Source organism: Pyrus communis, chromosome 6 (assembly GCF_963583255.1).
Source record: "Pyrus communis chromosome 6, drPyrComm1.1, whole genome shotgun sequence".
Classification (NCBI taxonomy): Eukaryota; Viridiplantae; Streptophyta; class Magnoliopsida; order Rosales; family Rosaceae; genus Pyrus; species Pyrus communis.
Genome location: NC_084808.1, coordinates 17,060,158 through 17,120,681, shown reverse-complemented (window position 1 = coordinate 17,120,681; position 60,524 = coordinate 17,060,158). Strand labels below are relative to the sequence as shown.

Sequence of the window (60,524 nt, the reverse complement as noted above, 5' to 3'; positions counted from 1 at the left end):
CTCCTAATTAATTTTCAATTCAAAACATTCCCAAAATAAAAATAAATATAAATAAAATAAGTTTGTACCCATTAATGTTTTATAAAAAGATTTTCAATTTTTTAATCTTAAATGTACCCATTCATTTTTTCAGTTTTTTAATCTTATATGTACCCATTCTCAAATATACTAGTTTGTTATATGTAAAATGACACACCCCGACCCGAAATGTCCATTAGGACCCCAAATCGAGCTGTGTTGGCCAACACCTGGAAGGTGACGAAGCCATAAAGTGTGATAGTGTATAAAAAGTGAATAAATTTGAATCTAAAAGTGTCTAAATACCATAGTGCGCTACTAGTGGGAGCGAACCCATTTCACACGCGATGTCAGAGCATAAGTAAGGTACAGTAGTGTGGGTAAGAATCATACCCTTAAAAGTAGCCACCAATACAAAGATTAGCTATATATCCTCGTCGATACGAACTCAGCAGTTAAAACTTGAAGGGGTACAAAACAGAAAATGTGAGTAAGCAATAAAACCAAGCTTCCCAAAACTATTACCTTTCTAACAGTAATAAGCCCTCACTGTAATTCCCTTATCGTTTTCTATAGGACGGTACAACATATATACATATATCCAAACCATACTCAGAAATGATCAAAACCACGGTTTGCCATCAACTCCACCATACATTAATAAGTAGACCAAGTGAACTTAATCAATACAAAATGATATATCAGTCAGAGTCATCTAAAATGACATGTACAACTTATCTATATCTCATCAATCATGGCTAGCATATAAGTCGGAGTCACCTATAGTGACCTGTACAACTTATCCATATTTCATCAATCATGGCTAGCCAATAGCTCAATAAGTATACCTGCACACGAGTCGGAACCACCTAAAGTGGTCTGTACGACAGGACTAGGTGTAAATAAATACGCTCAAGTGCTACGATCACGTGAAGACTGTGCGAATAATCGCGGGTTACCTATACGTCGGAACCACCTAAAGTGGTCTGTACGACAAGACTATGCACCTACCTTGGATCCAAGGTGAGCGTAAGGTGCAGAAGGTGAGCATCACGTAAAGGACTGTACCCTGGCCACGCGCGGGAGCACTAACACCGGGGTGCAGGTTTATGAGCTCTCAATGCATCTCAATATAACATGTGCAACTCAGGACAACCAGTACGACAGTATCGAAGTTGCTTAACACATAACTGTAGTCATGCTATAACGCAATCGATTCAACTAATACCATAAACTCACCTGAACTTAGCTGGGTGTTCTGCGTTCACCTTTGCACTTGAAAGCATTCCCAATAATTATATGCAAGTAATACACATATGGATATACCATGATGCAATCTAATACTCAACCATGTCGTAGCATTTTCAATTATAAACAATACGGTGTGAAGTGTACAATCAATAACGCCCTACTCCCGAACTACTTATTTTCAGGGATAATTATCCATGACAACCCAATTAACACTAATTTAACTAACTAATTCACAAAACTAAAACTTGTCTTTACCAATTTCCTTCGCATTACTCAATTTCCTAACTAAGGCTTTTGTCTCAAATATATTATGGTTGCATCTAGCGTCTCGTTAGACTGCCTACGTACCCTAAACAGGGATCAAGTCATTCGTAGTTCATATAGGTACTTCAAGCATTCACAATAATTATATGAAGGTAATATACCTAATCAATTTAAAAGTGTCGATAGAACTCTCAATAATATGTACGATAAAAAGGAAAAGATCCACTCACCTGGAGTCCACGCTATGATTCTCTAGCGCACGCATCGAGGCGTCCTGAATGATTGGTTCTTGTGAGCAATTATCAAATCACATCTCAGAACTCTTATCCGTAGAATACGTAATTCACATAAAACACAACCTCAACGGCATTCTAAAATAGTTTGAGACCCATTGATCACAAGTCAACAGCCGATCAAAGATCGACGGTAGGGTCTACAACCATATATAACTTGACCCGGAAGATCCGCATATCAGATTTCCAATCCGTAACTCTCAACGATCCACAATATGTTTCTAGAATAACATATTAAAATTTCATTACGATCCAACAGTCAGATCTCTGCCAATTGCCTAAAACAAGTGGCCGTGAACATTTATTTTACTAACTTACAAATCCAATTCAGGAAGATCCGTACGTCGGATTCTCGATCCATAAATTCCTATGATCTTTAAATATTATGTATTATAATGTATCCAATTTTGGTGACGATCCAACGGTCGGATCGTCGATTCACATTTTTACCAAGTAACGTATCGTAACGAATTTAGGTTCCAACGATCAACCTACGTCATTCAAATGAAAAAACTGAATTCAAGACATTCGACATAGTCTAAATATAGCATTGACGGCTCACTGGCCACGCACCGCCGCACGCGCCGCCGCGGGTGGTGGTCGGCCGCCCCTACTCGCCGGAAAATCCAACTATTTCCAAAAATTCTCAAACTTCACAGAAATGAATATCTCAGTGAGTGGAGAAACTTTTATACCTGCGACGAAGTCCAAAAGTGGACGGAAGATGGTCAATTTTTCCCACAAAGCCGGCGGGTGCCTAAAACTTCCCAGTGTCGATTCGTCTTCTACAGTGGTCCAACGGGGTCAAGGTTGGTTGGGTTTTTCTCCTGGGATGATGGGCTACAAAGCCCAAGTGGTGGCATCGGCCATCACTTTGCCAATTTGCCGGAAAATAAAAAAGAGTGGCTGAAGCACCGTTGATTTTAGTCGACTTTCGTGGCCTCAAACCGCTACATACCATGGTTAATCAAGGTGATTCTTGGGTGGGTTTTGTAGAGGGGAATGAGAGCTTCAAGATGGTGGTGGTGGCGTCGAAAACATCCACCGGAGTTGGCCGGAATCGACCTTGGAAAATAGGTGGTCGCGAGTGGAAAAACCCACGGGAAAGCTGGGAGTTTTTCCTTTTTTTTTTTTTTTTTTTTTTTCCCTTTTCTTCTTTCTATTTCTGATTGGGTCTCACCCTCTCCCTCTAATTTAATTGGTTCCTTCCTATTTGTGCCTAAAATCAGATTGGCCACTTTCCCACAAGGTGGGAATTCAAATAATTTATAACTAAACTTTAAATAGACATTTTCAAACGTCTATAACTATACCGTTATAATCCGGACTCGCAAACGGCTTTCGCCTATGCGTTCACATCCACGAGCACTACGAGAATATGTTAAAAGAATAAGTCATACGTCTCTCTAGACGATGGTCAACATAAGTCAAAATTTTTGCCTCTATGGCATTTTCGTAAATTCACGCTTTTAAAATAACATAAAAACGTAAAATTTGGAACGGGTTGTCACAATCTACCCACCTTAAGAAAATTTCGTCCTCGAAATTTAAAATCATCAGTTAAATGTAGAATACTCAAAATTAAAGAGAGATATGAATGTAAATACATACACGAGGAAGGCATCAAGTTATAGCGACTATATAAAAGACAATGACATTCCGTCGTGATCGGAGTGTAGTGACTCTTCTTTCATGCCTTCAAATTCTTACATTCCTTCTCCTTCAGTACCATGCCAAAATATAATTTTTTTTTTCATAAACGTGTTCAAAGCGTAACGAACTTCGAAATTAAGCATGTAATATTCTTGAGTCAAGCCCAAACAACAATTAACGAATTAAATAAGTAATTACAAATATTAACGTAGAATAATCTACTTGTTTACTTGCTTAACAACCCAACAAATAAGTTATTAATATTACGGTTTGCAGCCCACAATACCGACAATTCACTGTTGTCTTGATAAGCAAGTAACAATTCTCGAGGGTGCAATATTACCATCTTGCCCCTCAATGGGAAATACACATACAAGTCTCGATCGTACTCATTCACTACCTTCTTAGGCAACATTGTCAATAACATAAATTTTCTACATCACAATCTCAATCAATCAAATATTTGTTCGCAATATTCTTTTGTAAATCACGAGCTGCATATCGTTATTTCAAATGACACCATACTCCTAAACAGGAATGTAACCGTTGTTACCTATAATTCTAACAAAAGTAAGCGTCTATTAAATATGCACTGTGCGTAAAATCTCTATACGTCAACTCCAACGATACCATAGTTAACCCAAAATTCTAACCCTGGTTACAAGTGACTAGAATAGAGATAATGATATACTGCAACCATGCTAATGGTGGGACAAACAAGATGCAACTCGTCCACAAAGGTCTGAGTAACTCATTTCAAACTAATCGTTAATCTAGGAGTAGAAATGCAATACTAAACAACTTCTAATACTCGAAACCTTCATAACGACTTCCAACGGCTTGGAAGTGAAACATGTAACACGATGAAATATAAATACACCAAGATGATAATCTTGTCGGGTTTCTGTTTGCTGAATTTGTATAGAAGTCTAGGAGTAGTTTTCTCCAAAAGTCATCGTCCTCTGAACGCAATTAGAAAATTGTAGTTGTCCAGAAAATTTGAACTCTATATCCTCAATATCCCCACAACATTAATCAAAAGCGAGATGCATCTAGAGTGATGATTAATTTAAAACACATCAAAGGGAGCCTCGATTTTATCTCTTCCCTACTTCCACATTTGATCACGTCACAAAGAGAACTTCTAGATCACATCACCCGAAGAGGTTGACTACATCCCATTTCTATCTTAGTGGTCTTCATAAGTGTCTTGTTGTTGAAATTTCAACACCCATTTTAAGGAAATAACTATTGCCAATACTTCAATTTTTAGAGCAAGAAGAATATTGTTTTCTACTTAAGTAAACAACCACCAATCAAAATACCACATGAGTGTAATCTTGGTTCAGCATCACAATAATTGACTTTCACATTCTCTACACATACAAAATATCCCGAACTGATACTGAACAATGATACTTCCCAACTTTCACTCGTATAACAAAATGATCATAGTCATTCGAACCATATTTGAACCGTTTCTTGATAGGTTAAAGGTAACTCCATATCGATACTCATAATTGCTGAGTAAATTCTTCCACTGCCACTACCGAAAACTTAGTCCATTTCAAAAATTTGAGCATATCAAATAAGTTCTAAGCTTGATAAAGATTTCGGACACGTTCTCCACCGAGAAATATCTTTTGATTTCTAAGTAAAAATAATAAATGTTAACTTCAAGTCATGGATAAAATAACTCATTCCAAATGGTTCCCGCTAGCATCAATGCGAAAGTGGCACATACACCCGCCAAATTGATCGGTCATAAATTACTCACTAACCGAGCGTAAAACCCTGTCATAAATGTTAAAAGAACATTCAAGAAATTGAGGGTCAAAATAGTTCATGAAATCTAGAGTACAAGATATCCAGATTAAATATACAATTTCAATGTCTAAGTGGTCCTCCTGAACAGGTTTTCCATATCCATCCGATATAGGAAATAGGCTGGTGACTCTAAATCAACCCAATTGCTTTTAATACCAGGAGGTGAAGTTAAGGGTACGAACAAAGCTGATGTAGATTAATATTAAAAAGTCAAACGATTCCAAAAGTGATGAGTTATGTTAAAAAAATTGAACAATTCCAACGTTATCCCAAACCAACAACATAGAGAGGTAAAATTTAAGAATAATCTAACAAGATTTCTTGATGATCGAAAAGTAATGTCACAAAATATTAAACTACCAGGGACCAAAAGAAATTTCCCAACATATTCTTCCGTCGAGTGTTACCGCTTTAGCACCACATTGCCACATGACACATTTCCAGATTCCTAACAAAAAGGGGACTTCACAAGATTTCTATTAAGAGATATTCTAACAATACTACCAAGAAATTAGAACTAGCTCAGATTTCCAATCTCAAAAGGATCAATTCTAACAACGGAAGAATGATGATGGAATTATTTGGTAAAATCTCTGGTGATACACAATTATCAATACATTAACTTAGACCATCAACTTGCCTCAAATCCACACCCTTCCCCCTTAAGGGAAATCTTCGTTTTCATTCTAAGGACAGTGCCAAAATGATCATCAAAAATGTCGTGAAGACAACATAACTATCCAAAACTTAAGAAAAGTTAGCATATTTTTACATATTCGACAAGGTGGCATCAATCGAACGTTAAACACAAGAACCAAGAATGCTCACATCACGCATGTGATGAACACAATACTACCCAACATATGCTCTGATACCAAACTGACACACCTCAACCCGAAATGTCCGCTAGGACTCCAAATCGAGCAGTGTTGCCTGACACCTGGAAGGTGACGAAGCCATAAAATGTGATAGTGTATAAAAAGTGAATAAATTTGAATATAAAAGTGTCTAAATACCAGAGTGCGCTACGAGTGGGAGCGAACCCATTTCACATGCGATGTCAGAGCATAAGTAAGGTACAGTAGTGTGGGTAAGAATTATACCCTTAAAAGTTGCCACCAATACTAAGATTAGCTATATATCCTCGTCGATACGAACTCAGCAGTTAAAACCTGAAGGGGTACAAAACAGAAAATGTGAGTAAGCAGTAAAACCAAGCTTCCCAAAACTATTACCTTTCTAACAGTAATAACCCCTTACTGTAATTCCCTTATCGTTTTCTATAGGACAGTACAACATATATATATATATATATATATATATATATATATATATATATATATCCAAACCATACTAAAAAATGACCAAAACCACGGTTTGCCGTCAACTCCACCATACATTAATAAGTAGGCCAATTGAACTTAATCAATACAAAATGATATATCAGTCAAAGTCATCTAAAATGACATGTACAACTTATCCATATCTCATCAATCATGGCTAGCGTACAAGTCGGAGTCACCTATAGTGACCTGTACGACTTATCCATATCTCATCAATCATGGCTAGCGTATAAGTGGGAGTCACCTATAGTAACATGTACGACTTATCCATATCTCATCAATCATGGCTAGCATATAAGTCGGAGTCACCTATAGTGACTTGTACGACTTATCCATATCTCATCAATCATGGCTAGCCAATAGCTCAATAAGTATACCTGCACACGAGTCGGAACCACCTAAAGTGGTCTGTACGACAGGACTGGGTGTAAATAAATACGCTCAAGTGCTACGATCACGTGAAGACTGTGCGAATAATCGCGGGTCACCTACAAGTCAGAACCACCTAAAGTGGTCTATACGACAAGACTATGCACTTACCTTGGATCCAAGTGAGCGTAAGGTGCAGAAGGTGAGCATCACGTGAAGGACTGTGCCCTGGCCACGGGCGGGAGCACTAACACCGGGGTGCAGGTTTATAAGCTCTCAATGCATCTCAATATAACATGTGCAACTCGTGGCAACCAGTACGACAGTATCGAAGTTGCCTAACACATAACTATAGTCATGCTATAACGCAATCGATTCAACTAATACCATAAACTCACCTGAACTTACCTGGGTGTTCTGCGTTCACCTTTGCACTTGAAAACATTCCCAATAATTATATGCAAGTAATATACATATGGATATACCATGATGCAATCTAATACTCAACCATGTCGTAGCATTTTCAATTATAAACAATATTGTGTGAAGTGTACAATCAATAACGCCCTATTCCCGAACTACTTATTTTCAGGGATAATTATCTATGACAACCCAATTAACACTAATTTAACTAACTAATTCACAAAACTAAAACTTGCCTTTACCAATTTCCTTCACATTACTTAATTTCCCAAATAAGGCTTTTGTCTCAAATATATTATGGCTGCATCTAACGTCTCGTTAGACTGCCTACGTACCCTAAACAGGGATCAAGCCATTCGTAGTTCATATAGGTACTTCAAGCATTCACAATAATTATATGAAGGTAATATACCTAATCAATTTAAAAGTGTCGATAGAACTCTCAATAATATGTACGATAAAAAGGAAAAGAGCCACTCACCTGGAATCCACGCTATGATTCTCTAGCGCACGCATCGAGGCGTCCTGAATGATTGGTTCCTGTGACCAATTATCAAATCACATCTCAGAACACTTATCCGTAAAATACGTAATTCACATAAAACACAACCTCAACGGCATTCTAAAATAGTTTGAGACCTATTGACCACAAGTCAACAGTATCGACGGTAGGGTCTACAACCATGTATAACTTGACCCGGAAGATCCGTATATCAGATTTTCAATCCGCAACTCTCAACGATCCACAATATGTTTCTAGAATAATATATTAAAATTTCATTACGATCCAACAGTCAGATCTCCGCCAATTGCCTAAAACAAGTGGCCGTGAACATTTATTTTACTAATTTACAAATCCAATTCAGGAAGATCTGTAAGTCGGATTCTCGATCCATAAATTCCTATGATCTTTAAATATTACGTATTATAAGTATTCAATTTTGGTGACGATCCAACGGTCGGATCGTCGATTCACATTTTTACCAAGTAACGTATCGTAACGAATTTAGGTTCCAACGATCAACCTACGTCATTCAAATGACAAAACTGAATTCAAGACATTTGACATAGCTTAAAAATAGCATTGGCGGCTCACTGGCCACGCACCGCCGCACGCGCTGCCGCGGATGGCGGTCGGCCGCCCCTACTCGCCGGAAAATCCAACTATTTCCAAAAATTCTCAAACTTCACAGAAATGAAGATATCAGTGAGTGGAGAAACTTTCATACCTACCACGAAGTCCAAAAGTGGACGGAAGATGGTCAATTTTGCCCACAAAGCCGGCGGGTGCCTAAAACTTCCCGGTGTCGATTCGTCTTCTACAGTGGTCCAACGGGGTCAAGGTTGGTTGGGTTTTGCTCTTGGGATGATAGGCTACAAAGCCCAAGTGGTGGCATCGGCCATCACTTTGCCGATTTGCCGGAAAATAAAAAAAGTGGCCGGAGCACCGTTGATTTTCATCGACTTTCGTGGCCTCAAACCATCACATACCATGGTTAATCAAGGTGGTTCTTGGGTGGGTTTTGTAGAGGGGAATGAGAGCTTCAAGATGGTGGTGGCGTCGAAAAACTCCACTGGAGTTGGCCGGAATCGACCTTGGTAAATAGGTGGTCGCGAGTGGAAAAACCCACGGGAAAGCAAGGAGTTTTTCCTTTTTTTTTTTTTTTTTTTTTTTCTTTTCTTCTTTCTATTTATGATTGGGTCTCACCCTCTCCCTCTAATTTAATTGGTTCCTTCCTATTTGTGCCTAAAATCAGATTGGCCACTTTCCCACAAGGTGGGAATTCAAATAATTTATAACTAAACATTAAATAGATATTTTCAAACGTCCATAACTATACTGTTATAATCCGGACTCGCAAACGGCTTTCGCCTATGCGTTCACATCCACGAGTACTACGAGAATATGTTAAAAGAATAAGTCATACGTCTCTCTAGACGATGGTCAACATAAGTCAAAATCTTTGCCTCTATGGCATTTTCGTAAATTCACGCTTTTAAAATAACATAAAAACGTAAAATTTTGAACGGGTTGTCACATAAAATGTACTCACTTTTATTTATATAAAATCCATTCAATTTGTTTTTTTCTAATCCATTTTAAACTTAAATGAGTACATTCTTTTTCGTTGATTTGAGAATGTATTTGTGTCAAGTTTAATTGAATAAATTACAAATATTATTAAGCCTAACATCCATTATCCTTTTTGTGAGGTTTTGAAGAATGTACCCATGTTTTGGTACAGTAATTTTTGGGTTAAATTTGATGAATGTACCCTGTTTGTATATATATGTATATATAGTGACAAAATATTGGTGAGTATTTTTATCTTTTAATCTTTTTAGTTCCACAAATTATGGGTTTTATTTAAAATCTCATTAATATAAACAACTACAAATTTCATTTTTTTTATTTGAACAATTTAATAACCTACATAGAAATATAATATTACATTAATGTCAAAAACTTCGATAAAAAATTGAAACTGAAAATCAACAAGGTTTCAGTTAAAGAACATTAATAATTAAGAGCCGCATTCAAAGTCTTCCTTTTAATTATCTCACACCCAATAATCCTAACCCCACTACACATTGCACCTCCCCATTATTTCCTGTTAACCCAAACCAAATGTCGGCAAAATTTTCGGATGAGTTCGTCAACGACTGTTATCTCCATCCATTATTTTCCTTCTCTTTGTCTTCCTCCTTCTTTTCATACCCTTAAGAATAAAATGAATCATCATACGCTACTGGCGTTGGTGTCAACGTCGACGTTGGACATGGCTTCGTACTATGCTCCCGTCAACCCCACTTCATATCGGCCTCTCACTTTTCCAATTAATTGGATCCAAGTTCGTATAAAGAAACAAGAAAGGGAGAAAGGGGAACATCAATGGTCATCGGAGCTTCGATTGCATAACAGAAACAGAATAAACAAATGGAGAGGTGCACTGGAGAAAACCTCCCTTCCCCTCTGCTTTTCTAAATACTTTTTTTTTATTTAATGGCAAAGTTGGAATTCCACTAAAGACATATTTAAGTTGGCGTAGAAATAAAACAAATGGATTCAAATAAAATTTTCCCATTCTCTTGTAATATAATACATATTTAAGATGTTAAGACATATGTGATACATTTAACATTGTTACTATTTGATGGTACATTGGTTTGACTTGATAAAAGTTTTATAACCTAGAAATTTTCAAAACATTTTGATTTTATTCTCTCCCTTCAACGCCGCCCCGCCAAAACATTTTGATTTTATTCTCTCCCTTCAACGCCGCCCCGCCACACCACCCCCCCCCCCCCCCCCCCCTCCTCCCTCCTTTTTTTCCCAGGATGATCACGTTTATTTGGAGATCCATTGTGAATAAATAAGAAGGTTCCTCACGGAAAGGCATGAAAAATGTTAATTAAGAATGTGCTAAACTTAACTTAACGTCAAGGAGGCCACACTCATCAACAGTAGAGTTTGTTTGACCTATCTATAAAAAGCTAGAGGACGAGAACATTCCCCTTTTTCTTTTCTTCTCCATTACCCATTAATCATGGCAAGAAAGAATAATGTTGATTTCCACATCCAATTCTCCTTCATATATATACAACTCTCCAAGTTGATGTGCAAATTAAGATTTGTTTGATTACTATTTAGAATTTGTTTGACAATCATTTCATTTATAATTTTGCCTTTCACCACTTAATTCATCATTTCCCCTATATAATTTCCACATATCTATAACACAGTAATAATTTAAAACAAAATGGTAGCCAAAAGGGTCCTAATAGTCTTATGAGACGAGTCACATTTTCATTTAGTCCTATAATAAAGATGCTACTAACCTATCCATTTCCATAGTTAATTATGTATGGGAAGTATTAGCTCACACTCCCAATTTGCTATTCTGCATGTCATCCTAAAACGTTAATTTCTTGGTAAACAGAAGCATTATCTCACTGATGTTGATGAATATATAATTACATATACATATATATATATATATGAGTTATGAGCATAAATAAGAGCTTATTTACACTATTAGACAATTAATTATTACAAAAGAGTTGGTAGCAAACCACTGTTATGTATATTTCTCCTTCACAGAATCAGAATGATTGTTGATCCACAAATTATGCTTACATCTTTCCATTGCATTAGTGGACCTTCTTAAAGTGAACTTTATTTAGCATGTCCAACAGTAATAGTAAAATCCACTACCTTATTAGTTATCAATTCTAGATTAGTTTGATATCTTCTACCTCTCTAAGTCCTTTATTTTGCTTTAAATAGAACCGAATTGTTAACTTGTGTCAAATGGGTAGGTATCAAAGATCTCCGCGTGCAGGAATCCAGAAACAACAATAATAATATATAATGATTCCTATCTAATTAACAATGTTTGACCTTAATTAATCATACACATATATAAAATGGCCACATAAGCGTTGCATAAGTTGATGACATCATGGATCACACAAAGTATCATTAATAATTGATCTGATTTCTTGATTATTCTATTAAATTTTCTAAGACGGGCGAGGAAGGCTTAACCGCATTATAAATAAGTGCAGCATCATTCAGAACATGCTCATCACATGATTGAAAACATACCAAAAGTAAGATGGACAACTTAGAATACAGGTAACTTTCTTGAGTACATTTCATTGAACATCATTGAAATTAGTTCCCACTCATCGTGATATAGGTTTTATATAAGAGGGATAATGGTTCTGACTCCCATATGAAGACATCACAAGCTAAGAACTTCCCCAGAAGAAACCTATTGTTTCTCTCTCTCTCTCTCTCACTCTATCTCCCATGTGGCGGATAAGGGTTCTTGACTCCCATATGAAGACATCACAAGTTAAGAACCTCCCCAGAAGAAACCTGATGAGTATATTTTATATTATATATTTTACTCTATTCTTAGTATATTTTGGTTAATATTTTAGAAGAATTTTGATACTTTGAATTGTATTTCTAATATAGGACTTTCGACTTCTTCTGGAGCAAAACATGGTCAAATGGATGAATTTTGGAGTAATTCCAATTGGAGGATGTTCGTGAGTCACTTAACTTGATTGTATCAAAATATCAGATTTTTCTACCAAGCCATGATTTTCTGGCAATAAAATAAAGGAGGAATGCACAGTGCTGGAATAGTGACGTTTTTTGCTTAACTTGCGTTTTTGGAGCACAAGATGATCTCGGATGGGTTCGTGGCCTTCTGGAGATGTGTTTAGAATGTTCTTATCTTTAAAACAAGCTATCTTGGATGGGATTTGGAGGAGATTTGAGGCTAAAACGTGGCTGGACAGTTTCTGTGCAGCTTTTCCTAATTTAATTAGGACTTTATTTTGTATTTTATTTTATTATTATTTAGTTTCTTAGTGGGAATAAAATACTTGATTGTTAGGGTTTGTGGGCTGGCTTTAGGGAGATATTAAAAGGCTTTGGCCCGTTCTAGTTTTGGGGGATGTTTTGCTTTTATGAAACTTTGGAGATAGAGAACTTTGCTAGGGTTCTTGGAGATTTTCTACTTTTAAGGTATTTTCATTCCTTTTATTTTTAATAATATTTTCAATGATTTTAATTATGAATATGTGTAACTAATTCCTTTTGCTAGGGCGAAGCCTTAAGCCTTAGCATGAATATGTAATTTTTATTTAATTGCTTGTGATTGATTGCATGCGTATTTTGAATTATTGATCACTGTAATTAAAACTATCTAATTGTCTTAATGCCTGATCACCATTAGGATCCTTAGAAAATTAATTTGATGCAGTTTTGGTCGGAAGGTTCCCTGAAATTGACGCTGGCTTCTTGTGATTAATAATTGTAATTTCACTTAAGATGAACACCACGTCTTAAGGGTTGCATGGTTTTTCAAAGGGTTTTCATAAAGCATAATGAGTCTTTCATGTTCAGATTTGATCCGAACGTCCAGACGGGTTGCATGTTAGATATACGTTCTATGTTGCAGGTTCCAAGTAGAATATAAATTAGGAAAACCTAACCTTCAAAGTGGCATGTGTAGATCATAAGTAACTGGTAAAAATACATAGGATTGCTAGGTGATGGTGGAACCCTAGTGCTTTCTTAATTTGATTTTTCCAAAACAGTTTTCTTTCCCCTTCATCTTTAATATTGCAAATTCATTTATTTTTATTAATTAAATTCGTTTTAATTTAAGTAGATTGTAAAACCAATCATCTCAATTTTCTGCTTTACAATAATTAATTGGAATTTGGTTTGTTTTGAATTATTTAATAATCCATGTGGAGAACGACCTTACGAGAACTATTTATACTACAACAACCTTGTTATTCTTGCAAGTAATATAGGAGTTTTTAACCCGTTTGCGTGTGGTAAAATCTCTATCAAAACCTCTTGTTCACATCTCTCTCTCTCTCTCTCTGGCACATTTCATTGCCGACTAACAAAATCCCCTGATGTACGTTTCTTAAAGATGGCTCTTTAATTAGTCTTTCCTTCTACTTTCTTCATTATCCTTTGTCATTTAGCAAAGTGTTCTGATTATCGGGAGCGTCCATTCCCTAATTAATCCACCTTTTATTAAAACATCAAACCACATGAAAGGGGTTAAGTCAATCCAGCGGTGTTTTTGTAATGTACTTACATCCTCACATGAAATCCTACTTTGAAAGTGTGATATGACCTCTACAACGTAAAATTCAACGTTGTTACAGTAATAACAATATCATTAGATGATATTATTAACTATAACCCTACTATTCTTTATGTAATTTTGAATTGTAAACTTTGGCAAATTAAGGTAATCTTACTTTCTTGTAATTAGAAATTGAGTGTTAAAGTCATGTTGTAACACTAATAAACATGAAGGTACATAGTAAAAAAGTGGTGACGAGAGAATGGATAATTTCATGACGTCCACTAGTAGTAATTTACGTCTATTTGTAATCAAACATTTATGATATAACAATCAACGATGGTAGTGTAATAACAATATCATTCTATAACCTACCATTATAATATAGCTTAACAATAAACTTTGACAATTATAATATAGTTTGATTAAAAGGTACCAATACTCTATTTGTACCGTAAAATTTCCCGTCTTCTAAATGTAGACTAACCTAAGGTATTGATTAAATACATGAGTAATGTTAGGGAGATCAAAATTTTAAACTAAATTGTGTAAATCAAATAATGTGGTTGTTGATGATTGGAATATTAATTAAATGTCGATTAACATGTTTATTTCTTATTGGTGACATATTATTTAGTTTGCAAATTTAGTTTTAATATTAGTCTCCTTAGCATTATCCTAAATACTAATGAAATCACCCCTATCATGCAATCAACTTTAACGATGATAATTGTGGAGTTAGAGAAAAATTTATTAATTTAATGCTATTAGTACTTTAAAAAGGTCATCATGCATTCAACTATATAAAGAATAATGCTAGGAAGATTAAAATTTTAAATTAAATTAGCAAACCAAATGACAGGTAATTAAATATGTTAATCAACATTTAAGTAATAATCAAATCATCAGCATCCACATCATTTAATTTACATAATTTGATTTGAAAATTTAATTTTCCTATCATTACCCGTGTATAAAAACCACAGTTAAAGAATAATTTGTAAAATAACAGTGCATGATGACATTTTCAAGTGTGATGTTAATGCATAACCGCATTTGGTAGCAGATGGTTAAGGACGAAGAGATAACAAGTTTCGTTGTCGGTGCTCCTGAAATAGTGTGTGGCCTCTTTGTTTGATCATTTTTGGACACGTAAAAGTGTTATGACATATGTCTCCATAGTCTACATATCTATCATATGCAAAATCTATTTCTTACCTGTTCTAAGCTCATATTTTAGAGGGCCCTATTTTATCACGCCCCAAGAAAAAAATGATCTTTCTTTGATCATTTTTGGACACGTAGAAGTATTATGACATATGTCTCCACAATCTACATGTCTATCATATGCAAAATCTATTTCTTAACTGTTCTAAGCTCATGTTTTAGAAAGCCCCTATTTTATAACGCCCCAAGAAAAAATGATTTGTTTGTGTACAAAGCTTACGTGGCAAGCAAACCAAGTTATTATGAGCTAACTACGTTTTTTTTGTGAAAGCAAGCGTGCCAACTAGCAACTAAACTTGATTCGGCAAGTAGAATAAATGTTGTAATGATGTGTCAAATGTGCTGCTAACTTCTGCACTTGAGTGGCTACGACCAAGGAAGGTGTTGACTAACAGCTTGGCATCCAGTTCAACATCCAGCTCAGCAAACAAACTAAAGACAAGAATGCCATATAATAGTGATGTGTAAGAAGGTGGTTAAGAAGTTGAGGATAAGGAAGTTGTTACATTAGTTAATATGGAACGCGTCTTCGCTTTGGGTTTTGGAAACATGAAGACAAGGTTGCCTTTTATTGCAAAGTTCAATAAAGGGTTTGTCTTTCAATGTGCCGAACACAATGTAACCTGAGTAACACCTCATTTCGCTAGAAAGCTACTGGAGTGACCTCTTTAGGCGAAAAAATTAAGAAGTCTTTGCCTGCCGAGACTTGGATAGATAATCGATCAACCCAGGAGGAGTGTTGTCTAGTTGTCCAAACTGAAAGTGCCCCTATGCTACTTAATTCTGTGGTGCCAGTGCTGTTTACTTATCCAAACTGAAGGTATTGCCGGTTGTCAACAATGTTGTTTTCTTATCCAATCTAAAGATGTATTGACGAGAGGATTATTATAGTTAGTGTTTTTCTCAAGTGTATGAGAAGGTTTTTGATTAGAGAGTTTGAGTTGTTTGTTGAGTTGGAAAGGGTTTTTCACTTTGCAGAACCCAAAGTTCTAAAATATGCTAGGCACTAATCGGGCGATGTGTTCGTGCCTAGGAACCTTGGCATGACCTAGGCGAATTTAAGTAAATATATATATATATATATATATATATAATATTATTTAAAATATAAGTAAATATATATATATATTATAATATTATTTAAAATATAAGTAAATATATATATGTAATATTATTTAAATATAATAATTATATATCTCTACTAATTAATAAAACACTCATTATAAACCTATGAAAATACCAGATTAACTCTCTAATTAAAATAGAACATGAATAAGAAATATGAGGCAGAAATGTAATTTTACACAACCAAATTTTACTGTTTTTTTTTTTCAATGCCTTACCTACATGTAATCCTAACATATCTCTAATTTAAAAAAATTATATAAAAAAATTAAAAAACTTCCCACTCTCACATTCTCTATCACTCTCTTTGGGTTGGTTTGGTATTACTGTACTTTGAAAAAAAACTGCTTCTGCTGTGCTGTGAGAATAAGCAGCTGTGAAATAAAGCAGCAGAGTGTTTGGTAAACCTTTTTGTAAAAGTGCTTTTGAAAAAAAAAAAAAAGCAATATTATAGTGTTTGGTAAACTTTTATGTAAAATAGATGTGAAAAAAAAAAAACGATTTTTCAAATATGGGTTTTGCAGCTTCTTGTTTTTGGCTTTTTTCGCCCAAAACTGTGAAAAAAAAGCTAAAGTTGAATGTTTACCAAACACAAAAACAGCTCCCAGCTTTTTTTGATACTAGCTTTTTTCATAATCACCTCAGTACCAAACCAGGTCTTCCTCTCTCCTTCTATTTCAAAAACAAAAGTGTGTGGTCATATGCTAGTTTGCTATTTATGTTAAGATGATTAGTATGAAAATATATATATATATATATATATATATATATATAATTCTATCATATTTATGTTAAGATGATTAGGGCGAAATAAAACAAATGGAAAAAAATATATATATATAAAGTCAAACAAACGTGAAACACAACAAAATATATAAAGAAGAAAAGGAAAAAAGTTTGGAACACCCCTTCTCATTTCATAGGGATCAACTAATATTAAGTGGTTTGGGTTTAGGGTTTTCAAAGTTATTTTTTCTCTTCTTCCTCCTCCTCCCCGCAGCTTCCTTACCTTGCCCACTTTTCTCTTCTTCTTAACCAGTTGCATGGCCCCTCTTGTCATCCCCTTTCTCGCCACCTCCACCTGGGTTTTCTTGGAACCGCCTAGCGTGTACCCTACCTAAACCGATTTTTAGAACACTGGTAGAACATCTTTTATTTATAGGGATGGTTTTCAAGAATAAACAGGTATGCCGAGGTAGAGTCTTGATAGGACTTTGTCACTCTGGCATTTACCTGAATATTCTTTCTTTATCCCCCTTTATCCCTTAGTTGAAACTCACATTTATCCAATTCCAGCCTCTTTGATTTAAACCAGGATTCTGAACGTAGTCTTTTTATGTGATTAGTTCATCTTTATCTAATCAAGAATGAATTATGATCCTTGAAATAATTCGCTTCTAAACGGAGCTCATCATGATCCTTGGAAATTTTAGTCCACTAAAGACTTGACCTAGTCACTTCTAAACTTAATCCATTTACAATCCCACTCCCATGAGGACTAGATCGAATCAATCCACTCTTGGGCTGAAAGCCTACTGGCTTGATGGATCATTACTGGGTCGAGGATTATGATTTTTTAATCTAGGTTAGCTCATTCTCTACCCAAACTATTATTTTAAACCCAAACAAAACCATAAAGAAAATTCTGAAAGGAATATGTGACACAAGTTACTAAGAGATCATGAGAATTCATGTCAAATTATCAATAACTGAGTTGCTTACCATTCAATTGTGCGAAGCACTGTTTTGTGCATCACCAAATGAATTATTTGCTTAAAAGGATGATAAAGAAGGTCCCTGTGCACTTATGTCTTCTGGATGTTGATTTACAATGAGAGTCTCATAGGCAATGGGAATTTAATTTTATTTATAAGTATCATATATATTTATATTGATGTTGAGCTGCAAATTAACGCCAACCACATTTGTTAAATTGAGGTCGTAGAGTGACCTCATTGCGTCAACTTTCAACATATTAGAGTAGCCATAGATAGTTATGGTCTCTTATCCCAGGTGCGGGACATGCAATAATATTGCAAGGGGAGGAATTTTTGTGGATCAGCTGGTTGCTCGCTGCAGAAAGACTTATAAGTAGTCACTGGACGGCATGCATCCATATATATAGTCCCTCTTTGGTTCCTCAAGAACTTTTGGGAGGACAACGAGGGGAGAACAATTAAGGGCAGTGCATTACACACCCCTCCAGTTTTTCCTTCGGCACTTCTTCTTTGTTTATGTACTTTAATTCTTCGAAGAAAAAAAAGGAGTGCAGAAATCATTTTTAAATATTAATGTTTATATTCCTGTAACTATCGAAATTTCGGTAAAATAAATATTCACTGTCACATTAAAATTTTGGTGTATCAGGGCTTATGTGGCATGCGCCATGTGTATCACAAATTGTACACATGACATGTGACTCATCAAAACCAGACGAGTCATCAAGAGAGACACGTATCAACACTTAGTGAAAATGAATTATTTGATTTTAATTTAAATTAGTATAATTAATTAAATTTAATTAATGTCAAAATTGGGGAAGATTGATTGATTTGATTAAATCAAATATTAATTGATGAAGTCAAATCACAAATCAAGTCTTGGTTCTTTCATCAATTAATCAAGTGCATAATCAAGGCCAAATCCAGTTGTAGGCAAGGCTTGGAGAGCCTATAAATACAAAGCTTAAAGACAAAGAAAGGGGCTTGAAATTCATCCTCCTATGCAGATGCTCAAACTCTCAAACCTCAAACACTTAGGAGACTCAGAAAGCTCACTGCGTTCTTCATCACACTTGTTAAGAATCATCAAGCACCACTACACATGCCCATTCTTCTATCGCCACAAGCCAAACCCTTACGGCATCCATTCATCCCCGATCAAGTTATCGAACCCTTGGTTCAACAATTCTACACACACTCTACAACCCTAAAGATTGAATCAGAGGATCAAAACCTTGTAAATAGAGATTGTAACCTTAAACTACACTAGCAAAGGCAACACACTGTGTGAAAAACAATTTTTTTTTTCTCATATGGTTGTTTTTTTCTAATTTTTTTTTATTTTTTATGAGGAGTTACTTTTAAAAATAATAAAAAAAAAGGAATAGTACAATGAGTGATTTTTTAGAGTAAAAATGTCATTTTCGTTAAAAGTGAACAGTATCGGAAGTGTTTCGTTAAAAGTCTCTTATTTTAAACGGGTAGCATGAATAAAATGGGGGTTGACAGGGGAGAGAGAGATGTGAGTGGGGGTTGATTGGGAGAGAGAGAAATGTGAGTTTAGGTATTGATAAATTGATATGGTTTTTCAGTTATATGTTATAGGGTATAATAGTAATTTCATTGGTTTTTGGTTGATAAACAGAGTTTCATTAATATGTAGTTTATATTAATACAATTATTATTTTGTACACGTGTTCTTATATTATTTCGCAAGAAAATTCGTGTTTACAACAAGTTAACTTGATCCTCAATACTACCCTAAATTTATATTGGACCTAGAAAGTCTGCAAATTAAATACGCTTAATTTGTCTCCACATAATGCAAAACATGCCACATTGTAGGAACATGAAGATTCCTCCAAAGTGCTTTGTATTATTGATATTTAGTATTTTATAATACATGATATGATCAGTTTTGTTTAAAGATGCATGATTTAGTTGAGAAATAGTACAGAACTAAAGTAAAGCCACAGAAAAATGTCCAAGAGAAATGGTGAGTGGAGCAAACTGCGATGTGCTAAAAGGGAAGACAAAAGCTAGTGATGGACACAGACCATATGCCAAATTATTCACATGCTGCTGCCATCCTTTTGTCCTTGTCATTCTCTCACAGCTCCCTAAAATGTTGTCAACCTCTACCAAGTCAGACCTGGGGATCTCTTATATGTGTCACATTTCTGCTGTGATCCCCAAAATATATGTACGTATATTAGTAGTAATACAAGTTATTATGTTGGAAAAGCCATTCCATTTCAGTAGGGGTAGCTAGATATCATAGTCAGTAGGGTTAGCTAGATATCGTACTCCATGACCACTGCAGGCTTCATATTAGCTCAAAATTGTGACTTGGGACCATTACATTTAATTTAAGAAAAGAAAAACTAATGAAAATGATTTGAAAATTTTGAGTTTTGATAAAAATGTATTGTAAGTGAATAATATCAAGATTGACCTTTTAGAGTAAAAATGTGATTTTTCCTTAAAATGAATAGTAGCGATAACTTTTCGTTAAAATTCCTTTTAAGAGAAGACATATTGCTAACCATGGATATACCATTTACTGCATGCCCCAGCCTCCAACTAGTGAGAGAAAAGATATATATTGACATTCTCTTGTAACTTTTGGTAGAGGAAAATGATGGTCACCAAATTGAATAACTTTTCTTTCTTTAGTTTTCTTGAAATCTAAATGAAGATGATCATAGATGTTTGCCTACCAAAAAAGATGTGGGTGATTATATCAATGGATTATTTACCTAATTTGTAGTCTACATTCACAATATGGTAAAATTGTATCATGCATGATATATATATATATATATATATATATATATATATATATATATATATGCGTGTGTGTAACTAAACCTTATGTCAGAAGGAAAAAAAAAAAAAAAACAAGAAGAAATATTTCTTTCTTATCTCAGCTTTTAGAAACCCTAAGCTGTTTTATTAAACACATTCTCTCTGACTTGATTTGACAGACACACAAGACGTGACCTCAATGTTCCAGACCAACCTTCATGGATTATATATGCTCTCTTTGTTGCTCAACGTACATCACGCATCGGTTCACTCTTTTGTCAAAATATTATTAGAAATGAGATATCTACACATCTTATTTTACTTCTCACACTTTTTTTTTAAATTTTCGATCATCGAATCAGATGAATTGAAAAAAAAATTAAATAACAGAAATATCAAAGAATGTGTGGATAGCATACTCCTATTATTATAGCGATCAAATCGAAGGGTTTAAAGTTTAACGTTAAATTCTGAGAGAGTACAAGCACAGCCATCATAACATCCGTCATTGCAACAGAGATATGCAAAAGCAGAGATGGGGAATGCACTGCAGGCTGAGCATGCATATATATGGTGGACTTTTTTTGAATTATTGAAGAGAAGGTGGACTCTCTAATGAATGCATGGAAACATAGAATCTTATTAGTACAGCCGCTAACATGTGCCTTTTTTCTTTTCTTTTGATTGGGTTGACAAAATAAAACAAAGGATAAAAACGACACTTTAAACAGTCTGTTCTGGAGATTTCACTAGTTGTGAATCTCTGCTCTCTCAGACCCATGAATAGCACTGCAGATCGATGGAGATATGGACATATGTTGCTTTGAGGTTGATTCCCATGATTTTACTTCAAATGCTAGACTTCTAGTGGTGCTTCATAAATGGACATATATGCGAATGCTAAACTTTAAGGGAAGAGGTCTCTATTTTTTTTCAAAATAATGGGAATTAGTTGTGGGACTCACTTTACATTGAACTTCAATGGTTTAAACCGTCTATTTTGTAAATTTAGATTCATAGATCATTCATACAAAAATTAATTCAATTCGAAACAATTTGCCCATTTAATTATCACGATGAAATTTCATTATTTCTTATAGAAAAAAGTGTTCGCCATTTCTTTGAACTCAAATAAATGTCTTAAATATTTTCGATTTGGCTAATATTTTGCAAAAATGATCTATGAGATGCAACTTAAAAAATAAACATTTCGAATCGTTAAAGTTCAATGTGGTGTGAATGATTATAAAGAGCACAAGAGCGCTAAGGGTGATTATATAACCGTTTCCATTTTAAAAAATAAATACATAGGCACACACTCTACATGCGTCTGATTTTTTTTTTTTTTTTTTTTTTGATATTTTATTAGAGCAATTGAGGAGAGAAATGTGGATTAATTTGGTTTTTATTGATATTTTTTTCATTTATGAGGGAGAGGAAAGAGAACATGGGATTGAGAGAGAGAGATGGGGTAGAGATAGAGTTGGGTGGGATGCTATGATGACATGCCATGATCTTTTTGATATTTTTATTGAATTGTGAATAGAGGATCAAATTGTGATTTCATCCTCTTTTGATTGATAAAAAAAAATTTGTTAATAGATAATATAGATATAGATGCGCTCATTGTATACTATGAAAATGATTTTTGTGTAATATTTTAAGTACTTAAAAGCATGACGTTGCTAAAGCTATTAACAAATTATCAAGAATGGGGCAATGTTATTCATTTACCATTTTTACTTCTTACACACTTATTTTTTTTTTTTTTATTGATATTCTTCATGTGTAGATAGCATCACCCTAAATAAGAGTATCTCCAAAGGAAGCCCAATTGCAAGGGCCATTGAGTTCAATTGCCTTTGGACTTAAAAATGGTGCTCCGATGGTGGAAAAAATGGAAGGCAGTTGGGCAAAAGGCAGCAGCGCCCTGCCAACTCTAGCCAGGGCTTGGGGTCGCTTGGAGAGGTGACGTCACGCCGATGTCTGCAGCAGACAAGGAGGGCCTACCCGACGAGAAGCCACCGAGCCAAACGGCTCTAATTTCACGCGACTACAGTAGTTGGATTTTCAACTGTTAAAAAAATTGAAAACTTTTCAGCTTCATCACGTGGTACTTTATGAGCTTCTGATTTCAAAGAACTGAAAATTTTAACTGCCAGTATTAATCCAACACCAAAAATCCAAAAAAAAAAAAAAAATTTACCAAAAAATTTATTTAAAATTTTCAAAAAGGTTCACACATAGAAATTTTCACAAAGTTCAACACACTTACAAACTAAACATTCAAAATTAAACAAAAATCTACGGCGATGATGACATGTGGAGATAATAGGAAGAAAACATTAAAAAAAATAGTAATTGCCCTTGTCCTTGCCCTTTCTCCTTCCAAATGAATGGACTTGCACAAAGACAATTATTATTTGGATTGAATAGTAATAAAGACAATTTCATTGCGCTTGCCCTCTACTAACGGATAAAGATGCTCTAATATATTACTTTTTTGGTCGACAATGTATTATTTTTGGTCGATCGACAAGTACCAAAGTTAAGATAACAAAATCGATATACTTTAGTGTTTCGTTACGTGGAAGGTAATATTTTGTTTATATAAGCAATATTGAGGGAGAGAGTAAATAGAATAGAAAACATGATTTTAACTCAAAGTTGACTACTCTTAACTACGTGCATGGAGCTAGCTTAATTTGTCCTTTCCTTTGGAAGTTTTCATTTTAATGAATTTAAGTTTTTAGCTTTAGAAGTAATTGACCTTTGAGTTTAAATATCAAAATCTATCCTTCCTTTAATATAGAAGGGGAAAGATATTATAAAATATGAGAAACTAAGTTTACATCCCTTTTTTTTTCAACTTCATTGAGTAAAACCTTATTTCTTTTCAATTTTTCATCAAGGTCACTCGGTTTTAATAAACTTCATTAATTATTTCAATAATAAAATATTTTCCATGTCAAGATAATTAAATTTTATTTTTAAATATATTTATTTAGTGTTAGAAACATTACAGTTGATATATATATATATATGGCTTAATTTTGTATCATATATTTTTATTTTTACTTTGTACCCATTTTAATTTGCAACCCTTTTTTTTTTTTTTTAAATTGTACCAATTTTCTTTTTAGTTTTAGTTTGTATACATATATTAATTTCTTTTTGTGTCCATATTTTTCAAACTTTTATTTGTACTCATTTTTTAAACCTTTTATTTGCACCAATAATTTACTAATAATGTACCCATTCGTCTTTAAGAATGTACCACTTTATTATAAGTAAAATGTACCAATTTTTTTTTTGTAAGTACCTTTTTTTTTATGTAAAATGTACATGTTTTCTAATGTAAGACCTTTTTATTTATTTTAATCTAAAATGTACCAGTTGTTTTTTTTATATAAAATGTACCCATTGTTTTTTAGACAAAATGTACCCATTCTTTTTTATAAAACGTACCACTTTTTTTGGATAAAAGGTACCAACTTTTTGTGTGTAAAATGTAACACATAAAAATTACCAATTTTTTGTATGTTACAAATCATGGGTTTTATTTAAATATAATTTATGTTAGTGACAAATCATGTCATTAAGATAAATTATACTTTTTCTATATAATTATAATTTATTTTTTAATATTTTTAATCCCACTGGATTTTATTTAAAATCTCATTAATATAAGTAATTAACTACAAATATCAAATTTTAATTTAAAATTATAATAACCTACATAGAAATGCATTATTGTATAAATTTTAGGGACTTCAATAACAAACTGAAAACCAACAAGGTTTCAGTCAAATAACGTTGATAAATAGGGACCCCATCCAAAGTCACCCTATAAAATATTACAAAACCAAATGTGGGGAACAGTTTACGTATGATAGAGCTAGGCTTACATAATCAAGATAGATTTCCAAGTTGATCTTTATAGTTTGATTTAAGCTCAAACAAAGAAAGGTTTTATGTGAAAACTTCCATCCCATTTCATCGTTTAATAACGTATAAACACGAGGATGCATCAATACAATCTATAAGTTAAGACTTGACCAACATAAAACATATGCGTTCAACCGTATCAGTGGATCAAACAGAACAAAGACAGACATATGTTTGTTGTTGGCCGTCATCGAACAGTAAAAATATAAGCAATAATATTCCAAGCAAAATAAACGACAAAATAACGTACGAGAGCTCAAAGCAAATCAAGTTGTCCCTTGTCCAAAACCTTGACAACCGAACTAGCTAGAGTTGACATTTCTTAGCTTATAGCAGTAATGAGTACTGCAGATAAGAATATCTCTGGGTCTTGACGATGCATGTAGACACTGTAGAGGCGACAGTGTCCATGAATATATATAGATAAGAAGAGAACAGTGTTCAGCTTAGGGAACAATACCGATTATTTTTTTTTCCGACAAGCTCCTGGAATTCAGTTTCAGATTTTAGCAAGGTCTTAAGAAGCGCTAGTCGAGTGGCGGACATGAATCTAGCGCTTAGGCATCTCTGGGGGGGGGGGGGGGGGGGGGGGGGGGGGGGGGGGTGGGTGGGTGGTTAGGCTTTTTTTCTTTTATTATATAAATATAATTGAATATCTATTTATAATTTAAAAAAAAACACGTAATTGTATTAAAATACAAAAATTACAAAATAGAATGACATATAATTTATAAAGTACCAGAACATATTGAAAACATGGGGAACAATCATATGATGAGTGTTTATTCAAGTATTCAATAAGCCTCTTACAATTTATTGAAAAAATAAAATGTAAAATAAAAGTTATCTATTTGCTGTCAAAATGAGAGTCGCAACCTAAGATGCCTAGGCGAGTTTAGGTGGGTTAAACGAGTCTCTAGACCTGCCTAAGCGCCCTTTCTTATTTTTTTAAACGCCTATGGATTAATCATGGCGGTGGTCAACCGCCTAGTGCCTAGGCAAGGCCTAAGCAACCTTAGGCGAGACTTTTTAGAAAACTGGGTTTTAGGTTAAAGCAGAACATTGTTCAGCTTCAAGGAATGCCGAATGCTATTTCTGACAAGCTCATGGGATTCAGCTCCAAGTTTTAGGTTAGAGCTATTTATATTTGTAGAAAAATTAGGGTTAAGTACATATAACTATTCAACTTTTTGGGCTGATTTCAAATGAGTCTCAACCTTGTAAAACATTTCAACTAACTACCGAACATTTTAAAAGTTAGAGATGTGTTAGGTCACTTGTGTTAACTGATGACTTTACAACATTAAGTGATGACGTTTTTAGCATTAAATGATGAGGTGGACAAATACTAAAGTTGGTCTTTACTAATCGTCGTTTTTCGAGCTCTAATTTCCCAAATCGACTTCTTTCACCCAATTTAAGCCATAAATTTTCTTAGCTAAACTGCTTCAATTGAAAATCCAAAGCTCTATAAACGACTTAAGAGTAAAAACCCACTTTAAAATTTGTCAACATTATCACTAAATGACAATGAACCTAACAAATGTCCACTTTTTCAAAATGTTAGGTACTTATTTAAAAAAAAATTAAAAGTAAAGACTAATTTGAAATCACCCCTAAAAGTTGAATAGTTATCTGAATTTAACCCAAAAACTTATGTCCACCTTATTTATGTCATTCCGTCTGTATATACTATATATTGCCAAATGCTACATGCTATTGTAACAAAATAATCTCACGTATATTCCACCAATGTTGTTGAAGAGCGGAAGCAAGTATTGGGCTGTAACAAGTAAAGGCTTTTGGACCAAAAAATTTGTATTAATTTTTGCTAATTATCTAGCCCAAAGTTGCTTTTGTATTAAGTTCTGTTATTTATCTAGCCCACAGTTGCTCGAAAGAAAATTTAGAAAGTTGAATTTAAGTTAATAAATAGGTTTACATATCGACAAAGGTCAATATTCATTTCATTTCAATTGAAACAATTCTATTCTTAATTTTTTTTAATACATTCGATACACTAAACTTCAAAATGAGCTAGCTATAATAATTTGGTTCGAATTTGCTTTTGGCGAGAATCAATTCTAAAACTTCTCACTAACAAGTTAAGAGAAATATCACTAAACTACAGCACAAAGTTACGATTCTACTCTTAAGGTTAAAGTCAATAAAAACTATTTTCCTCTACAACTAAAGTCAATACCACTTAATAGATTTTCTCTTTATTGACCTCTCCTTAAAGCACAAAATATTGATTGACTCAATTCTAATGATAAAATATTTTGTGACTCTAAACAAATTGCCCCAAAAAAAATTAACAACTCTATACTGTTTGCTTTTTGATATAAGGTCATCTCCAACCGAGGGCTGGCCAGATGGTTCGTTTTAGCCCTCTGGTCCTCTAAGATATTAATATTTTAATGAATAGTACATGGTTGTATTTGTCTCCGTCTCCAACCGATGGCCAAAAGGCCATAGGGCTTGTTTTAGCCCTGTCACAAAAAACCTTCTCCAACCAAGGGCCAAACATAATTTATTATTTAAATTTAAAAACTGCAACAACTTAAATTCAAATCCAACAACAACTTAAATTTAAAAACTACAACGGTAACTGGCCCAAAAAACCAAAGAAATTAGAACTTAAATTTAATGAATGGTTTAGGTATTTATAGGGAAAAAAAATTAGAATTTTTAAGAATTTAAAAAAAAAAAAAAAATTGGCCCAAGAAACTAAAAAAAAATTTGAATACAACGACTAGTCAGCTAGCCGTTGGATTCAAATTTTTGTTTAAGCATTCTTGTCGGTTATATCCAACATGATTTTATGAATTTCTGGCCAACACCGGGCTGGCTGCATACAGCCAGCCCTTTGGCCCATTCAGATTTCGTGGGGCCCACGAGCCCTTTGACTTAGCCCTCGGTTGGAGACGATTTTTAGGTTATTTTCAGCCATCTGACCCTTTGGACCCTTCGGTTGGAGATGACCTAAACGATGTTCTACTCTAATTCATGAGAATGTGAAATTTTCTCCTATACCACACGTAAAATTATGAGCAAATTAATTGAAGGCCCATTACAACCCAAAAGCAAGTCTGATCCAGTTACAAACCAGGGCACATGAAGCATAGCATTGTCCAAGCTGTCTGTTATCCACTACATCAATTCAACTGTGGAAAGGCAAAGGCCAAACAAGAACACAAATGTTCCAAAAAGAAAAGGTAGCAAGCAAAAAACAATGAGGATGCCCATCTCAAGTAAAACAACTTTTGTACCCTTGCACTTCTTATGTAAAAATATATGACAATTTGAGAAATTTCTTCAGTAATGTGGCATTGAATAATAGACGAATGCGTGGCCGAGATCGAAAATATAAGATCTAAACATCTGTGAAAATCAAATCTAACGGTTAAAACACATGTAGCATTGAAGCCACGTTCGACCATTTGATAGAAAAAGAATTGTGTACTAAAAAAGATTTCTCTAGTCACTAGGTGATGAAAAAAATGCATGGTCGCTCATTTTTAGATTTGATACCAAAGGTGGACATAAATGAATGTGCCTATAATATTTTAATCGCAGCCTTTGATATCAAATTCAAATGTGAGTGACCATGAAACCCTGTCATCAGATGACTAATGAAACGAGGCTATATATACGAGAATGTATGTGTGGTTGATTATTTAAATTATAATACTAGCATGTATGTGAGGTTGATTATTTAGAACTTGAACATAATAATTATATGTGCGTTATAATTTAATGGACATGTAGCATCACATCGACATGTCACGCTTTTATAATCATGAATAATAATTTATCGAAGTTAACCTTTGTTGACTTATAAAGAGGAATAAAAGAAAGAAAAGTATGAGACATGTATAATGGGCGATAGAGTTAGAAAGAGAAGGGCTTGTTTAAGGAAATAGGCATTCCATCTTTCAAGTAAAACCATAGCAAAGGGAAGAAAAAGATGAATTACAATTTGCTCTGCCGCTTAATAATACGATTTAGTTATATTTTTTTAATTAAAAATGAAAAAATTTAAATTTTATATAAAAAAAAAGGGATCCGGTTGCTTTCACGACTTGTGAGATATTCGACAAGTCATGTAATATTACCATATACTTGTCTCATATTCTCATGAATAGAGACGAGAGCGATTAATGAAGGGAACAACGTGTCATATAGTTTTATCAACAAAAAAAATAAAATAATTGAAGTATGGGTCACCATTAGTCCAGGTTGACACCACCTTATTATTCCTTTCTTATCCAAGTCTTCACTTTAGGTCATCTCTAATAGTTGTCCTAAATTTAACCTCTATTTATAGCATACTAAAAATTATAATTTTTAAATAATTAGTTTAATTATAATTTTTCATCTTCAATGATGCATGGGCTATATTTTCTCTTTTTAGCATATTAAAAAATATTATGGTACATCACTTACAAATAAACTATTATATATTATTTATATTAATTAAACTGTTATTTACACCTATATAGTATAATTTTTTTATTTTTTTGGAGATGGTCTAATAATGTGTGTAGTTAGTTTGAAGAGCTAGGTATTTACATATATATATATATATGGGGTTTTTTTTTTTGTTTAAACTTTAAAACATCAAACAACAGCTTTTTAAGAACATTTAAAAATATTTTCTAACTGCTCGCTGACGTTAGCTGTCATAACTTCTCTAAATCAGCGGTTCAGATATGACGATTCATTATTTTATGATAGGTTGCGCCACACCTACTCATTGCAGCCCTTATATCAGTAGCTGACATGCATGGGCCTCATAAACAATGGGGGTCCGACTGAGGCTTCAAAGTGGGCTACATTTGACTTGCTTAGCAAACCTTTAGCTTGGGAATCTCTTTTCAAGATTTCATTTAGCTCACAACTGGAGATGAGTTTTTGACAAAAGTGGACTATATTGAGCTTCCAGAGCAAGTTCACATCTAAAAAAATGTGTAAATATTCAGTTTATTTAATTTATTCAGTGAACAGTGATAGACCTCAATAAACAGTAATAGATTAAATGTATATCCACCCCTAACAAAAAATAGCCTAGTCAATTTTATTAAAATATTATTATTTTTATTATAAAATAATTAAAAAATTATATTTAATTTCTGACTTTATAAAAAAATATTATTAATTTTTGATATTTGTATAAAATATTATTATAAATTACACCCACACACACCTACACATACAATAACACCACCATCGCCGTCCCAAATCCGCTCCCAATTTTTCCGAAACCCCGCTCTCTCTCTCACCTCCAAACCCTCCCTCTCTACTTTCTTAGTAACTCCCGCCTTGCACTGTCAGGCTCCTCTGCGGCTAGTCATGGTGCTGTCTGCTGCGAACCTAGACGCCAAGCCCACCGTCCTCGTCTCAAAGAAGCTTGGAGAACCCGAAATCAACCTCAGCCCCGAGGAGCTCTGCACCAAGATCTCGCTCTACGACTCATTGATTGTGCGTAGCGGGACCAAGGTCACCCGCGAGGTGTTTGAGTCCTCTGGCGGGAGGTTGAAGGTTATGGGAAGAGCTAGCGTTGACATCGATAACGTGGATGGCCCGACTAACGTTAGATGGTCTGGCTATTGGGTCTATCGATTCTGGGCCGGTCTCTTGCCTGGCTTAGGCTGGGTGCCAGCCTATTAGGCTGGGTTGGAGTGATTTGGCTGGGGCCAGCCTATTTTGGGTGCTGGGTGCCGAGCAATCCATTCCTGGTGGACTTGCTCTCAGCTCTTCATTGGAGATGACCTTATAATTTTTCTCTTTTTCAATTTCTTTCATATCTTGCAATGTAAGTTTATTTTCCAAATTATGAAATTTATTTTTGTAAAAAATTAATCAAAACGAAAACTGGTTAGTTATTTAATTGTTATAAACTATACGAGCGAATATAGTATTTTAATTGAACCCTCAAATTTTACACTGCTAAATTTTTTTATTCATATATATTTCCTCGGACGTCTTAATAGAATTGATGCATGCAATTGAATTTTCAAATGAGTTAGACTTGGTCTAGGAAAATCATGCGTACTGAATTTCTCTATGGACAGATTACAATCCAATTACATTTTGCTGCTGATTTTGCTGCTGTTAAGTTCTGAACATTTAACTTCAGCAACACATTTAGCCACAGTGTCTACAAACATCAAATGCAAAATGGGACACAAGACAAGAAAGGAACAAAATAAAATACACAATCTTACAACGGAGAGATTCTACCCTATCACCAGGTGTATATTGGACGACATACAAGATTTTCTCCTTGTAATGAGGCACGAATCGAAAGAAAATAAAAGAAAGGAATAATAAATAAAAAGGTGTCATGTGCACCACCTAGAGGAAGTTCTTCAGTGTGTTTGTTCATTCCCCTTTGGAGTTTGCATTCTCCTAATTACACTGTGCATTGTTATGCTTTGGGGCAAAGCATCATTTTGGGAATGGATGAGTTGTTATTACCTATTTCCATGTGCCTGCAAAACCCAAAAAATGTTTAAACCTGATTAGATATTAAATTTGAAGATTGATCAAGTACTATATGATTTTAGGTTGAGCAATACTCACATCATATGCAACAAGAGATCCGCAGTAGTTGGTGTTTGTGAGCACTGTACTGCTGGAGCCACACTCACTTTCTTTGAGTGAAACTGTGGACCTATCCAGCTTCATATACCAAGGGTACTGATAATTCTGAGCAGTTGAACTCACATGGGAAGATGACCTCTGCATCCTCATAGCCCTTGGGATGTTCCTTCCCTCCATTGACGTCCTCCGCGGACGGCTTGGAGGCCTCTCAACTGTATCAATAGGCCTTTGCTTCGGTGCACTCTGAGACCGGGCTTTTGCCTTTGAAGATTGTGTGTTGGCCATGTAATTTGGGAAGAATGGGTAGTCATAGGGCAAGGGCTCTCCGTAATCCGGCCTAGGGAAAGCGAATGGAGCTCTTGAGGGGTCAATTTTGGACATGGCAGAGTAGCACTGAGGGCTGCTTTGCGCTGTGCCAAAAGAGTTCTCAAAATGTGCACTGCAGGCTCCCGGGCTCCTATCAGTCAGCACTGATGGGGCCGGGGAGACCTGCTGGTAGGTTTCTTGGTTTGAGTATGCTTGATTTGGTGCATACTGAGTGGAAAATCTATGTTGTTCTGTTCTTTCTGTTAGTGAGTGATTTGAATAGCTGCTATTTCTGCTCTTTAAAATTCCCTTTGATTCACCAACATCCATCTCCACAATCTTAATGTTTTCTTCCATTCCTCTGTCAATTTCCTACATTTACACACAACCACAATGCACAACATTGGTCTACTGAGAATTTATGCAATAAATAAGAGAAACAATACTATAATTCGAAACAAAACTCAGTCGGTTAAGAGCATTTATCCCTGCACTCGAGGTTCTGATTCTATCTGTTGTATCATAAAACAGTAAAAATAAAACAAAACAAAGAGAATTTAGCTGGATTATCGAACTTACGTTATACGTATGCCTGGACCGATTTTCCTGCAAAGATCTTCTGGGGGTGGAATGCCTAGGATTGACAATATTTTCGTCTTCGACCATCCGGATCCTCTGAGCCCGAGCTCGAACCTGAGCCATCACCAATGCCTGCATGCACCTTAGAGTAGCCTTGGCCTGTTTTCTCACCAGGTGACCCCTTACCAGTGCCTGCAACTTCACTAGTCCTTTCAATGCACACAGTGCTTTTCTTGCCTGCAACAAACGCCAATACAACAGTACTCATTTCATTTTTGTGACAGTTTTACATAACATTAAAGAGTCAGATCATCCAAAGCAAAACCAGTTGGAAATAAATGCAGAGTCCAAGAATTCTAGAATCCGCAATATGGGATTTAAATTCTCAACACCAATAGGGGAATTCAACAGTTGCATACCAAATATGAACGGAAGACGGATTGAATTTTTATTGCAGCTGCTTCTTCACTTGCACCGGCCTTCTCGTTGGCAGCTGCCGTTAGCCGCATCACAGCAGCTGTGGCTTGCGCAGCAGCCACAGCCGCATCAGCAACCGCGGCCGTAGCTGCCGCCATAGCCATGGCGTGCTTTTTCTGCTCATAATTCTCAGACTCCAATGTGGTCATGTGCATTGGTGGTGGTGTGGTGGGCACTGCATCTGCACAATTGGAGTCCTTCGGACCAGCTGCTGATGCTGCTGTGGCTGATGATCTTCGAAAACTCCATCTCTTCTTCTCTTTCGGCGTTGTCTGTGAAGAATTGGAGATTGGAGTGGTGGGATTTTCATGACTTGCAACAGAACAATTCTGATTTGTGGGGTCTTTTTCCTTGCCTTTCTTCCCTTTCAAAATGCTTTTAAGCCATTTGCCTGTCTTCCCCATCTTTGTTAGCACTTGTTCTTCTAAGCTGCCATTGATTGACCAACAACGTATAAAGAAGAAAGCAACAGATGACAAATTATAGGCAGATCAGATAGATCTCTTCTTTGATATGTAGCTTTCAACTTTGTAGTTAGAAGACACCAGTTAATTGCTAATCTTCTTTAACAGCCTGGTCTAATGTTTCATTATTCCTTTTCAAATGTAACTTCCTGGAGAGTGACATTTTTCTTGTATCAACTTTTATTTTTTTAGACTGCTTGGGATTAAGCTGCCCAATTAGCTACATGGAATTATACTAATAGCGGAGATTAATTGCATTTCAGTTCTGAGTTCTGATATATTATAAGCTACTAATCCTTTTTTGTCCTTGAGGTAAATTTTATTTTGATATCACCATAAGAAATTTTGACTGATATCACAAAATAAGACGGGCAAGCAATTTATCTATGACTTATAACTTCATTAACTATTGATATTGATATGCCTTTTTATCCACATGATCAATACTCACTCGTAAATATTTGATCCACTCTATATTATACAACTAATAGTTGTGGTCTTATTAGTTTTTCTTTTACATATAATATAGTTAAATAATATATGCACGCTATATTTATCTACGCCATTAACCATTTATATATATTCTTCTTTAATTTATTCAATTTAAAAATAAAAAGTAAACCCTTCATATATATAACAAGGAAAAGTTATGTAAATCTCTTCCCATATATAATGTATTATGTATATTCAAGGTAATAATATATATAGAATGGGATCAGAGAAACCATGTGAAATTATAAGGTCAAGCACAGGCAGCATCCTTGTAAGATACTCATTTGTTTTGTTAACGGATGGAGGATTTGCCCACTGGGGCCCTGGGGGTCCATGAGTGGGTTTCGGATTTTGTAAATAAATTTGATAGGGCCTTATGGGGGATGTGGGTTCCACGTATTAAGGGATGATTTGGTATTGCTGTGCTTTGAAAAAAAAACTGTTTATGCTGTATTGTGAGAGTAAGCTCATTTTTGCTGCTTCATGTTTTCAGCTTTTTTTTTATCCAAAACTGTGAAAATAAGCTGTTTTTAAGTGTTTACCAAAGATCTTTTTGAACTCAATTTTTTTTATATTCATTTTTTATAAAAGCACCCTGTATAATAAGTATTGTGAGTTAAGGAGGCTCTGGTTCTTCACGTGCTCATGCAAAATCCAAGCTGTTGGAGTTGGAGTTGGAGTTTTTACTACGTTTTTCTTTTGGTCGATCCCAAGTGAAAGTGGAGCTGCGAATCTGTGACAGTGATGGTTATATTTGATTCCAAAACCATCCACCAAGTATGGTCCTACAGCCTTTACGCTTCATATATATCCTGAGAGTGTATTGTAGGGTCTCAGATTAGTGAAAGAGAATGTGCGAGAAGGGTTAGGTTAAAGTGAATCACGATTACATGTATCATGGCATCTTTCCATGTTATATATGCCAGCCCATGCATATTCCTGATAGCAGGGGCCTCAGAGGGGTCCGGAAGAAGGGAAACCAAACTACTGTTGAGCAGTTTGACGGTTTAGACCTAATAAGCTTACTACTTTTTTTAGTCATTTAGCCAATTACAAGTTTTTACTGTTTCATTTCCTCGAACGTGCATTTTCCAAATCCAATATTACAAAGTTGTACCATTGTTATTTCTTCTAATCGTATTCAATTACCGGTTGACAATATGTAATGAGATATCTATAACAATGAACAATATAACCAAGATGTGTAATATATATACACACACACACACGTATATATATCCACTTGTGAATAATAAATATGAATAAACATATACATCCTTGCCTGGAATATGCGTACCAACCAATATTCGTAACTGAATGAGTTGCATTCTCCATTTTTAATAAAGCAACTGACCTTAAAATAAATGCTAATGGAACTATATATCAAGTTTGCAGTCAAAACTAAAATATATCCAAGTAAGTAATTAAAATCATCAAACAGAAAGAGGGATAGTCCAGCTTCTTGAGGAGTTGATGGTTCGTACATGAAAGTGTTTTGTTCCCAACTTATTACTAATCATGGATAGTTGAAGCATGAGTAAACTGTATTATTATTCTACTCTATATATATGTATCTATACTTATAAATCAAATAGTTTTATTTTCACTAAACAATAAATGAATTAGTTGGCAGTGCACATGGTATGTGTTTGATTATATGATTCCTTTGACTATGTGTTTGCTTCATGGAAACAGCATTCCATGATCCTTCCAAAATCATAAAAACATTAATTAGAATACATCATCAGAAAGGGATCGAATTTCAATTAAACTATAATTTCAGACAAAAAATAAATCATATGTAGGATGCTCCATGATTGCTCCTGAATTGGAAATTTGTTATGATTCAGAAAAATTATATAAAAGAAAAGCTTTTCCATCCAAATCAGTGGTACATAATTCAGTGTCATCGGTGCAGACCAATTACAACCTCATGGAAGATGACAATAAATACATTTGAAAGGGATATTATTGGAGTGAGGTATGTATGAACATTATATAATAATGTATTCCATTTTTTCTTTTAGCAATTTCGATTTTAATATATCTAAGTTTTGATTCAGAAGATCTATTAGATGGGGGCCAGTATTGATTTCTATGTTTTTAGTTTTTCAACCCCAACCCTTCATGTGGAGAGAGTAGAAATACATATCCCTAAAAACATTCTGTAATTCATGGTAATAATAATAATAATTTTAGTTATGGCAAGTTAAGGACCAACCATTCGGTGCATCCGAAATACACGATATTTAGCGGTATTGTTGTACTTAAATTATAATACTTTAGAAGACATATTAAAAATGATGTTTACTTTTAATATAACACATAGCTCGTGAAACATCACATGGTAGCTACGACTTACATTTGGGGATGAGGATTCTCTTTGAACTATCTTTGTGAGGATCCTAGGATCTTTATATTACTCGTGCATTCAATTTTTGTTTGGTATTGTTTGTGCTTAATTTTCAATAAAAAAATTCAAAATGATTTTTGGCTACATGATGTACTATGTATGATGAACGATGAACATATAGGATGTAAGGATTTCTAGAATCCTCACAAAGAGAATCCGGATGAGATCCAAATCCATATTTTTGTAACTATAAAAGTTTCTCGATATTAAATGGCTGATAATATTTTTAAAATTTGTTCCATATTAAAAGGCTCATTTAATGTCGAATCTCGTAGATGACGAATTCGATATCAAATTAGATTGTTCATTGTGTAGCTTAGCCAAATATCCCATCTTCTTAGTGTAAAAAATATATGACGTAAAAAAAAGGCTCATTTACTGTCAGCTAGCTGGATGTAATAATAGGTTAACCATGCATGTGAAATGTGATCATGCTTTTGTAGAATAAAGATTAGATCACTTTTCTCTTTTTTGTTTGCACGTGCTTGTGCTTCTTTTGTGCACATGCTTAAGGCTTTGGTTCCTTCATCTAGCAATGAACCTAATTGCTCATTTTGGTCGTTTCCTGAGGTTCGATGCAGCTAAAAGATATCACTGCATGCACAAAGAGAAAAGACCATTTGATAATTAATTTCTTAATCAAACCCCTCCAAATGAAGTTGAAAACTTAATTAATAGTTAAGTGTACTTTTAGCATATTGATGACACATTTTCTCGGTCTGCTATGAGACAATTTGGTAGCAAATGGGGTTGATGTCTTGCTAAGTACCATATACGCTCATGTGGTGTGCACATGCCTCTTAATAAATTTAGGAGATATTGCCACTCAACATTACAAATTTAGGAGATATTGCTACTCAACACTACAAATTTAGGAGATATTGTCACTCAGCATTACGGTATGATAGTATTCTTCTTCACTTGTAAGACCATCTCCAACCAAAGGCTAGCCAAATGACTTGATTTAGCCCTCTGACCCTCTAAGAAATTAATATTTTAATGAACAGTGCAGGCTCATAATCCTTACCATCTTCAATCGAGAGTCAAAGGGCTATAGTATGGAATGTGAAGAATTGAAATAAAATGAGGTAAGATAGTATGGAATAGTGAAAAATATGTGACAAATGATGTACGAAAAAATTAGAAAAAAATAAAAATAAAAAAAGGTTGTTGGGCATAGAAACAAAAAGTGGGCTGAGACCATAAAAAAAACTAAGCCCTAAACCCTAAAGTGGGTTGGGCAATGTAAAAGAACAAAAAAAAAAAATGAAATTAGGCTAGCCAGCGGGTTGGCTATTTTAGATTCCGTCAGGGCCATGGCCTTCTGGCCTAGCCCTCGGTTGGAGACTGTTTTCGGGCGTTTTTCGACCCTCTAGACCCTTCGGTTGGAGATGGCCTAAGTGAGAGATCGTAGGTTCAGATCTCGTGGATGGCGAATTCGATACCAAAAATCCACGAGTTCGATACCAAAATTAGGTTGCCCATTGTATGGCTTAGCCAAACTCTCCATTTTCCTTAATGTAAAATATATCGTTGTCCTCAAAAAATTTAGGAGATATTAATTTCAGCAAATTACTTTAAAAAAATTCTCTGCCATGAGGTTGAGTTAATTGGGGAACCAACTTACTAATTAATAATTACTTGATTTTATTGGCTTCTGTTCATAGGGGGATGAAGGCCATTCTATAGGGGCCTTGGCTCCTTCTAATTACTTTGAGCGGGGTGAAAGGATTAAGTTGCTTTGGCAGTCGCAATTTGAGTAATGTGTGTAATATGACTCGACTAATTACTTGTGACACGAAGTAAGTTACTCCCACTTAGTTGTACTCCTTTTTGCAATCAATATACATCATTTCTTCACCCAAAAAAATTGGCCGGGACCACACATTAACAAGGTGTTTAAACGTTTTTGTCAAGGTGAACTCAGCACCTTCCATTGTTCTGTGCATCACCGATGATCTTGGATCGTGTCGGCTTTGTTCTTTAGTGGCATGTTTATCGTTTTTCTTCCAATGTTTAACTCACGAGGCAGCCAACAACCCTATCACTTCAAAAATAGGGATCAGCCACGGCCTTTTCCGATCGGATTCAGTTTAGTAGCAGTGCATGAAATTAGTAACGTGTACTCTACTTAAATTCAGAGAAAAACTTGCATGTCCGATGACATGCCATGCAATCTTCTTTATCTCTCTTTTCTCGTAACACAGTATTTTGTGGAAGACAAAAAAAAAAAAAAAAAAGGATGCATGCACATACGATGACTAAGGTTTGTGGTCCTTCCAAAAGAGCCCAAAGCTACGGCAGTATATTGTTTTTTATTCGAAGTTAGGGCAGGGCTAGGGCATTCTTCGCTAATTTTGGCACACCTAGGCTAGCTAGAAGACTATACATTGGCACTGGCCTATAAAGATGGCCATCTCAGAAATTTTTTGTGCAAAACCATAGCAAATTCACATTTGCAATTTGTCGGGAAATAAAAAATTTCATGGAGGAAAAAGTTGAGATATGCATGTAACGATAGTTTTTTGAAATTCATACTACTCCAAGCCAAAATCCAAACTGTGGGCTCTCTTACTGGATAAGCTTGTCTGGGATAATCGAATAGGCTGAGCACGGCCCAATTCTTTGAAACCAAGGCAAATACCTTTTTAATTTGGCCACAATAAACCTTATGGGTCATTGTGTAACAGTATATATAAGGGCCCGTTAATGAATTATGGTCAACAAACAATACGAGCTATAAGGTACATTGATCAAAGTTTCATAATTAATTTACCTCACACAAATTGTTTATCATTTGTTAACGTTTTGTTAAACAATTTTTTTATTTTCAATAACAAAAACAGGTGAAAAATGCGTTTGACTAGTTGTTTTGTGAAAATAAACTCAGAAAACGTAAAATACAGAAAACAATATTTAGCCTAAGTTTTGGAGAACATCAAATTGATGTTTCCTCTGCTTTTCAAGAAAAGTTTTCAAAATAATAAATAATAGAATATATATTATAAAAACAAAGTTAGAGTGTAAAAAAAATAAAATCATGTATGTCACCACTACTGTCACCATTGTCACCACCATCACCACAACATCTCTATCATCTGTCCATCATCACCACCACCACAATCATCTTTGACACTACCACCTCACACCATTATCGCCGCCATCATCATATCCCCAGTATCATCACCTCTGCCACCATGGTCACCACCACCTCCACCGTCTCATATTCATATATCACATGAATGCCACTTTATTCATAAAAATTATGAAATATTGAAACCACAATGCATATCATAATTCGCATCAATAAGAACCTATGAATATAACAAATTGGGAAGTAGGATCATTCGCTCTGATACCACTTTATAACGTCCCGAACATTTTACTTCGGAAGCCAATTACTAAGATAGGCCCAAATTCCTTTTCTTAGCCAAATTTCAATAAGATATTAGTCTCAGTTATTTTATTATTATGGCTGCATCTAACCTTGTTGTTAGACTGCCTACGTACCCAATGAAGGGATCAAGCCATTCGTAGTTCATAATTCCAATTTCTAAGTCCATTTCTGAAAATACTCAATTAACCGAAATATCTAACATTCGTGTTAATAATCGAAATACCTCAAATGGATATCAAATACATAATTAGAGTATTGAAATACGCATAAAATGGTAGCGTCGGCTCACTGGCCACGCGCCACCGCGCGTGGCGGTTTCTGGGGAACAGAAACCCCAAATTCTGACGAACTCTAAAAATTACCAAATTTTAGTAGAACATAACAAGGGAAAGAACAGTTATACTTGGGGCGAAGCCTAGTTTGGCCGGAAAACCCCTCGAACCACCGGAACCCTCGATTTAGGTAGTTGTTGATTCACCACCAAAACAAACTCCGCCATCTCATCCAAGGCTTGGGCCTTGCTCCTGGGGTTGAGAGGAGTCCTTTGGTGGTGGTCATTGACGGTAAAGCTCACCGGAGCCACTGGAAAAAGGTTAAAGCCGCCGAAATCACCTGTGGGTTTGTGGCTTTGATTTGTAAGTTTGGGTTAGAAAATTTAAAATCTAACACCATAGGGATGTTGGGCTCGATGAAAGCTTTTCATAAACACCGGAACCACCTCGAACGGAGGTCGGATGGAGAAGATAGGACCGAGTCGGGTCGGAGGGTTCGGATCAAAGGGATCTGTTGCTCCCTCCTTTCCCTTTCTTTTTTCTTCTTCTCTGATTCTCCCCCCCCCCCCCCTTTCTCCTCTCCACCCTTTCATTGCCTTTCATGTGGCATCCCCATTGCTCCAGATTTTCTGGAGCCTTCCAAATTAATGACAAAATGACTATTTTACCCTCGACTTCAATGGTTAATAACTTCTTGTTATAACCCTGTTTCACAAATGGTTTTCACCTACACGCTCGTGGAATCGTCCTCTATTCAGATATGTCAAGAAAAACGATAAAATATATAAGGATGAAATACGTCCTCATAAAATTTCGTTTAGTCAACTAGGAGCATTTTCATCTTTTCCCCTTATCGATATATATTTTTCCACATAATCATATATTTTATATATATATATATATATATATATATATATATATATTTTTTTTTTAGGGTCAACCACCTACGCCATAACCAACACCATCATACTATCCATCACTCTTGCCACCATGGTCACCATGAGCTCTACCTTCCCAACATGGCAACAACCAACACCACCGCCACATACACCTCTGCCACCACCAGTAACACCACCATGGCCACAATTGACACTAGTGCCACCGTCTCACCATGATCATCGCCACCTACACCTCCGCTGCCATAACAATACAGTGTCATCGCCCCAACCACCATGGCCATCACCACCACCACTACCAGCATCGCCGCCACTACCATCACCACATTCTCCACCCCATTACTCGCAACATTGTCACCACCATCTCCACATACCCCATTACGCTCACTACTACCACCAGTCCAACCACCATTGCTCCCAACACCAATCTCATCTCAACCACCATCCCTACTACCATTGGCACGATTACAAGGGAAAATGAATTTATATATATATATATATATATATATATATATAGATATATGTATGTATGTATGTGTGTATATATATATATATATTTACATTTTAGATTCATTTTCAATGTTTTCATTCTAAAAAACCATTTACGGATTAAACTACCTGATGCATTCTCAAATCATAAAATACAAAATCATATTTTTCGTTTTTATTTTACAAAAATAATTACAAAATTATATTTTTCTTTTTTATTTTACAAAAATAATTCTTAGAAGTCGTTTTGCAAAACTTTTCCAAACAAACCCTAAGTTTTCAGTGTCAGAATCAAAGTAATCAATAACTATACCACAAAAATGATTGAATATATACATAAGCATACACCAAATATTAAAAATGAACAATAAAGTGCATGGATGACAAAATTAGAGAATATTAAAAAACTTATAAAATATGCGAATTTATGAAATATGTTTTGAAATTTTTTAGAATACTCCAATTTCAAAATTTTTGAAGATGCAAAAAATTCAGCATTTGAAAATTTTAATTTGAAGCGATTCTAAAATCTTGGAACGAATTGAAAATGTTACTTCCCATCTGTTCCATCTGAAAAACAACCCTACACTGCATTCACCATTAGTGAATTCCACATCAACCAACTTCAACAATTTCCTCCAATCTCACCTTTATTACCTAAACACTGCGCACATATCTTTAATTTCTGTACGTAAATTTTTTTTGACCTTTTGATGTACGTGTAAAGTAAGAATATTGCTTATATTACATAAATATATAATTCCAGAGAGGATAAAAGAACTTCAACACAAAATTTAGCTATTCATATATTAAAAAAAAAAAGGTTAACTCTGCAAGGACTTGTAGAATGATCAAAGTATTTATCTTTATATATCCAACATCTTGATTTCTCACAACTCATGGCTTGTATCAACCAATAGGCTGACTCCAAATCCATTATGCCTAATTAACATGAATGAGGATCCTCTTCGGATCTGTTTTGTGAGGATCTCAGGGATCCTCCAATCACGTTCGTTTATCATACATCGTACGGTCAATTTTCGTCAAGTACTGTTTATATTCAATTTTAAATAAAAAAAATTACAATGATTTATGATCGCAAGATGTACGATAAACGGATATAACTCACAAAGATGATTCAGAGATGATCCTCGTTCAATTAACATGGCCAGAAACTCATAACCAAGCGGAAGGTCATCTGCTTGACATGTGTCTCTGCCTGCATATGTAGCACAGCTTCCAGGAAACCTCCTCTCACTTTCTTTCCATGTTATAACATGCACACCCAGTCCCCCTGACGTGCCCAAATTAGATTGACCCCCTGTGGTGTGTTTTTCATATTCTGTTCACAAAAATAATTGATAAAAATGGCAGGGCTTGGGAGGTTCCCTGGGGTAGATCTTCCTCCTAGAAGAAGAAAACGGACCCAACGTCACGAAGCTTATGCTAATGACAGAGAACCACCTCCGAGAGAATGGCTGGAGCCATCGGTGAATCAAGTGAGCTCCATAGATTTGGATGATGCAGCTCATAACGCTCGCAGGAGGTTAGAGAAAAAGCTTGGTTATCGCAAACCCTCCTCAAGGTTCTCCCCCTTCTTATTTTTCGCACGATTTCCACGCTTGTTTTTCTTCTTTTGCACTTATTATATTGTTCATGTTTTTTAATTCTCTTTTGTTTTATTCAATTCAATTCTCACTGAAAAAGTTAGGCAAGCGCAAAAAGACACAAGAGAGCGTAAAACACATGTTTTTTCTCTTTTCTTTTATAAATGACGCGTATTTTCTCTTAATATACACTCATGTTTATTTATAAACTTTATAAGATATAATTGAAAACTTTATAAGATATAATTGAAGGGAAAATAAAAAAAAGGAGTGCAAAATGAGAAAATGAGTACATGAAAATTGTTTTCCTTCCTTTTTTTAATTCTCTGTAATTAATAATTTACCACTTTTTTTTATTGAACATATAACCAATTTATCATAGTAGTAGAAAGGGTACTGCAAGTTCAAATTCAAAACTGTTGGGGGGTTCACGGGGCTTCTTCTCTCTGAGGGTCAGCAGAATTGGAAATCAAAAGGAAGGAGAAAGAGAGGCTTGTGGTATTTGTTTGGAAGATTTTGAGGCAGAAAAACAGGCCGTTGATCTTAGCTGTGCCCACAAGTTCCACTCCAATTGCCTTCTTCCATGGCTTCACGTCCATCCGGATTGCCCTTACTGTAGGACCCCTGTTCGTTGCTCTTAAATTTCAGGGATACCAAAGGGAATCCACTCCGCAGATCACATTCTTGGATCATTGTACCAAAGCATATTGTAACTCTACATGTGTGGTAAATGTACTAGTTAGTAGTTTGATGGTTTCCTTTTGTTCAAGTAGCTTTTAGCTCGAGTCTAAGGAGTATCTACTTTTGCATCCGAAGCTGTGTTTGATCTTTTTCCTTGTGTGAGTAAAAAACATTGTCAACCCGCCACTTAATACTATGATCTAAAAGTATTTCTCTTCATTTGTAAGTGAAATATCTCAAGTTCTTTTCTCGCCAAAGGTGAATATGAACCATATTATTGCTAACTCCTTGTGAGGTTAAGCCCACCCTCCTAATGTAGATAATATCGTTTATTTTTTAAATATTGCTAACCTAATTAACTGGTGCCTGATAAGGCCGAACCCATTGCAATACAAACTGTATTAGATGGACATTGAGCTTGACGGTTTTTTACAAGATACCCAACAGGCCCAACTTGTGCATATGCATTCTTGAGTATGCTTTAAGCTAATTTAAACTATGAGAAAAACAACCGGAATTGGTGGAGTGTATCCGCTCAAGATAGCATATACCTCTGTCCGCGTCTACAACTTAAACAAAAGAAAAATCATGTGAAACATAGACCACAAATGGCATAACTAATATCAATTCTGGTCATTTTTTAAGTCATTACCGTAGGTTTTTTATTTGGATGGACTTTCACAAGAATAATAGTTGAATGAAGAATTAAAAAAGAACAATTCATTTTCATGAGATTTAGTTGTGCATTGTAAATAGTAACAGGGTGAGCCGAGCCAGGTAATGGGTTTTGAGAATTTGGAATTGAACCTAACCCTGCTTATTTGAAATGGGCCGAAACGGGCTGGGTCCATTATCTTTGTTTTTTAGGTCAGCCACATAAATGACAACCTCGTTGAGTTTGCAATTCATGCTTGAGCCCAGCCACACCAGCAACTTCGGTTGGAGCCAATGACCCTGACGCACAAATCGAACCAGAGAGACGTCTACTTCCTCACGGATCCAAGACCTCTTCCTTCACCATTACAAATTACACCAGTTGATGAATCAAAACAAAATCCTACATACCCAGAAGCAAATTTTCCCAAAAGCACTTACTATGCAATCACATGCCCAAAAAACCTAAATTCCAAATCAGAAACCCACATAATTCCTAAATCAATCGAAAAGCTTATGCAAAAATCCTAAATTCCTTAATCAAAAACCCTAATTCATAAATTACCTAGGGATTTGTAGGATCATGGTGGTGTTCTCGACAGCAAGGATGATGTGGTGGTGGTCGGAACTTGTGATTGGGAGGATCGGTGGAGAATCATGAGAGGATGCCACAATGGTGATGGTGGTTAGCTGCTGTGATGTCCACACAGTCAAGGTTGACTTAGTCACTACGGGTGGGAGGGAGAATGAGAAAGTGTAGAGAGTCAATGGACGGAGATGGGAGCCTGGGCTTGAGATTGAGGTCTGAAATGAGAGAGGAAAGAAGATTCAAGGAGGAGAGAGTCGTTACCCGCTGTGACTACTCCAGGTGGGAATTCGAGGGAGAGAAAGTCTGCAGGCATTAAGGAGAGCAAATAGTTGTGGTTGCGTTGAGGAGAGCATATGTGGTGTCAGAGTCGGGATAGAGACCTCGAGGTCAAGGTTCGAATTCTAGAGAGGAGAGAGTTGAGTGAATTGGATCTGAGAACACAAAGTTAGGAGTCTTGGGACGAGACAACTCAGATAAGAATAAGAGAGGTGATAGATGGTAAAGATTTAATCAAGTAGGACATCAACGGTCTGGGGCGGGGGCCCGTTTTCTCCAATTTCTAGAACTGCCCCGTCTCGTTATTTACCTGGACTCGCCCCGCCCCACCTCTTTTTGTATTTATAATTTTTAGACCCACCCCTAACCACATGAATCTTCCCCGACTCGTAGCTCCAGGACCCGTTTGCCCACCCTTAGTGTAGATAATATCCTTTGTTCAAACAAAAAAAAAACAATCATTTGACAACTAATCGAATCACATTATTATGCGCGTGCAAAAGACTTTTTTTATAATCAGCACTACACGCCTTTTAAGATGTTTGAACGTATTTAAAATTAGAGAAAATAATATTTAATAAACAACTGATTGAATTATATTATTACTAGTCCATTGTGAGACTAAGCCTACCCCCTTCCCCTTAGTGTAGATAATATCGTTTGTTCGAAAGAAAAAAATCATTTCACAACTAATTGAATCACATTATTATGTGCGTGTGAAAGACATTTTTTATAACCGGTACTACGTGCCTCTTACTATGTTTTGAACGTGTTTAAAATAGAGAAAATAATATTTAATAAACAACTTATTGAATCACAATATTGCTAGCCCATTGTGAGGCTAAGCTCACCCCCTCTCCCTTAGTATAGATAATATCGTTTATTCAAAGAAAAAAAAACATTTGACAACTAATTGAATCACATTATTATGCGCATGCGAGAGACCTTTTTTATAACCGGCACTACGCGCCTCTTAAAATGTTTTGAACGTGTTAAAAAATAGAGAAAATAATATTTAATAAACAACTAATTGAATCACATTATTACTAGCCTCTTGTGAGGTTCTAATTATAAATATATATATATATAACTGTACAAAAAGAATTAATTATTAAAAAATACTGTTTATATGATGAAAATACCCCTGCAATATTTTAGATTGCTTTTGAACTTTTTTGTTTGGGGGGCATTTCTGTCCATTTCTTTTTTGTGAAGCTTGTGACCCCAAAATTCATAGTAGTGTTGGCTTTATATATAGAGATTTGGCCTTTTTTTTGTGGTAATAGAAAGAAGGAGAAGGATTTGATTTGATAATCAATTGAACAACAACAATCATGAAAGCATTGTGCATCGACTTCTACACGAGATTGCAGAGAATTCAAATTTGAAATATTGATAAGAAAAATATCATTGAATCAATAACTAGTTGATAGCTTGATAATTCAATCCAGTTTAATTAGAATTATTTTCATAAAAAATAAAATAAAAATTTCATTTTGTCATGTTAAAATTTGACACCCTAGAAAATCACCAAATCATTTTTTTTTACAAGGACATATGATAATTACTACATGGTTAAAGAAATTTTTAAAAAAAATTAATGGTCGTAAGTGTTCTTTGGGGGTTTAAAAAGTTAAGTGCATATCCTAATGAGATGTCAAAAACTCCACTTCAACAATAACGATAAAAAAAAAAGAGACAACAATGGGGTTTTCCAACCAAATTGCCAATTCTTATGTGGCATGACATGTAATGGCAACTAAGGAAGCTTCAAATCTATATATTTAGGGAGTAATAAATGCTTTTTTTTAATAATTTTTTTATTATCTTTTGTTTTAAAAATACTAATTGCACTTATGAAAAGTAAATAATAGTTTAAATTTGATGTATTGGGTGGAGAATTTTTTTTTTATCAAAAGATCAATGTGCCAGATAAGCCTTCAATTCTAAGTTTTATGTTTAAAATTGGCATTTTCTTTGAAGATGGCCTAAGATGTTTACAAGGCTAAAGATATCACATTATTTTTTGTCAGCATTTCTCTTAATTTCAAATGGATACCTTTACAACGGCACAACACACATTATCTAGTAGATTCTAATTGTTGTGAGGAGCTACTTAATACTGCAGTCTAGTTGTATTCCTCTTCATTTGTAATGAGAGGTCTTAGGTTCGATTCTCCTTTGAGTGGTCTTAGGCACTACTTAATACTTAATACTGCAGTCTAGTGGTATTCCTCTTCATATGAATTACGTTATTACTAGCCCATTATGAGGCTTAGCCCACTCACTCACTCCCTTAGTGTAGATAATATCATTTTTTCAAAAAAAAAAAAAAAAAAAAAAAAAAAGAGTTTGCTACTCACAAATAATATGTAGCTTGCATGAAATTACATATGAAAGATTATTGTGCTCACCTAATAATTCGTGAATTGGTATATATGCGTTTGTTGACCCCTAGAAACTACTTAGCTTACTTGGCGCGCAAGCCGAATAGCTAATGAGCTAACTACGTCCTTCTGTTCAATGCAAGGCGTGCCAACTCGACGACCAAGCTTGGTCGGTGAGTAAAATGAATGTGGTGGTGGTGAATGCGCTCGACTTCTGTATTCGGGCAACTGCGGCTGAGGAAGAAACACATATCAGCCTCTGGGTTTTAGAACCTGAATATAAGTGTGTCGAATCGGTAAAGAACTTTATAGACACAAATATTCAAAAGAGATAAGTGTCTTGATTGTGAACGTGATTCGGCCGTCAGAATGCCGAACTTTGAAGTGTACTTTAGAATATCCAATCATAAAAAGTTTCGGTTTTCAATGTGCCGAACTCTAGGTGGTATGGTATCACCCCAACTTACCAAGAGGCTAATGGGATGACCTCTTCCAACAAAGACTCTTAAATTCCTTGTTGACAGAGACTTGGATAGGTAATCAACCAAACTCGAAACAGAGCTAGTGTTATTTATCCAAACTGAAGATATTGCCGGTTGCCTCTACAATGCTGTTTATTCTAACTGAATGTGTGTTGGCGAAGTTCGGATGTCAGTTTTTTTCACAAAGTTTTGAGAGTATTTCACATAGAATGAGAATTTCGTAGGACATATTTGCGTGGTGAGTTGAAGATCTCTTTGTGTTGGAGGAGCACTTGTATTTATAATGTTAACTTACTTTGATAAACACACTGTGAAGTTGCTACCGTGGCCTGTAAGTACCTCATCTGTCATTAAATAATAGGAGTAAGATTATCTCCCCTCCTATGCTCATCCCCTTCTCTCCCCTCCTCTCACACACTTATTTTTGTCTTATTGTCTCTATATAAAAACTAATATAAGATGTTGACATAGCTTAATCGTGATTGTTCAAGTAGGAGGAGAAAGAAGAGAAGGGAGATTAGAAGGGGAAAAAATTCTAAATAATATTCCTATGAATATTATTTCAAAGCAAGCAGAGTCATATCATCCCACTGCCAACTGATGGATGTAGACTTCACGCGCATGTCCTAGAAGTCAAGTACATGCACACATCTTCCGATAAAGAACACACGTTGACTTGACGAATAATAGGGAACCATGTATTGGGACTTTTCATATAATGCTTTGGTGCTCCAGTCTACACGCCTAAACGCTAAGAGCAACTCCAGCGTTGCAAAGGTCCCCTAGGGCAACTCACTATTGAATAGCCTCCAGTGAACAGTGATGCCTTTAATGAATAATGTTGATGCACAAAATCGGCGAGGACTTTGGTACAACAGAAAGTGTCAAGTTTATGACCTTCGCTAGATTGCTCTGGTCATTAGTGTGGATAAGTATGTGAATGGATTGAGACAGGAAAGCAAACAACACAAGATGTATCGTGGTTCACCCAAGTTGGGCAACGTCCACAATGGTGTCGATTTCGTTTCACTATGTAAATTTGTGGATTACAATGGACAAGCAACGGAGCTCTCTGTGTGCTGCCCTCTATGCTTCCCTTTATTATCTGTTCTCCTCCTCTAATGAGTGCGAGGGAGCCCTTTTATAGAATAAGGGTTTCCTTCCCTCTTACATTAATCATGGGCTAAGTAATGAAGCCCAAATACTGAGGCCCAATATATGGTACAACAGGAGTCCTCCAGGTCTTCAGTCAAGAGAGTCTTTTGGCTAGAGACTTCAAATTCAATCCATGTGCGGGCCGAAGTGACTAGATGTCGTCTAGAACTAGTACTCGACATAAGACGGTGCTTAACTTGAAGTAATACTCAGCTAGAGGTAGCATACGTTGCGAGGCTGCTCGGCTAGAGGCAATACTCGCGGCGAGGCAGTTGCTCGGCTGGAGGCAATGCTCGTTGCGAGGCGGCTCAGCTTGTGGTGGTCTTTATTGCGAGTATGCACTCGACGTTAGCGTGAGCTCATTATGAGTTAACTCTTGACATGACTCGGGTCTGCTTGTCGGGTTCACATATTGGGTCTATGTGTCAGATCCGTAGATCGGGTTCACAAGTCGAGTCTTTGAGTCGAGGCCATACGTAGGGTCTTTGAGTTGGGTCCGTGAGTCGGGGTTCGAGCTCAAGGGTGTCCAAGTTTGACGGTGTCTAATCTCGTAAGTGCCTGAACGAATGGGTGGCCAAGCTCGCGGGTGTCCAAGCACATAAGTGTCCAAATGAGCGAGTGTCCGAGGAAGTGGGTGTCCAGTCAGACAAGAGATTACTGTTCAGACTAAATCTTTGTCACCATAAGAATGTGGCTCATCGATCTATAAGTTGGTCGGCTTCTTTAATCAGTGACAATGTTGATCAATAGAGCTAGTTGCTCAATAATTCCTGACAATAAATGACAGTATAAGTATGAACGCATAATGAATAAATCAAATTGACAAAGTTTGTCAAGGCAAAATATTGTACTATGTGCCTACTATAAGTAAATAATTTATTCAGTTGTGTGGTAAATCACATATTGCATAAGTGACATAGTTAAAGGCAATCACATGACACTAGGCAGCACTTTAAGGTTGCATAAATAAATGCCTATTTAAACATGTGTGATGCGACTCGGATTAGTGAAATCCGAGTTATGGATTTGGGAAGCATTCTTAGCATAATAATCTTAACATGATGGATGTAGGGATAATACACACGCACACACACACACACACATATATATATATATGCATGCATAACTATACATATATACACGTGCATAACCCTGTATTGTGTACCGTGTCCTAACATTCAAATAATGAAAATAAATGGTTTGATCAGAAGATGTCATGTGTTGTAGTATAATCATGTGATAAAATCATTAAATAATGTAAATGGTGTAGTTTGGGTGTAAAGAATAATGAGGGTTCTAGGTGGATGTGATCAGTAGTCATGTATGAAATAATAATAATAAAATATTTAAATAATGAATATAGTGTTCATGAATGATTAAAGCTGGCAAGACTAAGGGCTGGTTTGGTATTGATGTGCTTTGAAAAAAAAGTTGCTTCTGCTGTGCTGTGAGAATAAGCAGCTGTAAAATAAAGCAGCAGAGTGTTTGGTAAACTTTTTTGTAAAAGTGCTTTTGAAAAAAAAAAACAGTATTATAGTGTTTGGTAAACTTTTATGTAAAACAGATGTGAAAAAAAGCTTGTTTTTCAAAGCTGGGTTTTGCAGCTTCTTGTTTTTGGCTTTTTTTCACCCAAAACTGTGAAAAAAGGTTGAAGCTGAATGTTTACCAAACACAAAAATAGCTCCCAGCTTTTTTTTATACCAGCTTTTTTCAGAATCACCTCAGTACCAAACCAGGCCTAAGTCGTGTGTCAGACAAGTGGTCTTGTAATAAACATTAAATAATAATATAAAATATTAATAGACAATGATGGGAAAACATAATGAGGGGTTTCTTTCAGGCATGGTTGACAATATCAAAGGGGAATAATAATAAAATTATTATAAGAAAGCTTATCTTCTTCCTGGTTTTCCCATGGGTTTTTTCAGAAAGTGGAAAGTTACGACCGACAATTTCAGAGGGATGCCTCCGGCAGGTTTGTAACGACGGCGTCTCTAGGTTGAGTGGTGATGACATTTTGAGTCCCCCGATTCCACTCGTGGTAGCGGCGTTTCGAGTAGACAAAGGGAACTGCTCGTCGATGACGCCGACATTAAAGTAAATGAGGCCGGAGCTTGGTATATTGACTCTGATCCCCTTCACAGGAAACCAGAGGAAGAGCTCCTAGTTCTCGAACTTGTCTTGGCCTGCTCGACGACGAAGATCGGCCTCGTGCTGTGATCCCGGGTGAGACCATGAAAGAAAGAAGAAAGTGAGTTTCTGTTGTGTTTACATCGCTGCTGCCGTGACCAGGAGCTGGAGCGGAAAACATGGGTTTTGCAGTGATTGTGCAGGTGTTTGGTTCTTATGTTTCTACAGATTCACGGTGGAGTTTGTGAGGGTTTCACGGTGGTGAGATGAAAAATTGAAAGAGAACCGATATAGATTTTCGTGTCGATTTCCCACAGACGGCGCCAAATGTTGATGCATAAAATCGGTAAGGACTTTGGTACAACAGAAAGTATCAAATTTGTGACCTTCGCTAGATTGTTCTGGTCATTAGTGTGGATAAGTATGTGAATGGATAGAGACAAGGAAGCAAACAACACAAGATGTATCGTGGTTCACCCAAGTTGGGTTACGTCCACACTGATGTCAATTTCGTTTCACTATGTAAATGTGTGGATTACAATAGACAAGCAAGGGAGCTCTTTGTGTGCTGCCCTCTGTACTTTCCTTTGCTATCTGTCTTCCTCTAGTGAGTGCGAGGGAGCCCTTTTATAGAATAAGGGTTTCCTCCCCTCTTACATGAATCATGGGCTAAGTAATGAAGCCCAAATACTGAGGCCCAATATATGGTACAACAAATAGTAACTGCATTTTGCATCTCTACTCCTAAATGAATAGCCATGGCAATAGGGCAATAGATAATAAAATATTAGTATTTTTTATTTTAAAAAATAATAAAAAATAATTTTATTTGTAATTTCAGATAGGATTTTTAATCGGTCTCGTTGCATCACGTGTCATTTAGTTATGCAATTTTTTTAGACGTATGATTTAGTTATGCAATTTTTTTTTATAGAGGAATTTGAAGGACAGATTAATGAATGGTTATGAAATTCAATAAAGGGAAACAGTATAGGAGTTGAGATTGACTTTGTACCCTAAAGATTGAGCTTATATCACTTATCATTTTCCTTGGGTGAACTCGTTGGAAAGAAAACATATATATATATATATATGTATGTATATGTGTGTGTGTGTGTGTGTGTGTCATTAGATTTCCAAGTTCCACCTGTCATACATGCAAGACGGCTACACTTGTGAACAAGCCACCTAACATGCATTGGTTCCAGAGAGTTCCCTCACTTTCACAAACTCTATTTCTCTTTCTAGCACAGTGACAAACTAGCCACCATCACCACCATTTGCTTTAGTAATTCAACCTCAAAACCTTATATCTCGAATCTATGGAGCATGTGGAACACGACTGTGGTCTTGCATGCACCATCGATGCACTGTCAGACATAGTGTCGTCGTTACAGTAGAGATGAGGCGGCAGCGTGTGGGTTTTTCAGTGACAAAGGAGTCAAAGAGAAAGAAGAAGAAGGCGCGCGAGAGGTGGAGTGGTTGAAGGTCGGGGATCAAGTGTGGCGAGGTGGCAGTGGAGACGAAGCTGGGGAATGAAACGCCCGAACTGATTTTTTTTTTTTTGTTAATTTTTTAAATTTTATTAGTTTTTTTTATTTATATTTATTTTTTTCCAAATTTTTTTATTAATTTTTTACATTTTTTATATTTTTTATTAATTTTATAATGTGAATGATGTCATCATGACATCAGCCTTGCATCACTTGGGCCTCATGCTCTCGGGCCACCGATTCGAGCTAGGTTTCTCACTTGCGCCCCCCCCCCCCCCCACCCCCTCCCCCGGCCTGCCCAATCACCCTTTGGGCTGGAGCCTGCAGCTCTGGCTATTGGTTTGGTGAAGTCGTTGGTCCATCGGGCTAATTGTCCTGGTGGAGTTGCTCTAAGAATCCCAAATCACACTGAACCATACTACTTTTGAATTGAAGATCTAGTTTGCATTTCATTTATCTCGTATAAAAAAATGTCAAAATAATTCATTTTTTAAGCATAATTAGTACGATTAAAAATCATAATATTATTCCTCAACAATAACAAAATTATCTTAACAACTTTCCATTCAACCTTTTTGCTCACTCAACAATTTTGATTACTTGGACCGATGACACAAAATCAGATCCAAACAGCGTTATAACATGAGACCATTACAAATAGCACCACATATTCGATGTTGAATATTTCTCTACTTCTACTAAGCTTAGAAACATTGCGCTAAGCTTTAGTAGCGTACAGATGGTTGCATCCAAATATCACCATCATTTGAGTTCCACCACATCCTTGTGTGAGGTTTGAGTTTGGAATTTGGTGGTAGACGCTATAAAAATTAGGTGGTCGGTAAAGCCATTGAGGATTGATATAGCTATAAGTAGCATAGCTTCTTTAATAGTGGGCGTATATTTCAAAGGCGAACGTGCATTTCTTTTTCGTTTTTTTTTTTTTTTAAAGATAACAACTGGTGGTAAGCTACGGTTATCTACTCATTCCGTAACCAAATAGGCTATGGGTCACCTTGCCCGTAGCCATAGTCAAGCAGACTCACCAGCTCGAAGCATCGAATCCAAAACCTCCCATATTTTTCTATTTATTGGGAAGCAGACTCACCAGATAAACGTGCATTTCCAACTGTTTGAAATTTTCATTCCATATGCCAATCAAATATAAGACATGCCAAAAACAATAAAAAACCAAAATCAAACCAACATGTAACAATGACATGTTAATTTACTATTTATGAGATTTAGAATGAATGAATCACATATTCATTCATTCATTCATATGGCCACAGTCAAGCAAACTCACCAGCTCGAAGCATCGAACGCGAAAGCTCCCACATTTTTCTGTTTATTGGGAAGCAAACTCACTAGATAAACCTGCATTTCCAGCGGTTTGAAATTTTCATTCCATATGCCAATCAAATATAAGACAAGCCAAAAACAATAAAAAACCAAAATCAAACCAACATGTAACAATGACATGTTAATTTACTATGTATGAGATTTAGAATGAATGATTATGATTCTCAATTTTGCATTTACTCACACTTAAAAAATGCATAAATATGTGAGTCTCATCAATTTTAAGTATGAGATACATGAAAAATAAAGGTACCCTACTAACATCAGGGTGTTGTTTTATACCTTTACCCAATCTTTCACATCTTCATTCATTCATATGGCTATACCATGTAATGTAAGTTAACATGTCCTCAATACAATTAAGGAGGAAGAAGTGTTGAAAGGTTGTTAAGTTCCGAGATGCCAAGTAATGTAAGTTAACATGTCCTCAATACAATTAAGGAGGAAGAATCTATTGAAAAGATTGTAAAGTTCCGATATGTTGGAAACTTGACAAAAAAAATACAACGTATAGTGAATGGTTCCGTATCAGTATAATTAACACTGAACGAAATTTAGACAAAAGTACTGCAGAGGATCCAAACCCCAACTGCAAAGTACCCAAGATGCCCATGTAAAGTGTGAACCTTTTTATCGGCTCAGCCAGTTGACGCGGTCTGCAATTATCTACAGGAGCCTAACCTGCCAATTTGAAAAGTCCATGTCAAAGTCAATTCGATCGCGGAGCTTCTACCTCACCGTCCCTCCACTTGTCTCTCCTTCCATACCATCTCATCAGCTTAATCAGTTCTGTCTCTGACACTCTGTGTAAGCACTTTTCAGATATGGCTTCTTCTTCCACCTCTGTCTTTGCATTGCTTGTCATATTTTCCATCCTTGTTCTTCAACCAGTCACTGCTAATCCATTAGGTAATCTACTGCCTCCTATCTCGTCTCCAATCTGGGGTTTGTTTCATTTCGCTTCACTCTATAAATTCTGTCAGTTTTCAGTAATTTTGGGTTTTTCTTTCTGGGTTTCTTTGATTTTTTATGTTTATTGTAAAACGGTGACTTTCTTGTGATGGCAGATGATGTGTGTAAAGAAGTGGAATGTGGAAAAGGAACTTGCAAGCCTTCGAGTAATAGCACCTTCTTTTTTGAATGTGAATGTGATCCTGGGTGGAAGCAGACTTCTTCTAACCACACTGATCACTTCAAATTCCTCCCTTGCGTCATTCCCAATTGCAAGTCCTCTCTCTCTCTCTCTCTTCTAAAATTATTTAAGTGGGTTATGGATTTTGTGTAGTAATATCTTTCAAATTTTGTTGTTGAATTCAAATACTTTGAATAGCTCTTACTTCCTAGAGATGGAGAAAATCTTGATACAGAAAATTATTGTTTTTTTAATAGAATTAGACTGTTAGTTTGGTTGGTGATTATAGTCTTAGAGATGTTTGGTCATAGGATATAGTTTGGTGGTAACTGATTAGCCTTTATTTTATAAAAAGTAATATTAGGTGGTTGAAGGATCCTATTAATTTGGCTTGGAAAATGTTTGTGCTAGTTGATCACTGCTACTTAATGTGAATGTGACGGGAAGGAAATACTTGCTTTCTGTAGATGGCATGGCAGGATAAAGTAATTTAGAGGTCGCCCAACTAGCTTTTAGTATAGTGGTACTTATGTTGCCAATGTTGAAAATTGGAATAAATTTCAAGTTCGAATTTCCCTCTCCGTTGATTAAAAAAAAAAGTAGCGTAGAGGTCTATAACTGGAATAAAAAAACGTTTAGAGATGAATACAGATATCACCTCCCAATGGTAGGTAAAAAAAAACAGAGCAAGATACCTGGTTAGAGATTTACACACCAGAACAGAAAAATGAAGTCAAAGTGTATCTAGCCATGACAGGCAGTGCAGGCCGAAGGGCGAACTGTTAAATCAAATGCGCATTTAATTCAATTTGGTAGGGCTTGTTAATCACACGCTGATCTTTCCTTGGAGTTCAGTTAAGGTGAAATGTTTATGGAGACTAACTTACACTTCAAGATGTGATTTGGATGTCCTACCAAAGATTGGATCATAATCCTTCCTTTTAATTGGTCGATATATGTGCTTGTCTTCCGATAATTGTTTCTTTCATTACCTGGATACTTGTTAATAAAAATCATTGACACGATGAAGCTAATGATTTTTTGGTGTTTGTAGGTAATCTGGATTTTTCCTGCACAAAAGCTCCAGCCCCTATTTCAGATAATGCGAGCAAAGCCAACGAGTCATCAATCTTTAATCGTATTAACTATATACTCTCATATTTATATAAGAAATAAACTGTTTAACTCTTACCTATTATGCCATCTCCAGCACTAGCACTGCATAATGTTTGAGTTTTTTTCTAGCATGACTTCATACATTTTGTGATTTTGGTGTTATAGCTTGCTTTTGGTCGTATTGTGGAGGCGGCTTGTGCAACAAGACATCAAAATTCACATACAGCTGCGAATGTGCTGACGGTTATTCTAATCTTCTTAATGTCACTACTTTCCCTTGCTTTGAAGAATGTAAGCACTACCTAGAAATTTTTTAATATTGATGATGATGAAATTTTTTAATATTGATGATGATGAAGAACCACACCAATTTCGTCTCAGAAGACGGTATCTGATTAAGTTTCATTTCATGTGTTAAGGTGCAATTGGACTGAACTGTGCAAACCTTGGGATTTCAATGTCGAATAAGTCTACTGCTTCACCACCAGCATTATCTGGCAGTGGTAAGAATCAAGGTGAGACTAGAAACTCATTTACCACATCAGCACTTATTTTTTGACTGAATGGTGGTAATTGCCTCAAGGTATTTGTATTAGAACTATGATTCAGTACAAAGAATCTCAATTTAGGACATACCAAAACCTTAGAACGACATTCTCTTAAAGAAAGCAACATGTCCGGATCCTATTTTTCTGCTGATGTATTTACAAACCGGCGTTCTAAAAAGATCATTTTGATTAAAAACATTGACTAACAGCATATTCTTACTTGAATTCGACATTTGTATAGGTTAATCCAATTAAATTTCCTTTGAATGCAGACCTCCAAGTTACACACTAATTCAATTAAAATAGCTGTTTGATTTCATATTGATGATCACATGTTTAATCCATCTGTTCTGCCTTTTGTCTCGTTTGCAGCTAGCTCGATGGTCCAAGTGAACTCTGCTGCATTTGTGATTCTGATGATGTTTGCTGCTATGATTCATTGGAAATAAAAGGAGTTGTTCCAGCCTATTTTTTGCACATCTTTGAATACGTGGTTGATCACTGCAGTATTTATTTGATATCACGCTCCCACCTTTCGTTAACTCTCACATTTGCACATCTATTTTCCTGTGCGATCAGAAAGCTGCCGCATATATTCACGGAGGTGCTCATCGCATTCCTGTACTTGTTTTTCACCAATAGAAAGAGTGAAGAGGATTTTTGGTTGATTTGTACATAATAATGCTGTAGTAACCTTGTTCACCATGTTTTTGTTCTCTCCCTACTTTTCTTTCTCTGGGTCAGCTTCTCTTGTCATTCCAGGCATGAAGACTAAGGCCCAAGTAATGGTTGTATCTTTTTGTCGACAGTAAGCCCATCTTCAACATTACAAAAGTACTGACATGACATCATAGGTCAAAAGTGTGTATGTTCAAAAAATCACTTGGGAGTGTTTTTTGAAAGAATCCCTTGCAGATAGCACTTCAGTTGTCCTTCCAAGAAGGATTTGCACGTCTCTTAAAAATTCCGTAGTGCTTCCAATAGAAGTGTTGTTACTGAAAGCACTTTTGAGCGTAAGTGTTTTCTAGAAAGAACTTTAGTTGGGAATTTGAAAATGATATGACCTTTTGCAAATCATTAGATGGAGGCCCAAGATTCGTTGGTCTGTAATATTCACCCCAAACCACAAGCACAAATCCTCGGCACACAATATAATCCCAGGGTAATCCAAGGACTCAATTATTGTAAATCAAGAAGGATAGAAGAAGCACTCTGAGAGGGAAGGATGTGTCCGGTGGACAAGTACCTTAAGTGACAGTTCAATCAAAATCTTAATCAGGATAAGTAAAGGAAATAGTTTTACGTCCATCTACGGAGGAAGGCTCGTCTTGTATCCTAGATGAAGATGTGGTAGAAGGAAGGGCTTAAGATGGATACGGAATGGTAAAGAGTTTATAGACTGCCTCAGTAATGATAAGGAAGTTTGGGAGGTAAAATTTCAAGTATTCCCTCTTCACAGTTAGTCATTGACTCGCTGAGAAATGGGATCTAAAACTTAGGTACTTTTTGATGCAACTAGATTTACTTTTCCTTGTTACAAGGCAAACAAGGGGAAAGGAAAGAAAAGTAATGATCCCCTATCCTTTTCTTTTTCCCAACCCGTAGTCCATACCAAACCTATAAGACTATAGACTAAAAGAAATTAAGAAGCCCAAGTTGCATAAAGGATCAAGGAATAATTCGTTTAGATATGCTTTTAAAATGACTGAAAGCGCTTCTAAAATAATATTTTTTTATTCCAAAAGCACTTAAAGTGCTGGGGCTTCTTACAGGAAGCACTTTAAATGTTTTTTCAGAATTTACTTATATTTTTACTAAGGATTGGTTCCAAAAATATTTTCATCAAAAGCGTTTTCAGTCATTTTAAAAGCACATCCAAACGAGCTCGAAGTCTTTTTCCTAAGATTTTCCTTCTTGAAGTTTCGTTCCGTTATCACCTTTTTAGTATAATCCATTTTGATTTGTTTTTGTTAATTCTCAGATTTTTTTACACGACTCGAAAACTGAAAACTACACGTAAGTTACAAGCTTGAAATCTCTATTCTTACAAATCAAAACTTGAAAATAAATCATGAATTTGGCATGAAAACCCCCAATTTTGTACAACCGAAAAGGTATTGGCCGCCTGACAAATTGGACTAATAGTGTTAGCGGAATAATACAAAATGCAACATGTAAATGAAAATTCAGATAAATCATAAGAACCATCGGTGCAATTTAAACATCCTAAACTTTTGTTTTAGAGGCAGTGGTCATATTTCTTGCTTTACTGCATACTTTATATTAGATATGACCACCACAGCTCAATTCACACTAGCTCAAAGTTGAGCAATCAATCCCTCATCAAATGATTCAAATCCCTTGAAAAAGTGAGTAGACTTACAAGCCGATACAAAAACAACATATAAAAAACCTAAAATCTAAGCCATCCCATCCCATTATATCTTTTACAATCTCCAGCCGCATCACCTCAATCCTCAAATGTACAAAAACCTCTCTCAAACGGCGGCGTACGGCCCACCATTTCAGCCACCACCATCATCAAATAGCCCTTTACAGTGTAGGGTTTCGAGCCAGAGCAACCACAAAAATCCTATAATATTAAACACTTCACTTCCATCTGAACTAGCAGTCAGCTTCCCTAGCTACTGAGTCGTAGTGACAGTCCTCTCTCTCTCATTTTTATTTTCCTTGGCATGTTGTGTGAATTATTGGTGGTTTTACTTCAACCTTGACATGTTGGCATCCTCCTTGATGGATTTGGACCCTCTCCTGAGCTAATGGAGCGGATCCTCTTCATCAATCATCGTGGATCGTTAGATTTTTATCCAACGATTATAAATAGAGAGGTCCCTTTAAAGTTAGAATGATTATAGTCGTTGGATAAAAATCCAACGGTCCACGATGATTGATGAGGAGGATCCTCTTCATTAGCTCAGGAGAGAACCCAAATCCCCCACCCCTTGATATCTTGGCCTCTGCTTTTTCAATATTTCTCGGCTTTTGGTCCTCTTCTCTCCCCTTTCCCGACTCACAAAACTTTCCTTTCTTGTGTTCAGATTATTTTCATGGCCTTCATGTATCGGCATTTCTGCTCTTTTCTGGCAAACTCTTTGGTATTCGGATCCCCTAAAGTGAGTGTTAGTATTAACCCCTCCCCCTCCCCCTCCCCCTTGTCCTTGTACCAGTGAAAACTGTGAGATTCATATCTTTGGATTCTGCTGTGGGTGGTGGTGACCTTTGGAAATTGGATCTAAAAGACTGGTGGTTTATGTCATGTCCAACAGTCTATTTCTCTGCTGCAAACGTTGTCAATCATGTCTGTCGTCAAATGGGAAATTTTGTAGCTTGCTCTTCCTCTTTTTATTTAAGATTCACAACTAAATTCTCACCCCACAGCAATTGAAAAATAAACGTTTTTATCACAAATAGTTATTGAAATTGACTTTTACCATCAAAATTATTCCTGGAATTGAAATTAATCAATATAATCTTTGAAAATAGGTGTCGCAAATCAATAAGATCATTTCATCATATCTGTTAAAAATTTTGTTAAGTGCTAATGTGGTACATAAATATGTCATATAAGTCTTTTTTTTCTCCCAAATTGTCTTTGAAA

The 60,524-nt window shown here is 35.7% G+C and overlaps 2 protein-coding genes across 2 annotated transcripts; one reads left to right on the top strand and one right to left on the bottom strand.

Moving 5' to 3' along the window:
• Positions 1-30,964: 30,964 nt before the first annotated feature.
• On the bottom strand, positions 30,965-33,274 carry LOC137738414 (protein IQ-DOMAIN 19-like). The gene is made up of 4 exons (XM_068478051.1): positions 32,813-33,274; positions 32,394-32,630; positions 31,488-32,186; positions 30,965-31,396 (listed from the first exon to the last, which is right to left on the bottom strand). Exons 1-4 carry the CDS (start codon positions 33,272-33,274, stop codon positions 31,379-31,381), a joined length of 1,416 nt encoding a protein of 471 aa, XP_068334152.1. The 3' UTR covers positions 30,965-31,378.
• Positions 33,275-54,731: 21,457 nt separating this feature from the next.
• LOC137737983 (uncharacterized) lies at positions 54,732-57,613 on the top strand. Its single transcript, XM_068477576.1, has 6 exons — positions 54,732-55,018; positions 55,177-55,332; positions 56,296-56,379; positions 56,523-56,648; positions 56,777-56,872; positions 57,278-57,613. Exons 1-6 carry the CDS (start codon positions 54,934-54,936, stop codon positions 57,352-57,354), a joined length of 624 nt encoding a protein of 207 aa, XP_068333677.1. The 5' UTR covers positions 54,732-54,933; the 3' UTR covers positions 57,355-57,613.
• The last annotated feature ends 2,911 nt before the right edge of the window (positions 57,614-60,524 follow it).

Coding starts and splice junctions, on each gene's coding strand:
- LOC137738414 (XM_068478051.1), bottom strand. CDS start 33,274: ATGGGGAAGACAGGCAAATGGCTTAAAAGCATTTTGAAAGGGAAGAAA. Junction 32,631..32,812: donor CCGTCTTCCGTTCATATTTG/GTATGCAACTGT, acceptor CGTTTGTTGCAG/GCAAGAAAAGCACTGTGTGC. Junction 32,187..32,393: donor GGTCCAGGCATACGTATAAC/GTAAGTTCGATA, acceptor GTGTAAATGTAG/GAAATTGACAGAGGAATGGA.
- LOC137737983 (XM_068477576.1), top strand. CDS start 54,934: ATGGCTTCTTCTTCCACCTCTGTCTTTGCATTGCTTGTCATATTTTCC. Junction 55,019..55,176: donor AGTCACTGCTAATCCATTAG/GTAATCTACTGC, acceptor TTGTGATGGCAG/ATGATGTGTGTAAAGAAGTG. Junction 56,380..56,522: donor CGAGTCATCAATCTTTAATC/GTATTAACTATA, acceptor TTGGTGTTATAG/CTTGCTTTTGGTCGTATTGT.